Raw genomic sequence first — 72089 nt, forward strand, 5'->3', positions numbered from 1 at the left:
AATTCGAAGATTGTTTTTTTGGGAAGGACCAATGCTAAACCGGGTTTTGGAAGGACCAGGTGCTAAACCAGATTTTGGAAGGAACAGGTGTTAAACTGGGTTGAGAAGGATCAGTGCTAAGCTGGGTTTGGAAGGACCAGGTGCTAAACTGGGTTTAGAAGGACCAGTGCTAAGCTGGGTTTGGAAGAATGTGATCATCGCAAAAATTTTCCTCTCGTTCCTCTTTTCCTTTTCTCTTTGCCTTTCTATCATCTATTTCCTCCTTTTTGAAGGGAGAAATAAAAAACAGAAAAAGAAGAGAGAATGAGAAAAGGAAGAAAAGAAGAGAGAGGAACTCTTTTGCGGGGTCTCACTTGACCTTGATTTGAAAATATTTAGAAAATTACTCGCCTCCGTTTTGAAAATATTTGCGAGAAAAATTGAGAGACAGGGCTCGCTCGTTGGTACGAGGTTCGACCGTTCTTGGCGCCTTTACCAGGGGTAATCGAACCAAGGATCGAACTTATGCCTTTTTGCTTTGCCTAAATATTATCTAAGAATTTATTCTAAGTCTAAATGCATAAAGAATCATGTTTGTGCAATGCAAGGATGTATGCTCTTTTGAAAAGAATGATTTTGGAAATCTGAGATTTTCCAAGTGAAAATGTGATGATGGAATGAAGATATGATTTCTGAATAGTTGAATCTAACTTAGAACTTGAGATAAGTCAGAAAAAGATATTTTGAAGTTCTAAGTCTTTGAAATAATCAGAGTTCGGGAATAAAAAATGATTTTAAAAAGGAAAAAGAAATGAAGTTTCAAAGTCAGAAATGGACTTTGAATTTTGAATCTTGAATCTGGATTTAGAAGAGGAGAGAAAAATTTGAATCCCAGATTCAAAGTTTTGAATTTTAGAATGGGATTTGAGAAATCTAATTTGAGTTTGAAAAAGAATAGGATTGGGGTTAAGAGATATAGATGAGATATGAGAAATGGGATTGGTTTTTGGAATCAAGATAGACTTGGACTTGAAATCTAATATCCTAAATGGACTTGGATCCGAAGTCCAGAATTCTAAATGGAATCTGGATCTGAAGTCTCAGATCTAGGATGAAGTTGAATTCTGAATCTAGAATCCTAAATGGGAATTGGATCTGAAATCTAAGATCCAAGATGAGGTTGAATTCTGGATCCTAAATGGAACTTTGGATCTGAAGTCTGAGATCCAAGATGAAGTTGAATTCTGGATCCTAAATGGAATTGGGTCAAAGATCTGGAATGGAATTTGGATCTAAAATCTGAGATCCAAAAGTGGAGATTGCATTTGGAAATCTGGATCCAAGTTGGGATTGGGTTCCAACTTTGGATTTGGATTTTGAAAGTCCAAATGGGACTTTTGAAGATGGATCTGGGTTTTGAAGATCCAGATTGAATTTAAAACTTTAGAAAAGAATTGAATTTTGAGATTTAGAATCAATCTCAAAACTTTGATTTTGAATTTGAGAATCAAGACTCGATGAGAAATAAAGGATGAACTTGATTTAAAGTTCGAGTTTTGATATCAGAAAAATGAATCAGAAATTTCAAAGTTAAATTGAACTCTGAAATTGACTTTGAGATATTGATTTGAATTTGAATCTTGAAAAATGAATTTGGAATTTCAAAGTTGTTTTGAACTTTTGAAATTTGACTTGAATTGGAAATTGAAGTTCGAATACAAAATGAATTTGAAATTTCAAAGTCAATTTGGACTTTGAAATCAAATTTTGGGTCTTGAAAATGAGATAGAATTGGATTTGAATCTATAAATAAGGATTGATTTGAGAAATGAATAAGATACTCAAAATCACTTGGATTTTTAAAAAGAATTTTGAAAATATGATGCAATTCTATCCTATATGATGAATGGATTGAAAAAATTTGAAATTGGATTTGAAAAGCCTATTTCATTCTTTAAATGAATTGAAATAAGATTGAAGATATGATACATCCCTGACTATGGTCATTGAATGTATTATATAATAATCTGTATTTAAATTCACATGAAGAATGAGACCTATTTTGGTGTTTTTATAGAGTTTAAAATGAAATTAACTCTCAATATATCCTGACTATGGCCATTGATATATATCTTGAGTTAATTTTAAGTTAAACCTTGATAAAAGAAGAAAATATTTAAGGATATGATGATTTTTGAAGAGGGATCCAGTGTGAATCTGGTGTTATTTCGTAAAAGATGAAAATCCTAAGTTTTGTTTACATCCTGACTATGGCCATTGATGTAAATCATCAACTTAGGATTAATTACCTTTTAAAAAATGGTGCACATGCCATTCGTGTTCCCATTTGTGAATTTTCATAAATAAAGAAAAATAATGAAACAAATGGTATTTGCATGCTCATCCATTCTAATCTAGTGTAGAAAATGTAAATTCTCATTAAGACCTAACTTATTACAACATTTAAAATTGAAATTACAATTCCCAAGTACTGACATTTTCCACGTATTCCCTGCAAAATACTTTAGTTAGTATGAAAGCAAAAGAGAATTGCATATGTCACATCGATTTCAAAGATACAGATGGTGAGATGCTCATATGCCACGATATTTATGATTTAAAGTGGAGAAAAGTGATATATATACCTATATATATACATGTATATATATATATATATATATACATGGCATATATGCAACACAGATGGATGATAGCTTGTGAGACAGAGGAGGTGTAAGTGGCAGCTGGAAGTGAAGTAGGCTAAATGATGAAGTGAATGGGATGCGCATACACAACAGCTTGTAAACAGTGAAATAATGAATTAGTGATTCAACACTACAAGTCCATTTGCTAACAGGTGGCACACAACACCACAAGGTTAATTAACAAATAAGCTTCCTACAAAATGACTATATACAACACTTCAAGGTGCAACAACTCAAAATTGTATTAACAAATCAGGAAATAGCAGTAAAATGATGAGCAAGTTATTAGCAAATTGACTTGTGATGGGTGGATTACACACGACAAATTACCCACCACAAACTGATCCGCGCAAGGTGAATTCTGAAAAAGACTGCTGGTAGTATGCGGTGAATGTGCATTAGTGACATGCAAGAGAGGTGCAATGAAGTGGCATGCTGGGGTGTGAAGATATAACAAGTCATAGTGATGTGGTGGAGATGCAACAGCTGCTAGGTACTTATGAGAAAAGGGAAGGGTTGTGTTGTTGATGATACAGGGATAATGTGCAACGATGTAAGTGTAAGACAGTGCATAGGTAATAGTGATAGTGATTGAGTGTATATGATGCTTGGTGTACAGGGGATAACAGAAGGCAAAGGGTGAAATGCAAAGATACTATACCTGTATGTATGGACAGCAATGTGCAGGTGATGTGCAATAGGAGGTGGGTGCATAGGTGATGGGTGCACTATTGCAGCAGGTAAGTGGGTGTTGCTGTGTGAATGAGAAGTGAAGAGTGATCAACATAAGACAGAAACTGTACAAATACAAGAATCCCAAAACTATATGGTTATGAACCTGATTTCATTACAGAGGTTCCTGAAGGCATAGACACACCTTGTCTTGGCATTGACTTTGGGAGCCCAGAGCTTCACATTTCCAAATTTCGTAATGGGTTTTCAACAGCCATAGAGCTTTCTAGTTTACTGCAACCTTTGCTTATATTTGATAAAGCATCAGGTAGTTCGATGCCCCTATTCCCTTATATCTGTCCCTAGTCCAAGGCCTTCAATTCCTCTCAAACGTCAACACTTAAAGTTGTGTTTTCATGAAGTGGATCATAGCAGATATTGTTTCCAAAGCAACCAGAGCAAATATATAATGAAGTCATTTGTAAGGATAAATTACTGAATTTAAAAAGAATGGAACATGATAATCCGAATACTAAAGCAACTTAAAGAAGGAATCCACCGGGGAGCACTGAACATACTTGAGAGATGGTTCCAGCAGATGCCCAAAAATGGTTGTGAGGATCGATAACTATCTATGAACATACTCTCCTTGGAACCAATAGTTTGAAACCACTGGGTCTCAAGATGGGGCTAATTACATATTTTCTGAAGCAAAATCAACACTTAAGTTGTCAAATAACCTCCATGGCCAAAAACTAGAAAACAGGGAAAGTATAACTTCATGCTTTCCAATGCAATGACCTGGAAACAAAATTGAATACAGTGGCCTGGCTGCTGAAATGGGGCTTTGCTGACTACATATCTTCACATAATGTAATGGGGGTTAAGTAGGGTGATGAAAGGCGATAGGATACCCAATATTGGCAACACTTCTTGATATCAGCGGATTGAGCCAAAGAACAAGATGGATCAAGTACTTAAGCAAGGTTTTTTTTTTTCACACCAATCATTCTGCATAAATTTAGTTATGTGGCACGAGGCTCTATATCAAAGAGAAACAGAATGCACATGACTTACCATCACAAATATAACACATACCAAAGAGTTCAACAAGATAATAGTAAGTGCTCAGATACTAAGAAGCATGAGACTACAGCAGGATCTCAACCACTGGCACAAAGTTGCACCTTTTCTTCTTTAACAAAAAGACTTGATACTCTCAATTTATAATAAAAAGCCTGGATACCTTTTTGCAATTAGTTTTTTAGGGAAAAAAAATCTTGGAAGGATGACCTGTGTCTGTCAGTCTTTGTTATGCTATTAAAATTTTAAAGGAAAAGTAGCATTAGAAAACCCATGTGCATGTGTGCATGGTATTTGTGCTTTCAATTTACCCTGCAAACTTAAGTCACATTCTGACCTTGACTAGATATAATCATGCATAAAACAACAGGGGATCTAAAAGTGAGTAAACTGGAATTAGATCATGTCTAATAAATGATGTGCAACATTGTTCATTAACAGAATAAACTCATCAATTATCTTCCTCTTTTCATTTTGTTTACCTGTAATGCCCCTTTTTTTTTTTTGAGAGCGTTTGGCTTTCCAATGAAAAATTATCACTGGTGCTAACGCTTCCTTTTTTTTTTTTGTTAAGAGAAATCCTCAGTCACCTGACCAAACAATTGTTGGATGCCGATATTCAATGATAATCAGTAAAAAGCCTTTGTTACAAGTCCACCAGCAATTCTTGAGCTTTAGAAAATGTCAAAGATGTGGTTCTTTGCTTCTTCTGGCTAGCAAAATTTAGTACTGAGATAGCCTCGCTAGAGTTCGTAGCCAAAGGTACTGCAATAAAGAAAAATAAAGAAAGAAAGTATGCTTGTTACTGAGAAAAATTCATCAACAGCATTCACAAGAGGGTCTACAAATGACTGTTCCCAGTATCAGCAGCAGCACAACCTTTAAACACAGTATGATTATTTTGTCTATAGCTTCTTGCTTACCCAAATTTATGTCATTTAAATTGGATATCAACAACCAAGACCTTTAACTTCCCAGGGGAAATGTAGTGACCATGGTCATAATCAATGCAATCAAAACACATCCTCTATATTCTCTTTGTTAGGTGTATCATCAAGTTTGGGGAGCTTCCCAAATGAATGTTGGCGATAGGCCTTAAGATGCCTGCCATGACATGCTTTGCATAAGCAAGTCTTTCCCTCTGAATCCATGGCGCAAAGACCTGATAAAAGCAATAGGAAATTAGTAATATTATAGCTATAAAAAGTGCAACCATGACAGCAGTATTGGCCCAGGAAGTATGCTTAAAACTTGTGAAAGCTACACAATGATAAATGAGATCACCGACAGAGCCATAATCCTTGAAACTTTACTGGTAGCTTTATCAGCAGTGACATCGGAACCCATTGAACTACATTTTTTTTTATAACCAGTTGATACATTGGAAAGACCACACTTCCCAACCACAACACAGGAACCCCAAAGGACAGTGAGTAACATCACGGTTGAGCTAGGAATAGGCTGCCAAGCACCATCGTGGGGCATGGGAGGAACCCACACGTCTGTTTGCAGGAAGAAAGCTCTGTCGATGCATGCTGCAGCGGGAAGTGGTAGCCCGCAGAACCTTGACAATCCATCTCACCGGAGACGTGATCCTATGATCGAATGACAATCATACGGCTCTACGAACAGTCAAATATAATATCGTCACTAATGTTCAGATCATCAATCCAACCCTCATCACCAAGTGACCCCTTGACACGAGCAAAGAGATGCTTGCGCCCAATACTCCCAAGAGAACACACAGGGGGAAATAATAGAACAAAAAAAAAAAATGAATCAAATGAGCCATGAAATAAAAAAAAGGTGCGTGGAATGCTCCAGCAGAAGTACAGGGAAGCTGAAAACAATTTTCCAGAAATCGAAAACATATCAACAGATTATGGAAATGGAAGTGTAGATGATATTCTAAAACCAGAGTGCAGTAAGGATAAAAACAATGAATCTGGTATCATAGAAGCAGAAAATTCAACATATACCGATAATCACGACTACTAGAAAACGAATCGAGGAATGTGAAAATCAAAATACAGGCCTATTTAAAAAAAAAATCTTCTGTAAATAGAAAATTGAGGCAACAACTGGAAATCGGAAATAAAATGGATTACGGATTAGAAAGAAATGTAAATAGCAAGATAAACGAAAAGAAAATAAAATAAAACAGAAACAAAGTGTGTTGGAACGAGGCCATTCTGTTGATCTGGCACTGCATAAGTCGATTTTGCTATAAACAAATTGACATTACACGGGTGCTCTAAAAAAAATAAGGAAAAGGGAGAAGAAGAAAAGTACTTGCTGCAATTCTGTGTTGTGGGGCCGATCCTCCTTCAGGCAATCGACCAGAAGACCAAAGGATGGGAAGAAGAAGAAGAGGAAGGATACGGGAGAAAAGGGGAACCAAGAGCATGGTAGGGTGAAAGCGGATCCTGCTGTAGGGTTTCCTAGAAGAGGGGTGTGATGGTGAAGAAGCGATCCGTGAGGAAGGAGCTATGGCGGGGTGAAGGCAGTCCTTCTGCTTCTACCACTGAGGAGGAAGAACAGATGGCTTGAATCTCTTATGGTAGGGTCGACTTCTCCCAGTCGATGGGGAAGAAAAAGCTGAAAAAAATGCAGAGAGGAGAGAAGAATGATACGAGTAAGAGGAAAAGGGAAGGAAGAAAGAGGCGATGGAGGGGTGAAAACGATGCCCTAAACCCTCTCCTGCGGCTTCTTTTTATAACGAAGGTTTGTTAAAAAATTTTGCATTTGGGTCCCTCTTATTTTAAAGATTTTTACAAAGAGGGGGGTCCTTAACACATTTTGCAAAAAAAAGTGTTTTTCACAAAAACTCGATTTTCAAAAAAGTGTTTTTGAAAGGCCTTTGTTTGTATTTTCTGATTTTCTTATTTTTTTTGTGTTCTTTTCTTGAAATTTTCTCTATATATATATATATATATATATATATATATATATATATATATATATATATATATATATATATATATATATATATATTGTATTTTTGAAAAGGAAACTCTAAAACTATGGGATTTCTAAACCATTTATAAAATTTTACAAATATTTATGAAAGAAGGCTTTACTGAGAATTCGAGTTCATCTTTTGGAATTTTCCTCAGAAAACGGGTTTACATCCGGATTTTGAGGGAATATGTTGAGGTTTAAGCCTCGAATCGAGAAATACAAAGTTTGTGGATCCCACCAGGATACCAGATGGACTGTCTGAGCCTTTCAAAAGTTATTTTGGTAATTTTGAGAATTTGATTTAAAATTGGACAACGAAGCTCAGATTTGGATCTTTTATCTAGATCCAGATCCGAAATTGAGTCAGATATGTAAAATGAATTTAATTTCAGTAAAATTTGAGAAATAAAATAGGATTTAGATTAAAAAGTGACTCAATTACTCAGAAAATGGAATGAGGGGCAAAAAGGGAATTTTTGAAAGATTTTGAAAAATTTGGGGTGTTCACAGATACCTCTCTTTGCTACTAAGCCGGTTGAAAGCTGAGCTTAGTGGCAAAGAAAACACTCCAAATTTTGAAAAAAAATGCCCCAGTTAGCAGATCTGAACTGGGTGTGGAAGAATTTATTTGAAAGACATGGCTTCTTAGGCTTTAAAACCTTATCCTGAATGACTTTGGGGAGACGAAATCCTCGAAAATGATATGACTGAATAATAGAAATGAGAAAATTGTGATGGGACTTTGGGCGAAGATCCCGAAATGATGAAAGAAAAGAATTTTGATCAAGTCTTCATGGATGAGACAAGATCAGCTTTTGGAATGACTCAGGTTTAGCCCTTAACCTGGATGGGACGAAGATATACAAAGATGAATTGAATGAGGAAAGGAGTATGAGTGGACCTTGATGGGACATTTTTGGAAAATGCCTCGTGAGATGAAGCTCAAGTAGGGTCCTATCCTGGATATACATACAAAGCATGGATTTCACGATGGGGAGAACCATGATAGGACTAGAAGAAAACACCTCATCGAAACGAGGAACCTCGTCGAAACGAGACTCAGGTTTAACCCAAACCTGAAAAAGGAAAGATACCTCGAGAGGCGAGGTTCAGGCTTAACCCTTAACCTGAAAGGGATGACCAAATGGAATCCTCGAATGAAGAAACCATGATAGGACCTTCGGAGTTTGGATGAACAAATCCGAAAGGAGAAAAATGGGGTTCCCTAAAGCTTGAAAAAGGGATGATTTTTGGTGTCTTATTGTTGAGACTGAAATAGCTTTTGAAATCAATGACCTCTCACAGAAAATTCAGGTTTGACCCTTAACCTGAGTGGGAACGACCATACGGATTTCTTGAGTGAAGAAACCATGATGGGACAGGAAGAGATACTTCTCCTGAAGGAGGCAACTCTTTTGAGAAATATAAACAACACTAGGTTGCATCAAAATGGATATTGAATGTTTACTTTATTCTTAGAATAACTAGAAAATTTTGCCAATAAGATAAAATTATAGTTGACTCAAACGCCTGAAAATGTGCACGTATATGCAAAAGACATTTCCTTTTTTACCTAGAGTATTTCCTCCAACAAGGTTAACTCCTCGGTTTTGAGAGTCAAATTCAAAATTTTAGCGCTGATGATTTTCTTCAAGGAAGCTATCCATTTCCCTGATATGAGAAGAAAAGAAATATTCTTAATCTCATAAAAGCAAGTAGTGAAAAGATATTGATAAAAGAATTTTCCATGAGAAAAGATGACTTTTGACAACTTTGGCAGTTTTGATATCTAGATGTTTTTCCCATTATGATCTTTTTGCACTTTTTTTGAGTCATTGAACTTTCTCGGGTTTTTTACATCATCCTTCATTTGGATGTATCCTGACTTTTCTCTCTTTTTCGGGGAAGGGTACGTCACAAACTCCTTCATCTTGGAGATGTTTTGATCCTTCTTTTATCTCAGGTGTTATATTGGCTCAAAAGGTCTTTAGATGATAGCAGAAATCAAATATCTTTTAGGGTTTGTCGGTAGGTTCATCACAATTGCCTTCATCTCGACGGTGATCTAAACTTTCCCTAGAAGGATCCGTCACAAACTCCTTCATCTCGGAGATGATCCAAATCTTCTTTGGCCCCGGGGGTCTAGCTCGCCTATTCGTCTTCATCTTGACGACAATTGAGAGATCCCTTTTGCAGATATTTGATTGCAGCTTAAATGATTGAGAAGGCATGGGTTGAGTGGATTCTTTTATAGATCAAGATATTTCCACTGTCTGATTGTCAGATAGCCGTCTTTAAACATGCGCCATAGTCATGATCAATATTAATTCACTTCTAGCTTTTCAACATCATTGAATATTTCTTTTTACTGATCATATTGAGGACATTTCTTACATCCTTTTGGTCGATCAACATGTAAAAGATTTGAATTTATCTCTTTTTCGCAAAAAGTTTCACCTTTTTGGAAAGAATACTAGAAGTAATCTGAGGTAATTCTTTTGTGTAGTAAGAATATTGGAATCAACAACTGTTTTTAGCAAATTGGCATAATGTTCCGAAATCCTTTTGTGAAATAATCAATTAATATAAATTTTGATGAAACCTTTAGTTGCAATTTAGAGGAATGGTGTAAAGATCAGATTTTAGAAAACTTGACTTTTAGATTTTGGAAATCCCGACTAGTTATGAGAAACTGGATTTGAAAATCCTGACCAGTAAAAACACTGGATTTTAAATCTCGACTAGTTATGAAAAACTGGATTTTGAAAATCCCGACCAGTGAAAACACTGGATTTTTAATCCCGACCAGTTATAAGAAACTGGATTTTGAAAATCCCGACCAGTGAAAACACTGGATTTTAAATCCCGACCAGTTATGAGAAATTGGATTTTGAAAATCCCAACCAGTGAAAACACTGGATTTTAAATCCTGACCAGTTATGAAAAACTGGATTTTGAAAATCCCGACCAGTGAAAACACTTGATTTTAAATCCCGACCAGTTATGAGAAACTGGATTTTGAAAATCCCGACCAGTGAAAAACACTAGACTTGATTTTGAAAAGGTTTTATCTGAAGGTTTGAGAATGACTGAGATTGAGAGATTATAACCTGAGGGTTGAGAAAATGATGAAATTTTGAGAACGTCACAACCCAAAGGTTGGGAACTGATGGAATAGAGAGATTAAAAGATCTGAAGGTTTTAGGAAATGATAGAATTTAGAAATTGCACCCTAAGGGTTTGATCTTTTGGAATACATGACCAGCGGGAGCTGGAGCTTTTGGAATACATGACCAGCGGGAGCTGGAGCTTTTGGAATACATGACCAACGAGTGCTGGATCCTTTGAAATACATGACTAGCAAAAGCTGGATCTTTTGAAATACATGACCAGCAAAAGCTAGATCCTTTGAAATATATGACCAGCAAAAGCTGGAACCTTTGAAATATATGACCAGCAAAAGCTGGATTCTTTAAAATACATGACCAACAAAAGCTAGAACATTTAAAATATATGACCAGCAAAAGCTGGATCCTTTGGGAATACATGACCAGGGAGCTGCTGGATCCTTTGGAATAAGTCAAATTTGGAAGTTCAGGTCAGAATTTGATTTGTAGAAGGAAAACCTTGATCAGAAGATTGGATTTAGAAAATTACCGATGCGAGGACCGAATTTTCGAAATGAGCTCAATATATGATTTAAAAAGTTTGAGAAATAACCAGTGCGAGGACCAGGTTTTACAGATGAGCTCGATTTTCAAAAAGAATTTAGAAATCAAAGATCCTTGGTGAAAATTAATGGACCATCATAGTTTAACTGTATGTGGTCTGGTTTTCAGGATTAACCCCTTATCCAGAACGGGGAAAGAAGGAAAGAAATACCTCATTAGTAGGAGGCATCAGGTTTATCCCTTAACCTGAAGGGGAACAAATGAAAATTGAAGAATGATAGAAATCGATGAAAGATTGATAGAAATTGACAAAATTTTAAGGAAAGATTAATGAAAGTTCTGAATTTTGATAGGCCATCATAGTTAACCGTATGTGGCCTTGTTTTCAGGATTAACCCCTTATCCTGAATGGGGAAGGAAGGAAAGAAATACCTCATTAGTAGGAGGCATCATGTTTATCCCTTAACCTGAAGGGGAACAAATGAAAATTGAAGAATGATAGAAATCGATGAAAGATTAATAGAAATTGACAAAATTTTAAGGAAAGATTGATGAAAGTTCTGAATTTTGATAGGCCATCATAGTTAACTGTATGTGGCCTGGTTTTCAGGATTAACCCCTTATCCTGAACGAGGAAGGAAGGAAAGAAATACCTTATTAGTAGGAGGCATCAGGTTTATCCCTTAACCTGAAGGGGAAAAGAAGGATTTTTAAAGAGAAAAAAAAAACTGAATCTTGAAATTTGGAATGGATTAGCCAGAAGGCTGGATTTTGGAAGAAGGTCCCACCTAACAGTTTAGTTTTTGAAAAAGAAGGGAGTCTGAGTCAGAACTTGGAAAAACAAAAGAGAAATTTAAGTAGAAAATTTTGAAATTCCGACACAACGATTGGTTCCAACACGAACATTGGATCCAAAAGGAAGTCTGAGTCAGAACTCGGATCTTCAAACGAAAGAATAAAGGGAAAAGCCCGAGTGGGAACTCGGATCTTTCAAAACAAAGGATAAAAGAGAAATTTGAGTTGAAAATTTTGAAATTTCGACGCAACGATTGGTTCCAACACGAGCATTGTATCCAAAAGAAAGTCTGAGTCGGAACTCGGATCTTCAAACGAAAGAATAAAGGGAAAAGCCCGAGTGGGAACTCAGATCTTTCAAAATAAATGATAAAAGAGAAACTCTAGTTTGAAAACTCAGATTTCTGAAGAAATGATTGGTTCCAACACGAGGATTGGATCCAAAGAAGGAAGCCTGAGTCGAAACTCGGGCTTTTGACAGAAAGTTTGAATTTTGAAGATTTGCCAGTGCGAGGACGGGATCTAGGATTGAGAATGACCAGCTCGATGACTGATTTATTTGATTTACAATGAAGAAGACCACCATAGTTAATTGTATGTGGTCGGATTTTCATGATTGCTTCCTTATCTTGACTGAGGAGAAAAAAATAAAATTCGAGAAGAACTGACGAGAAGAGATAGAAATTGATGGGAGATTCGACAAAAATGAAGAGAAAAATCAAGGAAATTTATGAAAATTATCTTTGTAAAAGAATTCTCACAGGTAGCATTGTTGCTCCTATGAGTGGTCTCAGGATTATCCCTTATCCTGAATGGGAAAGAATAAAATTTACGAAAGATTTAACAAAAATGAAGAGAAAAATTGAGGAAATTTATGAAAATTATCTTGTAAAAGAATTCTCACAGGTAGCATTGTTGCTCCTATGAGTGGTCTCAGGATTATCCCTTATCTTGAATGAGAAAGGAATAAAATTTTGGCAAAAAATTGATAAATGGCTTGATAAAGAATCGGAAGAATCGACAAAAATTTGATAAAAAAATAAAATTGATAAAATTTGATAAAGAATAAAATTTTGAAAAAGATTTGGCAGAGATTAATGAAGATTTAAAAGATGAAGAAAGACATTCAGGACTATCCCTTATCCTGAAGAAAGAAGGACCTCGTAGGACGAGGTTTCAGGTTTATCCCTTAACCTGAAGGGGAAGGAATAAGATAGATATTTTTTTGACGAAATTGATAAAAGGTTGATAAAGAATCAAAAGAATTTGATAACAAAAAGGGATAAAGAATCAATAAAATTTGATAAAAAGAATAAGAAATAATAAAGAATTGACAAAGATTGACAAAGATCTGGTAGAATTTGGTAGGAATTTGGTGGGAAAACTGAGGATACTTGGAAGACGATGAAAGACTTCAAGATTATCCCTTATCCTGAAGGAAGAGGGACCTCGTAGGACGAGGTTCAGGTTTATCCCTTAACCTGAGAGGGAATTTCAGGTTTGTTCTGAGTGGGAATAAGAAGGAGAAAGGAATACCTCATCGAAAAGAGGCATCAGGTTTATCCCTTAACCTGAAAGGGTACTTTTTGAAATAAGAATTGACAAGAAGAATTAATAAAAATGGATGAAAAATCAATAAAATTGATAAAATTGATAAAAAATGAAAAAAAAAACTGATAAGACTGATAAAGATTGATAAACAAAAAATTGATAAAAGTTGAGAGAAAAAAAAGTTTGTTTGATCCTGTCTGCATGTGGGATCTTTAAAGTGAGAGAAGAATATGAGAAAATCATTTTTTGGAAAGAGGATTAACAGTGAGAAGAATGATCAGCACGAGAGTTGATCTCTGAAAAGGGAATCAACACGATAGATCATCATGAGGGTCAATTTTTGAAGGCAATGGCTTAAAAACCTAATTTTGAAAAAGGAGATCAACACGAGGGTTGATTTTTGAATGCAATGGTTCGAAACCAATTTTTGGGAAATGAGATCAACACGAGGGTTGATTTTTGGATGCAATGGTTCGAAACCAATTTTTTGGAAATGAGATCAACACGAGGGTTGATTTTTTAATACAATGGTTCGAAACCAATTTTTGGAAAATGAGATCAACACGAGGGTTGATTTCTAATATAATGGTTCGAAACCAATTTTTGGAAAATATGATCAATACGAGGGTTGATTTTTTAAATAAGGTTGGACTAAAATATTTAAACTTTTCGGTTATCATGACGAAGATTTTGTAGAGACTTTCAAAATATTATGATTTTAGAAGGACCCTCATAGGTAATATCATTTCTTCCACGAATGATGTCAGGATTATCCCGTATTCTGAAAAGAATAGGAATTTAATGACAAAGAGAATTTTTGAAGTGAAAAAGGTGCCCCAATATAGCGAAAGAAGTAAGATTTTAACACAAAGATATGAAGGAAATTGACATTCTCATTGATAAGCAAAAACTGAAAACAAGACTCGGATATTTACAAGTACGTGATAAAAGGATCACAAAAGACTGGGGCTTACTTGCCCCTACAAGATGATTGCTAAAAGAAAATGAGAAAAGCAGAGAAACTTTGGCATCATTGGTTCTGGTCCAGAAACAGCTCGATCAAGACTGCAGGTTGTTTCTCTTCTTCTTCTGGTACCAAAAGCCCTTTGTCAATGTAGTCCTGTACAATATTTTTGAGGACGAAACAGCTTTTCGAATCATGCCCCCTTGCTCGATGAAACTTGCAGAAGCAATCTTTCCATTTCCCTTTGGTGACAGAAGGATCATCCTTCCTTGGGAGTTTGATCATGTCTTTCTCGAGCAGGTATCTGAGGACTTCTTTGATTGGCTGACCTAGAGGGGTAAGCTCGCGATCATAACCCCAACCATCATGCTTCGTTTTCCTCTGCTTGTTTGACTTCTGCTGAGTGCTGACCCCTTTCTGGGAGCTGGACTGGGCTTGCATGGTTAGGAGATCTGGATGCTTTTCTTCTTCATTTTTGACAAAGAGATTCTTATCAAGGCAGTCTTGAACGATATTCTTGAAGACAAAGCAATGCTCAGTGTCATGCCCTGTTGTCCGATGGAACCTGTAGAATTGGTCTATATATTTTTCCATGATTGTGGAAGAGCTAGTGGCCTTTAAGAGCCTGACTAATCCGTTAGACAACATGTATTCGAGGACTTTGTCGAGCGACTCATCTAAAGGAGTAAAATCTCGATCCTTGCTCCAATCCTTGCGCTTTGGTTCTTCCTGCTTCTTGCCTTTTTGCTGAGGACTGTATTGAAGAAGTCTATCATGGTTTTCACAACATTTCCCTCTCTGACCTCTATACTCTCTCAGGTTGCTGCCCCTGCTGGCTTTAGAGTTTCCTGCACTGCTATCGCTGTGTTCATTCATGGGGAAGGTGAACGGTGCCTCTCCTTCAATGGGAATTTTTCCGCAACTGGCTTCAGCTTGCTCGGATAATATCTTAACCATCATCTTTTTGAATAACCGATATATAGCGGGATCAATCTCACTTTTGTCGTCCTGAACCCCCTCTCTGACAATCTTTTGAGAATCCATTCCTTACTTTCTGCTTGTAACCGGGATGTTAGAATGGTGCAATCTTTGACCTTGCCAGAATCAACTGATAATGCCAATGCTTTCTCTGAAGGGCAAAAAATGGGGGTTTTTTAGAAAGGATCTTGGAAGAATTTTTAATAAAGGAAGAAGTCACAATCTGACAACGAAAATATCCCATTATAAGGGATCGAGTTGTCACCAAAATTTGTGAAAACCGCATTGTTTTTCTATGAGAAGGAATAATCATTTAGAATATAAGCAAATGTTAATTTTGGAACGGACATCTCTTGACAAAGAAGGTTTTATTAAGGAATAAAATTTAGAAGATGCATTTAAAGAAAGAATTTTGAAAATAGATGGCAAAGATTTAAAATTTGAGGAATTGCAGGCAGGATCAAAAGAATTTGAAGAAATCAGAAGAAGAAAAGAAAAGTACACCTGGGATTTAAAAACAAAGAGGAAATTTTGAATAATATATACCCAGGGTTTTGGAAAATATAAGGAATATAAAATATCATATAATCACAGATGTACAAACAAGGATGCACAAACAGCACTCCCTAAAGGCTGACTCTAAATGCAATATTTTGAAATGGCTGATAGGACCTTAATCCTAACTCTAGGGTTCAGATCATCTGATTTAAATCAAGATATGCTGATATACTCAAGCCGAAGCTCGAAGTACGTGGCATAGAAATATTTCTCCGGTTCTAAGGTAATGGCTTCCCAACATCCTTGAGCACCTACTGATATACCTCGGACTATGGCCCTTAGGTACGTGGTAGGGGGCGCGAGCCCAAATAAGTGGTTCAGTTGTGAGGCTCTCTCCCGAACTATGGTTCAGTGAGACAGCCCAGCAACGTGAAGACCGGGACAATATAGGTAGGGATGTTTTCAAAAACATGTTCAACATGCAAGAAAATCAGATGGCTATAATGCAAGTCCTAAAGAGATAGATTTAAAATGAAGAAAAGCATACACTTGCATACATTGTTTACATTTAATCCCTAAAATTAAGGAGAGTTATATTTCAGACCTAAGTCTAATGTGAACATGGAATAATCTCCTCAATATGGTCCTACCAAACCATACTTAAATCCTATATGCAATGATATCAGCTTAGGACAGAATCTAGGCTCCTAAGGTTTACATGGAAATGAAGCTCACATTTGTAGAATAAAGACTTAGATAATATTAAAGCAAAGCAAATACATAGATCCACTCGGACGAAGACGAGTCCCATCACGGTCGCCAAACCTGTGATCATCACAAAAATTTTCCTCTTGTTCCTCTTTTCCTTTTCTCTTTGCCTTTCTATCCTCTATTTCCTCCTTTTTGAAGGAAGAAATAAAAGACAGAAAAAGAAGAGAGAATGAGAAAAGGAAGAAAAGAAGAGAGAGGAACTCTTTTGCGGGGTCTCACTTGACCTTGATTTGAAAATAATTAGAAAATTACTTGCCTCCGTTTTGAAAATATTTGCTGAAAAAATTGAGAGACGGGGCTCGCCCGTCGGTACGAGGTTCGACCGTTCCTGACGCCTTTACCAGGGGTAATCGAACCAAGGATCGAATTTATGCATTTTTGCTTTGCCTAAATATTATCTAAGAATTTATTCTAAGTCTAAATGCATAATATGTTTGTGCAATCTGAGAAGAATGATGCTCTTTTGCTGTGCATTCTAAGAGCAAGGATGTATGCTCTTTTGAAAAGAATGATTTTGGAAATCTGAGATTTTCCAAGTGAAAATGTGATGATGGAATGAAGATATGATTTCTGAATAGTTGAATCTAACTTAGAACTTGAGATAGGTCAGAAAAAGATATTTTGAAGTTCTAAGTCTTTGAAATAATCAGAGTTCGGGAATAAAAAATGATTTTAAAAAGGAAAAGGAAATGAAGTTTCAAAGTCAAAAATGGACTTTGAATTTTGAATCTTGAACCTAGATTTAGAAGAGGAGAGAAAATTTTGAATCCCAGATTCAAAGTTTTGAATTTTAGAATGGGATTTGAGAAATCTAATTTGAGTTTGAAAAAGAATAGGATTGGGGTTAAGAGATCTAGATGAGATATGAGAAATGGGATTGGTTTTTGGAATCAGGATAGACTTGGACTTGAAATCTAATATCCTAAATGGACTTGGATCCGAAGTCCGGAATTCTAAATGGAATCTGGATCTGAAGTCTCAGATCTAGGATGAAGTTGAATTCTAGATCTAGAATCCTAAATGGGAATTGGATCTGAAATCTAAGATCCAAGATGAGGTTGAATTCTGGATCCTAAATGAAATTTTGGATTTAAAGTCTGAGATCCAAGATGAAGTTGAATTCTGGATCCTAAATGGAATTGGGTCCAAGATCTGGAATGGAATTTGGATCTAAAATCTGAGATCCAAAAGTGGAGATTGCATTTGGAAATCTGGATCCAAGTTGGGATTGGGTTCCAACTTTGGATTTGGATTTTGAAAGTCCAAATGGGACTTTTGAAGATGGATCTGGGTTTTGAAGATCCAGATTGAATTTAAAACTTTACAAAAGAATTGAATTTTGAGATTCAGAATCAATCTCAAAACTTTGATTTTGAATTTGAGAATCAAGACTCGATGAGAAATAAAGGATGAACTTGATTTAAAGCTCGAGTTTTGAAATCAGAAAAATGAATCAGAAATTTCAAAGTTAAATTGAACTCTGAAATTGACTTTGAGATATTGATTTGAATTTGAATCTTGAAAAATGAATTTGGAATTTCAAAGTTGTTTTGAACTTTTGAAATTTGACTTAAATTGGAAATTGAAGTTCGAATACAAAATGAATTTGAAATTTCAAAGTCAATTTGGACTTTGAAATCGAATTTTGGGTCTTGAAAATGAGATAGAATTAGATTTGAATCTATAAATAAGGATTGATTTGAGAAATGAATAAGATACTCAAAATCATTGGAATTTTTGAAAAGAATTTTGAAAATATGATGCAATTCTATCTTATATGATGAATGGATTGAAAAAATTTGAAATTGGATTTGAAAAGCCTATTTCATTCTTTAAATGAATTGAAATAAGATTGAAGATATGATACATCCCTGACTATGGTCATTGAATGTATTATATAATAATCTGTATTTAAATTCACATGAAGAATGAGACCTATTTTGGTGCTTTTATAGAGTTTAAAATGAAATTAACTCTCAATATATCCTGACTATAGCCATTGATATATATCTTGAGTTAATTTTAAGTTAAACCCTGATAAAAGAAGAAAATATTTAAGGATATGATGATTTTTGAAGAGGGATCCAGTGTGGATCCGGTGTTATTCCGTAAAAGATGAAAATCCTAAGTTTTGTTTACATCCTGACTATGGCCATTGATGTAAATCATCAACTTAGGATTAATTACCTTTTACAAAATGGTGCACGTGCCATTCGTGTTCCCATTTGTGAATTTTCAGAAATAAAGAAAAATAATGAAACAAATGGTATTTACATGCTCATCCATTCTAATCTAGTTTAGAAAATATAAATTCTCATTAAGACCTAACTTATTACAGCATTTAAAATTGAAATTACAATTCCCAAGTAATGACATTTTCCACATATTCCCTGCAAAACACTTTAGTTAGTATAAAAGCAAAAGAGAATTGCATATGTCACATCGATTTCAAAGATACAGATGGTGAGATGCTCATATGCCACGATATTTATGATTTAAAGTGGAGAAAAGTGATATATATACCTATATACATACATGTATATATATGCATATATAGGTATACATATACATATAGATATATATATATACATGGCATATATGCAACATAGATGGATGATAGCTTGTGAGATGGAGGAGGTGTAAGTGGCAGCTGGAAGTGAAGTAGGCTAAATGATGAAGTGAATGGGATGCGCATACACAACAGCTTGTAAACAGTGAAATAATGAATTAGTGATTCAGCACTACAAGTCCATTTGCTAACAGGTGGCACACAACACCACAAGGTTAATTAACAAATAAGCTTCCTACAAAATGACTATATACAACACTTCAAGGTACAGCAACTCAAAATTGTATTAACAAATCAGGAAATAGCAGTAAAATGATGAGCAAGTTATTAGCAAATTGACTTGCGATGGGTGGATTACACACGACAAATTACCCACCACAAACTGATCCTCGCAAGGTGAATTCTGAAAAAGACTGCTGGTAGTATGCTCTGAATGTGCATCAGTGACATGCAAGAGAGGTGCAATGAAGTGGCATGCTGGGGTGTGAAGATATAACAAGCCATAGTGATGTGGTGGAGATGCAACAGCTGCTAGGTACTTATGAGAAAAGGGAAGGGTTGTGTTGTTGATGATACAGGGATAATGTGCAACGATGTAAGTGTAAGACAATGCATAAGTAATGGTGATAGTGATTGAGTGTATATGATGCTTGGTGTACAGGGGATAACAGAAGGCAAAGGGTGAAATGCAAAGATACTATACCTGTATGTATGGACAGCAATGTGCAGGTGATGTGCAATAGAAGGTGGGTGCACAGGTGATGGGTGCACTATTGTAGCAGGTTAGTGGGTGTTGCTGTGTGAATGAGAAGTGAAGAGTGATCAACATAAGACAGAAACTGTACAAATACACGAATCCCAACACTATATGGTTAGGAACCTGATTTCATTACAGAGGTTCCTGAAGGCATAGACATACCTTGTCTTGGCATTGACTTTGGGAGCCCAGAGCTTCACATTTCCAAATTTCGTAATGGGTTTTCAACGACCATAGAGCTTTCTAGTTTACTGCAACCTTTGCTTATATTTTATAAAGCATCAGGTAGTTCGATGCCCCTATTCCCTTATATCTGTCCCTAGTCCAAGGCCTTCAATTCCTCTCAAACGTCAACACTTAAAGTTGTGTTTTCATGAAGTGGATCATAGCAGATATTGTTTCCAAAGCAATCAGAGCAAATATATAATGGAGTCATTTGTAAGGATAAATTACTGAATTTAAAAAGAATGGAACATGATAATCCGAATACTAAAGCAACTTAAAGAAGGAATCCACTGGGGAGCACTGAACATACCTAAGAGATGGTTCCAGCAGATGCCCAAAAATGGTTGTGAGGATCGATAACTATCTATGAACATACTCTCCTTCGAACCAATAGTTTGAAACCACTGGGTCTCAAGATGGGGCTAATTGCATATTTTCTGAAGCAAAATCAACACTTAAGTTGTCAAATAACCTTTGGTTGATATTTTGGAAGTGGTATTTTTAAACCAATAATTTTCAATAAAAACTTTGGAAAATCGTCAACCAAAAGTAAATAACCGACTTTCCACGAAGTGGTAAGTACGGGTCGAATCCTCAGGGAACAGGAATTACTCAGAATATTTCTCAAAAATTTAATTTATTAATCACAAATAACGGTCTACAATCACAATGTTAATAACAATTACAAATTAACACTAAAATGAAATGAAAAAGCAATTCAATATTCAGTTGCACGCCAAGGGTATTTCGGTCCTTTCGCCAGTTATCCAATCTTCGCACTTGGACAATGATCCCTGGAAAATGAATATGCTTTTCAACCTAAAAACAAAGGAAAATAAAAAGTTAGTAACTTATTCTACTAATGCAAGCTACGAATGAAACTAAATCTAATTTTCAAGAAATTAATAAAACAAATCCTAATTATGATAAAACAATTAAATAAAATATTAAACTAATTCAAAAATCAACCAACCTAAATCTAACAATGCTGTATGATGCAGATGCAGCACCTAATATGCAGAAAATACTGAAAACTGTACGAAAATGTTAAAAAGAATGAAATTACAAATATGCCCCTAACTAGTGTAAAATAGACTTCTGACAACTCTTTAAAAAATCACTGTTTGACAGGAAAAACGAGGTCCAATTTTCCCAAAATTTGTTCTGTTCTGTAACTAACAGATCAAAGAATCTGACAGTTTTTACAGAATGAAAAAATGATATATGGAACTCTAGATATAAGCGTTTCAAAATTGGGAAAAATCAGGATATCGCAGGTCCCGAAATTTTCAAATCCGGAAAAGCAGTTTTTGGAAAACGCTTAAAAATCAGACCAAACCAACTTGGATCAAGTTGAAATTTGGTCTGCAGACAGTTAACACACCAATAAAGTGAATAGAAAAATAATATTTTGAAAACTCAGAATTTTTTCACATGAAATGACGATAGTGCGACAGGGCAAAAATCAGGTTTTTCTTTGAATGCACTATTCACTTTCTAAATCTATTTAAACACTAAAAAATGCAAATTAAACCTAATGCAGTCTAAATGACACTGAATGACAGTGTATATGCAGATGATGATTACACTTATGCTAAATGCATTAAAAACGAAATACGATAAGCAAATTATGACTAAAACTAAGCTAACTAACGATGCAAATGCAACTATGATAATCAAAGAGATGCAAACCTAGTTATATAAATTAAAATCTGCAGTTATTACCAGCTAACTACAATTGGAATAATTGAACTACAAAAATTAAACACAAGAATCAATTACAACTTGAACAAACATTTCTACAATCTAACTAGATCAATGAAGTAAATAACTAAACTAATTATTCTACAATTAATATGAATTAAAACCAAATGAAATGAATCCACTAAAGACCAAAGGGAGTGCGGGTTTAAGATAGGACTAGGCTCACGCCACACTTGGCTAGAGTGACTGGGTTCACTAGGTGGACTCGACTTAGGCTATGGACACGGCACACCTAACTGGGTTAACTAGATTGACTAGGTTAAGTTGACTAGGACTAGGTTCAACTAGGTTGACTCGGCTAGGTTAAGCAATGACCAATTTGTAAAATGCTAAATAAAATTTAATTAATTATAACTATTAATCTAATAACTATATACCTAACACGCCTAAGATATTATTTCTAATTAAATTTATCTAAATAGAGACCTAATTACGAACTAGGGTTAACACAACTAACTAAATTAATTAACACTAATTGATTCTATCTTACTATAGACGGTTAGTGAAATAAGCAAGAGTAAATACTCAAAAAGAACAACTTTGGAAAGTTGATAAATGCAAAAATCGTCCAGCTTGAGGTTTGCTTTTGCTTACTTTAAATATCAATTTCAAAAGGTAAGAGGTGGAAATCGTCCAACTAAGGACAGTTACACCTCTTCAATGTCTTTCACAAGCTATTTAGGTAAGTAGGCAATTTGGAATAGTCCAATTCAAAATAGCCTCCACGATTTTGACTTACCATAAATTATTTTCAACACAAATAAATACCTTTTGCAAAACCGTTTAAACCTTTTAGAAAGGATTTGAGACTTCAATGTAACTTCCCAAAAAATCTTGATTCTCTATTGAAATCAATTTCAACTTGCCAAAATGGGAGCCAACGATTTTTGAGCAGCAATTTTTCTCAAAACGTTTTTCTTTTTGAAGTAATGACTCTACCTTTTCAACTTTCCTAAAACCACAACACAACTTTTTCTATCTTACCTCTAATGAATATAGCCACTAAATGAAATTACCTAACCTAAGGAAACTTTCTAAAATTTTCACTAAAAACGTCTAAAACTAACTCCTTTAGTACAATGTATCTAGACACACTAAAAACACTTCCTAAATTCTAAAACCTACCAAAATGCTAACAAGCTACCAAAAGCAGTCGAGAGCTCGACTGGAGCTCTAATGGCTGCCGCCCCTCCTTGGGGAAGAAGACTCCTAAAATATTGAAATAAAAAATAACAAATAACAAGTTAAACAAAAACTACCATGAAAATCATACACCTAAATTAGCATCTAGCTAAGACTAACAATCCAAACTACCGAAAATCTAAACACTTTATCTAATATGATGGAAATCCAAATAATATAAAACAACCATTTATCTAACAATTATTCTACTTAACAAAGCATGGAAAATTCAAACTCTTAAACCTATGTCAATTACAAGATCTAAACTAGCATAATATGCAGAACTAGAATGACATGAATTTCGGATATAATAAGATATGAAAGACTCTACAGGCAACTGGAAAATTAAACAAAAGATCACAACTCGACTTTTGATTTTTCAATATAAAGAAAATACCTAAAACTTGAAAGCACCAAAAACAAGAATTAAAACGATCCTAGGACAATGAAATTGACTCACGCAACTTTACGAGACTGTTGACTGCAAAACAAACAGTAAACCACACGAAGTACACAAGGGAATCACATGCACTTACACGACTTCATACCTTCACTCAACGATTTTGACAAAAACTCTCATACGACACATAAGAAATCCAACTTCCCCTAAAATGAGAAGAAATGACACTGGAAACACATGAACAAACACAAATGACACAGTAAAATCACAAAAAAAAAATTACAGACTCTAAACTTATTAAAAACCAAAGATCGGCTAGACTTACTCTAGCCGATTTTTGTTTTCTTTTCAATGGAAACAAGAATCAATCAAACCCAACAAATAAAGTGAATCAAAACGAAATTTTTAATTGTATTTTCTGTAAAAAGACACTGTAAAACACGCTGGACAGACTTGAAAAATCGACTAGATGAGGATCTAGCCGATTTTCACATTTTGGGTGAAAAACATTGGAAATCAAGATTCAAACAAATAAAACAATGAAATAAAACCTAATCTATCATGCTGGTCTATTCACGAGCTTTATACTATGGCCAAAACAATAAAAATAAAACAAACACACATAAAACAATAAAAGAAAAACAGCACACACAATTTTGGGCTTTATCTAGAAGAAAAGATAGAAGAAGACCTACCTCAAGGGCGATCCGACGATCGTGGGGAAGAAGAGAGCGGAAAATGGCCTTGGTTTGACGTCCCGAACCGTTCGAGAATGCTGGAATATCACCACGAACAGTATTTCCATAGCTGCAACACGTTGGAGATCCACCGAAGATGGAACGGGGGCCGATTCGCGATCGGAGGATTTAGAAAACCGGATGGAGGTAGGGCCGGCTCATCTTGATGGTGTGTTTCGCACTTCCAATCAAGATTAATGGTCTCCACCTCTGCTACACCTGCAAAAATACAGAAAATGGTGAGAAAACGCAGCAAAGATGCTAAAGAAATGATTAGAATTGAAACGGGAGAAAGACTAATGCTTGGAAACCAAGCAAGAACCAATCTTCAATGGAGAACGTGATGAAACGATAGGTAGGAGAAGGGATGGAGCTAGAATCACAGCAAGAGGCGCCAATCCCAATGCCAAAGACGCCTAGGGTTCTTCTAAAAAGTATATTTATACTTTTTGGAATTTCAAAAACAAGGTTATAATAAAATTTTTCACTAGGCACCACTTTCTGAGGGGTTTTCTGCAAAACTTTTTGAAATGGATATGGATATGCGTGTGGGTTGGATTTTGGGCTTTCAAAAGGTTGATCCAAAGTCCAAATAGCCTAATTGTGTCGGATATGGATCCGATCCACCTCAAAATCCGTGCCCAAACACTGAAATAGCCATAACTCTCTCATTTTAACTCCGATTTCTCTGAAATTCAAACCACAACCCCTTACTATCAAAATGCATCTAAACATGGGTTTAAAACCTTAAATTCATTACAAAACGCATAAAAAACTTGTTAACATGATGTGCATTTCATGCATCATCAAATACCCCGATGCTTGAATGTTTGTTAGTCCCTTAACAAACCCTATTATGCTATGCAACAGAAACAAGAAATGCTAAACATGAATGCATCAAAACTAACTCACTTTCGTAGGAATCTCGGTTGCATTTAGCGTATGCAACAAGCCCTTTAAACCCCTGGTTTCCCTCAGTGGACGAGTAAGGTCTCGTGAGGGTTTGCAGAGATGCTACCCACAAACATCAATGAAATGCAGGAATGACTTTTCAAGAATATTAGGCAATTAAGAAAATAGTTGGAACAAATATTTCATGTAATGGACATTCTCAAAACAAATTCAGAAATCTCATGCCACCACAGTAAAAATCTTTTTCCTTCACTTTTCTAAAATTGTAGGTATCTATGATTTTTCTCAGAAAGTCAAGTATTCTCATGTTAGTACTCATTCATCCTCACCTGTATATTTTCTGCACAGTAATGCACACATATTCTTAAGCAATGAAATTTTTCTCATTCAGCACATTATTTTTCTTTCTTTGGATTTTCAATTTTTCACCCTTTTCATTTTTTCTCTTGAGCATTCTTCTCACATGAGCACTATTTCTAATATTCAGTTTTCATGACCTGTGTAGCGAGCTTTGGGTCAGTGACTCCCAGGCCAGCCGACCTTAGGGCACTAGATACAAAGTATCCCTTGGACTTAATTGCTCGAGTCACTAGACCTTCTATTCTAATAGCTTATGTATAGTCTTCCTCTCGTCATGTGCAATGTCTCTATCTCTTAGGCTTTCTATGCAGTCCATGTAACAAGCTTTCGAACCGGTGGCTCCCAAACCAGCTGGCTTTGGGGCACCAGGTGTAAAACACCCTTCAGATTCTACTTACTCGAACTACAAAGGCCACAGATATCGACTAGACAAGAGGATGATCTCCTTCGTTATCCTTTTTGTCAAGAGACTCAAACACTTCATCTCGTGTCTGAGTTCTACTACTAAAATGCACGAAGACATCAACAACTAAACGTAGCTCTATTCTTTTAACTCATTTTTCTAAAACATCTTTTCATTGCTTATTTCTTTTACAAAACATATTATGCATACTTATACTAAAGTGATTCAAAATTTTCTAAAAATCAAATACTATCTTTTCTTTGAATTTTCTCATAAATAACTACTCTATTTGAATCAGTTCAGAGAAAAAAAAAATCATGGGGATTAAAAATTTCTAAATTGTTAGATTATGCCAAAAACAATCATATATGCTACAAACTTGTTCTCAAATGCCTACTTTAGCTACCAGACATAAAAAAAAAATTTTAGTGTGCATCTAAACCACCACCCCATGCTTGAATGACACTGTCCCTAGTGGCATACAAAATATATATAAAAATGTAATGCAAATGCACACTAAAAGATAATAAAATGAATATGGGAGAAAGGATAGATACAACCTGATCTGCTCGAGCTTCTGAAGTTTAATTGCCTTTTGACTTTTTCATCTGATCAATGAATTCTTTGAAAGCTCTTCCCTGTACTTGGTAACTGATACACTAAGTGTTAGATTCATCCTGCATACATCAAAACAAATGTCAGCACATATGAAATGAAATACTGAATAAAGAAAAATACTGAAATGAAAAACAAACTAGTGTACATATGATACATCCCTCTGGTCGAATCCTCATGCCTTCGTGAGATGCACTACCTCACACTCACCATTCTGTAAGGAATTTGAAATGAAGGGCTTCAGTCTTTGCCCATTTACCTTGAATGTACCTTTGGTCATAGGATCGAATAATGTAACTGCTCCATGTGGAAACACTTCTTTCACTATGTACGGTCCTGTCCATCTCGATCTCAACTTCCCTAGGAATAAATGCAAACGAGAATTGTATAGCCACACTTTGTGCTCCGGCTCAAACACTTTTCTGACAATGTGCTTATCATGAAATGCTTTAGTGTGAGCTTTGTATAACTTGGCGTTCTCATAAGCATCATTCCTGAGTTCCTCTAATTCTGAGAGCTGAAGTGCTCTCGCTTTGCCAGCCTGGGCGAGGTCAAAATTCAATTTCTTGATAGCCCAATACGCTCTATGCTCCAGTTCGACAGGAAGATGGCATGCTTTCCCGAATACAAGGCGATACGGGGACATGCCAATGGAAGTCTTAAATGCAGTCCTATATGCCCAAAGTGCATCATCTAAGCGCTGGGACCAATCCTTGCGGTCCGGGCGAACTGTCTTCTCTAAAATTCGCTTAATCTCCCTATTTGACACCTCTACCTATCCACTGGTCTGCGGATGATACGGAGTGGTGAATCTATGATTGACAGAATATCTTCTTAGAAGAGAAGCTATCTGTACATTCCTAAAATGCTTGCCACCATCGCTAATCATCGCACGTGGCACACCAAAACGACTGAAAATGTTGTGGTTAATGAACTTAAGCACTACTCTATGATCATTGGTCTTGGTTGCCACAACCTCGACCCACTTGGACACATAATCAACTGCCACAAGAATGTATAAATTTCCGAATGAAGGCGGAAATGGTCCCATGAAATCAATGCCCCAAACATCAAAAATCTCGACTATCAAGATCGGGAGCAAAGGCATTATGTCCCTCTTGGACATGTTCCCAATCTGCTGACATCTAATGCAATGCCTACAAAACTCATGTGCATCCCTGTGGAGTGTGGGCCAATAAAATCCGGACTGCAAAACCTTTGCAGCCGTCTTCCTATTGCTAAAATGCCCTCCACAGGCTAAGGAATGGGAAAAACTCAAAATGGACTCGTACTCCTCCTCCGGCACACATCTCCTAATGATCTAGTCTGTGCAATATCTGAACAACTCTGGTTCATCCCAATAATAGTGCCTAACCTGAGATAGGAATCTCTCGCGCTCATTCTTGTTCCAATGCTTAGGTATTTGTCTCGAAACCAGATAGTTCACAATGTCCTCAAACCAGGGTAACTGCGATGTCCTGACTGACATGATCTGCTCGTCGGGGAAAGAATCACTGATCGGCCTATGATCCTGTGTGGTCTCCACGATCAGTCTAGAAAGATGGTCTGCTACTACATTCTCTCTTCCCTTCTTATCTCGAATCTTGAGATCAAACTCCTGTAGTAGTAGAACCCAACGAATCAGTCTCGGTTTGGTGTCTTTCTTATTCAACAGATATTTCAATGCAGCATGGTCAGAATAGACAACCACCTTTGAACCGAGCAAATAGGACCTAAACTTGTCCAATGCGAACACTACCGCAAGTAGCTCCTTCTCTGTCGTGGTATAATTCATCTGAGCATCAGACAAAGTTCTACTTGCGTAGTAAATCACATAGGGCTTCCTATCAATGCGCTGTCCTAAAATAGCCCTCATAGCATAATCAGATGCATCACACATAATCTCAAATGGGAGGGTCCAATCCGGAGGTCTCAAAATGGGTGCAGTAATCAAGGCCTCTTTGAGAATCTCAAAGGCCTTCATACACTCCTCGCTAAAAACAAAGGGCTGATCTTTCTCTAATAAAGTGCAAAGCGGTCGAGAGATTTTGCTGAAATCTTTTATGAACCGCCTATAAAAACCCGCATGCCCTAGAAATGACCTAATCTGCCTCACAGTGGTAGGTGGAGTCAAACGAGAAATGAATTCCACCTTCGCTCTGTCAACCTCAATGCCCCGCTTGGACACAATGTGTCCAAGCACAATCCCCTCCTAGACCATAAAATGGCTCTTTTCCCAACTCAGGACAAGATTTGTCTCCGCACACATACTCAATACTCGAGTAAGTTTTTGGAGGCAATCTTCAAATAAACAGCCATACACTGAAAAGTCGTCCATGAAAACCTCCATCACATCATCTATCATGTCTGAGAAGATAGCAAGCATGCACCTCTGAAAAGTTGTCGGGGCATTGCAGAGCCCGAACGGCATACGTCTGAATGCGAAGGTGCCATAAGGACATGTAAATGTCGTATTCTCCTTGTCGTCAGGATGGACAACTACTTGATTATATCCTGAATATCCATCTAGAAAACAATAGTAGCTCTGTCCTGCGAGTCTCTCTAAGATCTGATCAATGAATGGCAATGGGAAATGATCTTTCCTAGTTGCCATGTTCAGCTTCCTATAATCGATGCAGACTCGCCATCCTGTAGTGGTCCTCATCGGAATTCTCTCACCCTTCTCGTTCTCCACAACAGTGAGTCCTGATTTTTTTGGAACAACCTGAATGGGACTAACCCACTGACTATCAGAAATAGGGTAGATAATTCCTCCATCCAACCACTTCACCACCTCATTCTTCACCACTTCCTTCATGTTGGGATTTAGCCTTCTCTATATATCTCTCACTGGCTTGACTTTCTCATCGCAATGAATTCTATACATGCAGAACGAAGGATCAATCCCCTTCAAATCAGCAACTCCCCAGCCAATCGCTGCCTTGTGCTCTCGAAGAATAGTCAACAATCTCTGCTTCTGCTCCTCAGTGAGAAGGGCCGAGATGATCACAGGCAGAGTCTTATCATCTCTGAGATATGCATACTTGAGTGAGTCCGGTAAGGGTTTCAACTCGAGTTTCGGAGGTGACTCGATCGAAGATTTGGCGGGGGACTCCGCAAGTGGTGGGAGAGACTCAATGATAGCTCTCCAATGTAGGAACTCTAACGACACTCTAGACACATCTACGCTAACTGTACAACTATCTTTCTCAATATGGTACAGATCTAACGGATCCTCAGTAATGTACAACTCGGGTTGCTCCTCCACTAACTCCTGTGCAATATCTACATGGAAGCAGTCCATATCTCCTGCTGGTCCCATAGCGGCATTGAAAATATTAAGCTTGACCTTCCTATTGCCGAATGAGAGATCCATGGCTCCGGTTCTACAGTTGATGCACGCATTGGCAGTCGCCAAGAATGGTCTGCCCAAATGATCGGAGTCTAGTGCTGGCTATCCACTCCTTCCATATCGAGGATAATGAAATCGACGGGGAAATAAAAATCATCCACTTTAACTAGCACGTCCTCCAAGACACCTCTTGGTACCTTGACAGAACGATCTGCCAGCTAAAGTGTAATAGGAGTCGATCTCATCTCTCCTAGCCTGAAAGAATCAAAGAAATACCCGGGCAGAATGTTCACGCTTGCTCCAAGATCGAGCAAAGCGCGTTCTATCCGGATGTTCCCTATAGTACAAGCAATGATAGGGGCTCCAGGGTCCTTGAGCTTTGGTGGTGTCTGATGCTGAAGTACTGAACTCACCTGATCAGTCAGATGGACCCTGTTAGGAACTCTCTCTCTGGATTTCCTCTTCTGCGTACAGAGTTCCTTCAGGAATTTGGCATAAGCCGGCACCTGCTGAATCGCATCGAGCAAAGGTAAGTTGATCTGGACATGTTTGAAGATGTCAAGCATGTCCTGGATCTTTGCACCCTGCTTCCCTCTGAATCTGGGAGACTCTAATGCTTTGAGATAGGGTGGTGGGGGAATATATGCGGTTGGTTCCTCCTCTTTGTGAGAAGGTTCACTCCTATCCTTCTTCTGTACTGAGGATGAAGATGATGAAGGTGATGGTGATGATGGGGACGGGGATGATAATGATGGCTGAGCCGACGAAGGTGAAACAATGGTCTCTGGCTCCTCTATCCTCTCGCTACTCTCACTCTCTCTGCTCTCGACATGATACTCACGTCCATTCCTCAGGGCCATAACAGATTTGGTTTGCTGCTGTGACTCAACATGAAACAGGCTTCCAGTCATCTGGTCCTTGCCCTTCGGGTTCATGACAGCCTGGCTCGACAATGTACCCTCGGGTCTCCTACTGATAGCCTCAGCTAACTGTCCCATCTGCGACTCTAACTTCACAATGGACTGTGTATGTGAGCTCAATATCTGGCTACACTTCTCGAAGGCATTCTGATTAGAGGTTTTCACCTCTTGGAATGCCTGGAGAAGTCTCTCCTCAAAAGATGTCTGCTGGGCAGACTCCTGCTGAATCGGGGGAGGAAATGAGGGAGAAGACTGAGAATAACTCGACCTCGAAAATGTCTGAGAAAAAGATGGCGGTCGAGCTAGCTGGGAGGATGTAGGCATCTGCATAGAAGACTGTGGCTTCTTCCATGAAAAATTGGGATGGTTACGCCAACCCGGATTATATGTAGATGAAAATGGGTTGTTCAGCGGTCTGACGTAACCCTGAGCTGCTTGAACTTGTTCTTGAACAAATTCAGGGTACTGAGCTGCTGAAGGGCACTCAGTAATATTGTGTGCCGGACTGGCACACAGAGTACACACCTGCTGGGTAGTGGGTGGTCCTGAGAGAAGCTGGTCCAGCTTCTGAGAAATCATGTCTACCTTGCACTGTAGTGCAGTAGATGGACCAATCTCAAGAACACCAGCTTTCTTCTTAATGCTGGGTGTGGCTCTATCCGAATGAGAGCTCGAAGCATGGTGGAGGGAATTATCGGCCAATGTATCAAATAACCTCCATGCTTCATCCTCGCTCTTCAACATGAATGTCCCCCCGCATGAAGAGTCGATCATCTGACGATTCCGGTCAGACAATCCATCGTAAAAACTCTGCACCAGCTGCCATCTCGGCACCTGATGATGGGGACATTTCCTGAGGAGATCTTTCATTCTCTCCCATGTCTCATGAAAGTGCTCACCATCTAGCTCTGAGAAGCTAGTGATGGCTCTATGATATTGGTTCGTACGACCAATGGGAAAGTATTTCCTAAGAAACTCCTGTTGTAACTGATCCCAGGACTCTATTTCTACAGAATCTAAGGACTTTAGCCAATACTTGGCCTTGTCCTTCAATGAAAAGGGGAATAGAGTCAACCTCAAAGCATCATCATCGAAATTATGTATCTTTACAATAGAATAGATCTCGAGGAATTCATCTAAATGCCGGTAGGGATCCTCGTGACTAAGGCCATAGAAAGATGGGAGCATTTGAATAATGTTGGCCTTAATCTCGTAGTGAGGCGCTCCTACATCGGGTTTCCGAATGCAGGATGCCTGGACATAATCTGTGGGAATGAAGTATTCCCGCAGAGGGCGTGGATGAACTGGGGGTGGAGGTGGAGGATCCATGTCAGCCATTGTTGTCGAACTTCGATGAGAATGTAAAATTCTCTCTGGGTTGTCAACAAATGGATGTAATGGTGTTCCTAGACCTCGTCGCCTCTGCATACACTGGTACTAAGACCAGATGTAAGCACACAACCTAACTCTAAAACTAAAACTAAAACAGATACTAGAATAAAACAACTAATAAGCAAATATGATAAACTATCTATGTCAAACTTATCTAACTAAGCAAATGAAATAACAAATTAAACTACTCTAAAGTACTGAAAAGAGAAATACAGGAAATCACAAACTAAGTTTTTCTAAAACCCACCTGTCTAATCGCTCCTTGCAGAATGAATATAAAGTGAATCCTAGAAAGAACAGTACGTGAATCCTATATTTACTAACTATGTTAATCCTATATGCACTTACTAATCCTACTAACTAGAAAATAAAACAACTAAGTAGCTAACTAAAACAGATTAATAAATCAAAATCTAAGAAATAAAACAAGTAATTCGCCGTTCCCTGGCAACGGCGCCAAAATTTGGTTGATATTTTGGAAGTGGTATTTTTAAACCAATAATTTTCAAAAAAGCTTTGGAAAATCGTCAACCAAAAGTAAATAACCGACTTTCCACGAAGTGGTAAGTACGGGTCGAATCCTTAGGGAATAGGAATTACTCAGAATATTTCTCGAAAATTTAATTTACTAATCACAAATAACGGTCTACAATCACAATGTTAATAACAATTACAAATTAACACTAAAATGAAATGAAAAAGCAATTCAATATTCAGTTGCACGCCAAGGGTATTTCGGTCCTTTCGCTAGTTATCAAATCTTTGCACTTGGACAATGATCCCTGGAAAATGAATATGCTTTTCAACCTAAAAACAAAGGAAAATAAAAAGTTAGTAACTTATTTTACTAATGCAAGCTACGAATGAAACTAAATCTAATTTTCAAGAAATTAATAAAACAAATCCTAATTATGATAAAACAATTAAATAAAATATTAAACTAATTCAAAAATCAACTAACCTAAATCTAACAATGCTGTATGATGCAGATGCAGCACCTAATATGCAGAAAATACTGAAAACTGTACGAAAATGTTAAAAAGAATGAAATTACAAATATGCCCCTAACTAGTGTAAAATAGAGTTCTGACAACTCTTCGGAAAACCACTATTTGACAAGGCAAACGAGGTCCGATTTTCCCAAAATTTATTCTGCTCTGTAACTAACAGATTAAAAAATCTGACAATTTTTACAGAATGAAAAAATGATATCTGGAACTCCAGATATAAGTGTTTCAAAATTTGGAAAAATCAGGATATCGCAGGTCCCGAAATTTTCAAATCCGGAAAAGCAGTTTTTGCAAAACGCTTAAAAATCAGACCAAACCAACTCGGATCGAGTTGAAAATTGGTCTGCAGACAGTTAACACACCAATAAAGTGAATAGAAAAATAATATTTTGGAAACTCGGAAATTTTGCACATGAAATGACGACAGTGCGACAGGGCAAAAATCGGGTTTTTCTTTGAATGCACTATTCACTTTATAAATCTATTTAAACACTAAAAAATGCAAATTAAACCTAATGCAGTCTAAATGACATTGAATGACAGTGTATATGCAGATGATGATTACACTTATGCTAAATGCATTAAAAATGAAATACGATAAGCAAATTATGACTAAAGCTAAGCTAACTAACGATGCAAATGCAACTATGATAATCAAAGAGATGCAAACCTAGTTACATAAATTAAAATCTGCAGTTATTACCAGCTAACTACAATTGGAATAATTGAACTACAAAAATTAAACACAAGAATAAATTACAACTTGAACAAACATTTCTACAATCTAACTAGATCAATGAAGTAAATAGCTAAACTAATTATTCTACAATTAATATGAATTAAAACCAAATGAAATGAATCCACTAAAGACCAAAGGGAGTGCGGGTTTAAGATAGGACTAGGCTCACGCCACACTTGGCTAGAGTGACTGGGTTCACTAGGTGGACTCGACTTAGGCTATGAACACGACACACCTAACTGGGTTAACTAGATTGACTAGGTTAAGTTGACTAGGACTAGGTTCAACTAGGTTGACTCGGCTAGGTTAAGCAATGACCAATTTGTAAAATGCTAAATAAAATTTAATTAATTATAACTATTAATCTAATAACTATATACCTAACATGCCTAAGATATTATTTCTAATTAAATTTATCTAAATAGAGACCTAATTACGAACTAGGGTTAACACAACTAACTAAATTAATTAACACTAATTGATTCTATCTTACTATAGACGGTTAGTGAAATAAGCAAGAGTAAATACTCAAAAAGAACAACTTTGGAAAGTTGATAAATGCAAAAATCGTCCAGCTTGAGGTTTGCTTTTGCTTACCTTAAATATCAATTTCAAAAGGTAAGAGGTGGAAATTGTTCAACTAAGAACAGTTACACCGCTTCAATGTCTTTCACAAGCTATTTAGGTAAGTAGGCAATTTGGAATAGTCCAATTCAAAATAGCCTCCATGATTTTGACTTACCATAAATTATTTTCAACACAAATAAATACCTTTTGCAAACCCGTTTAAACCTTTTAGAAAGGATTTGAGACTTCAATGTAACTTCCCAAAAAATCTTGATTCTCTATTGAAATCAATTTCAACTTGCCTAAATGGGAGCCAACGATTTTTGAGCAGCAATTTTTCTCAAAACGTTTTTTTTTTTGGAGTAATGACTCTACCTTTTCAACTTTCCTAAAACCACAACACAACTTTTTCTATCTTACCTCTAATGAATATAGCCACTAAATGAAATTACCTAACCTAAGGAAACTTTCTAAAATTTTCACTAAAAACGTCTAAAACTAACTCCTTTAGTACAATGTATCTAGACACACTAAAAACACTTCCTAAATTCTAAAACCTACCAAAATGCTAACAAGCTACCAAAAGCAGTCGAGAGCTCGACTGGAGCTCTAATGGCTGCCGCCCCTCCTTGGGGAAGAAGACTCCTAAAATATTGAAATAAAAAATAACAAATAACAAGTTAAACAAAAACTACCATGAAAATCATACACCTAAATTAGCATCTAGCTAAGACTAACAATCCAAACTACCGAAAATCTAAACACTTTATCTAATATGATGGAAATCCAAATAATATAAAACAACCATTTATCTAACAATTATTCTACTTAACAAAGCATGGAAAATTCAAACTCTTAAACCTATGTCAATTACAAGATCTAAACTAGCATAATATGCAGAACTAGAATGACATGAATTTCGGATATAATAAGATATGAAAGACTCTACAGGCAACTGGAAAATTAAACAAAAGATCACAACTCGACTTTTGATTTTTCAATATAAAGAAAATACCTAAAACTTGAAAGCACCAAAAACAAGAATTAAAACGATCCTAGGACAATGAAATTGACTCACGCAACTTTACGAGACTGTTGACTGCGAAACAAACAGTAAACCACACAAAGTACACAAGGGAATCACATGCACTTATAGGACTTCATACTTTCACTCAACGATTTTGACAAAAACTCTCATACGACACATAAGAAATCCAACTTCCCCTAAAACGAGAAGAAATGACACTGGAAACACTTGAACAAACACAGATGACACAGTAAAATCACAAAAAAAAAATACAGACTCTAAACTTATTAAAACCCAAAGATCGGCTAGACTTACTCTAGCCGATTTTTGTTTTCTTTTCAATGGAAACAAGAATCAATCAAACCCAACAAATAAAGTGAATCAAAACAAAAATTTTAATTGTATTTTCTGTAAAAAGACACTGTAAAACACGCTGGACAGACTTGAAAAATTGACTAGATGAGGATCTAGCCGATTTTCACATTTTGGGTAAAAAACGTTGGAAATCAAGATTCAAACAAATAAAACAATGAAATAAAACCTAATCTATCGTGCTGGTCTATTCACGAGCTTTATACTATGGCCAAAACAATAAAAATAAAACAAACACACAGAAAACAATCAAAGAAAAACAACACACACAATTTTGGGCTTTATCTAGAAGAAAAGATAGAAGAAGACCTACCTCAAGGGCGATCCGACGATCGTGGGGAAGAAGACAGCAGAAAATGGCCTTGGTTTGACGTCCCAAACCGTTCGAGAATGATGGAATATCACCACGAACAGTATTTCCACAGCTGCAACACGTTGGAGATCCATCGAAGATGGAACGGGGGCCGATTCGCGATCGGAGGATTTAGAAAACCGGATGGAGGTAGGGCCGGCTCATCTTGATGGTGTATTTCGCACTTCCAATCAAGATTAATGGTCTTCACCTCTGCTGCACCTGAAAAAATACAGAAAATGGTGAGAAAACGCAGCAAAGATGCTAAAGAAATGATTAGAATTGAAACGGGAGAAAGACTAATGCTTGGAAACCAAGCAAGAACCAATCTTCAATGGAGAACGTGATGGAACGATAGGTAGGAGAAGGGATGGAGCTAGAATCACAGCAAGAGGCGCCAATACCAATGCCAAAGACGCCTAGGGTTCTTCTAAAAAGTATATTTATACTTTTTGGAATTTCAAAAACAAGGTTATAATAAAAATTTTCACTAGGCACCACTTTCTGAGGGGTTTTCTGCAAAACTTTTTGAAATGGATATGGATATGCGTGTGGGTTGGATTTTGGGCTTTCAAAAGGTTGATCCAAAGTCCAAATAGCCTAATTGGGTCGGATATGGATCCGATCCACCTCGAAATCCGTGCCCAAACACTGAAATAGCCATAACTCTCTCATTTTAACTCCGATTTCCCTGAAATTCGAACCACAACCCCTTACTATCAAAATGCATCTAAACATGGGTTTAAAACCTTAAATTCATTACAAAATGCATGAAAAACTTGTTAACATGATGTGCATTTCATGCATCATCAACCTCCATTGCCAAAAACTAGAAAACAGGGGAAGTATAACTTCATGCTTTCCAATGCAATGACCTGGAAACAAAATTGAATACAGTGGCCTGGCTGCTGAAATGGGGCTTTGCTGACTACATATCTTCACATAATGTAATGGGGGTTAAGTAGGGTGATGAAAGGCGACAAGATACCCAATATTGGCAACACTTCTTGATATCACCCGATTGAGCCAAAGAACAAGATGGATCAAGTTCTTAAGCAAGGTTTTTTTTTTTCACACCAATCATTCTGCATAAATTTAGTTATGTGGCACGAGGCTCTATATCAAAGAGAAACAGAATGCACGTGACTTACCATCACAAATATAAAACATACCAAAGAGTTCAACAAGATAATAGTAAGTGCTCAGATACTAAGAAGCATGAGACTACAGCAGGACCTCAACCACTGGCACAAAGTTGCACCTTTTCTTCTTTAACAAAAAGACTTGATACTCTCAATTTATAATAAAAAGCCTGGATACCTTTTTGCAATTAGTTTTTCAGGGAAAAAAAATCTTGGAAGGATGACCTGTGTCTGTCAGTCTTTGTTATGCTATTACAATTTCAAAGGAAAAGTAGCATTAGAAAACCTATGTGCATGTGTGCATGGTATTTGTGCTTTTAATTTACCCTGCAAACTTAAGTCACATCCTGACCTTGACTAGATATAATCATGCATAAAACAACAGGGGACCTAAAAGTGAGTAAACTGGAATTAGATCATGTCTAATAAATGATGTGCAACATTGTTCATTAACATAATAAACTCATCAACTATCTTCCTCTTTTCATTTTGTTTACCTGTAATGCCCCTTTTCTTTTTTCTTTTTTTTTGAGAGCTTTTGGCTTTCCACTGAAAAATTATCACTTGTGCTAACGCTTCCTCTTTTTTTTTTAAAGAAAAATCCTCAGTCACATGACAAAACAATTGTTGGATGTCGATATTCAATGATAATCAGTAAAAAGCCTCTATTACAAGTCCACCAGCAATTCTTGAGCTTTAGAAAATGTCAAAGATGCGATTCTTTGCTTCTTCTGGCTAGCAAAATTTAGTACTGAGACAGCCTCGCTAGAGTTTGTAGCCGAAGGTACTGCAATAAAGAAAAATAAATAAATAAAGTATGCTTGTTACTGAGAAAAATTCATCAACAGCATTCACAAGAGGGTCTACAAATGACTATTCCCAGTATCAACAGCAGCACAACCTTCAAACACAGTATGCTTATTTTGTCTATAGCTTCTTGCTTACCCAAATTTATGTCATTTAAACTAGATATCAATGACCAACACCTTTAACTTCCCAGGGGAAATGTAGTGACCATGGTCATAATCAATCTAATCAAAACACATCCTCTATATTTTATTTGTTAGGTGTATCATCAAGTTTGGGGAGCTTCAAATGAATGTTGGCGTTAGGCCTTAAGATGCCTACCATGACATGCTTTGCATAAGCAAGTCTTTCCCTCTGAATCCATGGCGCAAAGACCTGATAAAAGCAATAGGAAATTAGTAATATTATAGCTATAAGAAGTGCAACCATGACAAAAGTATTGGCCCAGAAAGTATGCTTAAAACTTGTGAAAGCTACACAATGATAAATGAGATCACCGACAGAGCCATAATCCTTGAAACTTTACTGGTAGCTTTATCAGCAGTGACATCGGAACCCATTGAACTACATTTTTTTTTATAACCAGTTGATACATTGGAAAGACCACACTTCCCAACCACAACACAGGAACCCCAAAGGACAGTGAGTAACATCACAGTTGAGCTAGGAACAGGCTGCCAAGCACCATCGTAGGGCATGGGAGGAACCCACACGTCTGTTTGCAGGAAGAAAGCTCTGTCGATGCATGCTGCAGCGGGAAGTGGTAGCCCGCAGAACCTTGACAATCCATCTCGCCGGAGACGTGATCCTATGATCGAATGACAATCATACGGCTCTACGAACAGTCAAATATAATATCGTCACTAATGTTCAGATTATCAATCCAACCCTCATCACCAAGTGACCCCTCGACACGAGCAAAGAGATGCTTGCGCCCAATACTCCCAAGAGAACACACAGGGGAAAATAATAGAACAAAACAAAAAAAATGAATCAAATGAGCCATGAAATAAAAAAAAAGGTGCATGGAATGCTCCAGCAGAAGTACAGGGAAGATGAAAACGATTTTCCAGAAATCGAAAACATATCAACAGATTATGGAAATGGAAGTGTAGATGATATTCTAAAACCAGAGTGCAGCAAGGACAAAAACAATGAATCTGGTATCATAGAAGCAGGAAATTCAACATATACCGATAATCACGACTACTAGAAAACAAATCGAGGAATGTGAAGATCAAAATACAGGCCTATTTAAAAAAAAAATCTTCTGTAAATAGAAAATTGAGGCAACAACTGGAAATCAGAAATAAAATGGATTACGGACTAGAAAGCAATGTAAATAGCAAGATAAATGAAAAGAAAATAAAATAAAACAGAAACAAAGTGTGTTGGAACGAGGCCATCCCGTTGATCTGGCACTGCATAAGTCGATTTTGCTATAAACAAATCGACATTACACGGGTGCTCTAAAAAAAATTTGCGGAAAACCAAAAAAAAATAATAAGGAAAAGGGAGAAGAAGAAAAGTACTTGCTGCAATTCTGTGTTGTGGGGTCGATCCTCCTTCAGGCAATCGACCAGAAGACCAAAGGATGGGAAGAAGAAGAAGAGGAAGGATACGGGAGAAAAGGGGAACCAAGAGCGTGGTAGGGTGAAAGCGGATCCTGCTGTAAGGTTTCCTAGAAGAGGGGTGCGATGGTGAAGAAGCGATCCGTGAGGAAGGAGCTATGGCGGGGTGAAGGTGGTCCTTCTGCTTCTACCACTGAGGAGGAGGAACGGATGGCTTGAATCTCTTATGGTAGGGTCGACTTCTCCTAGTCGATGGGGAAGAAGAAGCTGAAAAAAATGCAGAGAGGAGAGAAGAATGATACGAGTAAGAGGAAAAGGGAAGGAAGAAAGAGGCGATGGAGGGGTGAAAATGATGCCGTAAACCCTCTCCTGCGGCTTCTTTTTATAAGGAAGGTTTGTTAGAAAATTTTCCATTTGGGTCCCTCTTATTTTAAAGATTTTTACAAAGAGGTCCTTAACACATTTTGCAAAAAAAAAGTGTTTTTCACAAAAACTCGATTTTAAAAACAGTGTTTTTGAAAGGCCATTTTTTGTATTTTCTGATTTTCTTATTTTTTTTGTGTTCTTTTCTTGAAATTTTCTATATATATATATATATATATATATATATATATATATATATATATATATATTTTGTATTTTTGAAAATGAAACTCTAAAACTATGGGATTTCTAAACCATTTATAAAATTTTACAAATATTTATGAAAGAAGGCTTTACTGAGAATTCGAGTTCATCTTTTCGAATTTTCCTCAGAAAACGGGTTTACATTCAGATTTTGAGGGAATATGTCGAGGTTTAAGCCTCGAATCGAGAAATACAAAGTTTGTGGATCCAACCAGGATACCAGATGGATTGTTTGAGCCTTTCAAAAGTTATTTTGGTAATTTTGAGAATTTGATTTAAAATTGTACAACGAAGCTCATATTTGGATCTTTTATCTGGATCTGGATCCAAAATTGAGTTAGATATGTAAAATGAATTTAATTTCAGTAAAATTTGAGAAATAAAATGGGATTTAGATTAAAAAGTGACTCAATTACTCAGAAAATGGAATCAGGGGCAAAAGGGGAATTTTTGAAAGATTTTGAAAATTTTGGGGTGTTCACAAAGGACCAGGTGCTAAACTGGGTTTAGAAGGACCAGTGCTAAGCTGGGTTTGGAAGGACCAGTGCTAAGCTGGATTTGGAAGGACCAGGTGCTAAACTGTGTTTGGAAAAGGCTTAACCTGGATGTTGATTTTGACAAGATGGGCAAAAATGGTTTTGATAAAGGACTTGACTCGTAGGTCGAATTTGAAAAAGATTGATGTTTTGAAAAATGTTTGTTGGTCACGATGGGAGATTTTCAATCTTCATCTTTGCTATGACTTTTGGACGACTTTGTCGAGGTCTCAGGATTATCCCTTATCCTGAATGGGAAACTCAGGTTTATCCCTTAACCTGAAGGGGAAATGAATTTGATGCAAATGAATGTAAATGAATGCATGTAAATGCAAATGAATGCAAATGTATGCAAAATATTGTAAATGAATGCACATGCATGCAAAATGAGAGATTTGTTTGATCCTGCATACAGGATGTTTTGAAGACCATTTTTAAAATAATGCCCCAGTGTAATAGGGGAAAGAAATTTTGGATAAAAGGAAGATAATTGATATTCGAAGAATACTCTCTGAAGGTAACAAAGCAACTGACTTTTGATTGATTTAGGAGAGACTCTGAAGAATATCACTCCTTGTAGAAGGACATGGTGCAGAGAACCAGAACAAGCTTATGAGGAAAATTGATAATTTTATTAATGCATTGAAAGAAAATTGACAAATCAAGGAAAGATAGACAGGATTACATCATCCTTTGAAGGCAAAATGAGAAATGGGAAAATGCTAGCATTGTCGGCTTTTTGAGTAATCGAGGAAAGATGGCTAGTCCTTCTTTTCATCTTCTACGAGGATATTCTTATCAATGCAATCATGAATGATGTTCTTGAAGACGAAACAGTGGTCAGTATCGTGCCCTACTGCCCGATGGAATTTGCAGAACTGGTCCATGAACCTTCCCATGATCGTGGGAGGATCTGTGGCTCTTAGAAGCTTTACCATTTCTTTGGTCAACATATATTCAAGGATTTCATCAAGAGGTTGCTCAAGAAGAGTAAATTGACGATCGTCACCCCAACCATCCCGCTTTATCTTTTCTTTCTGCTGACTCAAATTTTCATTCTTCTTTGAAGACTTTTCTTTCTGACCTGTATGATTGTTCTTGCTATTTTTGTAGTCGTTGCGGCCGACATTGGCAGAGAATGTAAAATTTTCCTTCTTCTTTAAATCTTGATTATTCTTAATGAGGGTGATGCCATCATAGACCCCGTTCTCTATTCCCATCTCGAGCCACCCGGCCCGTTCAGTAAGCTCAATGAAAGATTTGGAAGGCGAGGTGGAGATAAGACCTCTCAAAGGTTGTGAGAAATTGTTCAGAATAATCTGGAGTGCGTGCTCTTCTAAGATGGGATTTATCATTTTATTGCAAGTGCCCCTCCATCTGCGGATGAAGTTTCTGGCTTTCTCATTATCTCTTTGCTTTGTATTATAGAGATGGTTTAGCGTTGGCAGCGCTTCGGTGTTGAAAAGGAATCGTTCAATAAACAGATTGACCACTTTATCGAATTCTTTCAACTCGATGGGATTGATGTGTTCTGAGTACCACTTGACAGCGGTGCCCTCCAGACTGTGAGGAAAACATCTGAACAAAGCACGATTGTCTCTTTTGAATCGATTGCACTCCGCAAAGAACATAGCCAAGTGAGCCTTGGGATCGCCAGTCCCATCAAATTTGACAAATTTACGGGGGAGATCTTCTAGGCTGTCATCCCCATCTAAACCATCATAGAAATCTTCGCTTGTGAAAATCCTTTTGCCCTTGTCGCGGGCTTGCAGATCCTTAACCATCTTGACCACATCTCTGAGTTGTGACTGGTCAGAGTTATTAGCAGACTGATCTTTTAGCTTATTGGCTGACCCCCGCCCCTAAGTCATCTTCTGAAAAGCTTGTTGAGCCTCACACTCTTCATCGGTGTCACCTCCTGATTCTGCTTCATCAGATGTATCCTCATGTTGGATACGCTTCATGGATATCTTCATTTGTTTCTTCAATGTTCGGCCCTTGATCTTTTTCTTGGTAGGAATCTTGTCGGAACTGGCCCCTGCTTGCTCTGCCATTATCTTATTCATCATCTTTCGAAACATGGCATACATCTGGGGATCGACATCATCATTGGCTTGTTGACTTTGGTTCCTAGCAGATTACGGAGAATCCATCTCTTGCTCACTGCTACTGTTAGGGTGCTGAAGCGACCCTGTTTTCTTCCTGGATCTGGTCTGAATCATTCCACAATGCCGAAACTCTCTGTAAGATAAATGGGATTATTAGAATGAGGGAAAATTCTTGAAGGCAATGACTTGGAGAATAGAAGTAAAATAATGGATGAAGATCTGAAATTGGGTTGACAATTTAAAGGATATCCCTTTACCAGGGATGGGATTATTGCTGGGATTGCGACAATTGCATTGTTATTCTATCAGAGGAAATAAACAACCGAGATATGCCTTGTTACCTAGGCGAGGTTGTCAACCATGAAGAAAAATACATTTTTGAAGGAATATAACAAAGTAATGCATAATTGGTAATGAGCTTCTCTGTGAACTTGGTAGATTATCTGAGAAGGAAGGCAGGAAGAATTTTTTCAGGGAAAAGCATTCGATGTTGAAAAGGAATCGTTCAATGAACAGATTGACCACTTTATCGAATTCCTTCAACTCGATGGGATTGATGTGTTCTGAGTACCACTTCGCGGCGGTGCCCTCTAAACTGTGAGGAAAACATCTGAACAAAGCACGATTGTCTCTCTTGAATCGATTGCACTCTGCAAAGAACATAGCCAGGTGAGCCTTGGGATTGCCAGTCCCATCAAATTTGACAAATTTACGAGGGAGATCTTCTAGGCTATCATCCCCATCTAGACCATCATATAAATCTTCGCTTGTGAAAATCATTTTGCCCTTGTCGCGGGCTTGCAGATCCTTAACCATTTTGACCATGTCTCTGAGTTGTGACTGGTCAGAGTTATTAGCAGACTGATGTTTTAGCTTATTTACTGACCCCTGCCTCTGTGTCATCTTTTGAAAAGCTTGTTGAGCCTCACACTCTTCATCGGTGCCACCTCCTGATTTTTCTTCATCAGATGTATCCTCATGTTGGATACGCTTCTTGGATATCTTCAGTTGTTTCTTCAATGTTCGGCCCTTAATCTTTTTCTTGGTAGGAATTTTGTCAGAACTGACCCCTGTTTCGTCTGCCATCATCTTATTCATCATCTTTTGAAACATGGCATACATCTAGGGATCGACATCATCATTGGCTTGTTGACTTTGGTTCCTAGCAGATCGCGGAGAATCCATCTCTTGCTCGCTGCTACTGTTACGGTGTTGAAGTGACACTGTTTTCTTCCCGGATCTGGTCTGAATCATTCCACAATGCCGAAACTCTCTGTAAGATAAATGGGATTATTAGAATGAGGGAAAATTCTTGAAGGCAATGACTTGGAGAATAGAAGGAAAATAATGGATGAAGATCTGAAATTGGGTTGACAATTTAAAGGATATCCCTTTACCAGGGATGAGATTATTGCTGGGATTGCGACAATTGCATTGTTATTCTATGAGAGGAAATAAACAACCGAGATATGCCTTGTTACCTAGGCGAGGTTGTCAACCATGAAGAAAAATACATTTTTGAAGGAATATAACAAAGTAATGCATAATTGGTAATGAGCTTCCCTGTGAACTTGGTAAATTATCTGAGAAGGAAGGCAGGAAGAATTTTTTCAGGGAAAAGCATTCATCACAAAGGGCATATTGCATGAGAGTTCAGAAAATAACAAAGGGCATAAGGAAAACTGATGATTTTATTGATGTCTTGGAGGAAGGATGACAAATTTAAAGAAAGCAACTGGAAACTACATTTATTCAGAGGAGCAAAAGCAAAAATGATGGAAATGAGAAAGCATTGGCATTCGTCATCTTCATGAATGATCAGGGAAAGACTCGGTCAGAACAACCGACTGGTCTTCCTCTTCAATAGGGAGATTCTTGTCAACACAGTCTTGAACGATATTTTTGAAGACGAAGCATCGCTCAATATCATGCCTCGTAGCTCGATGGAATTTGCAGAAGCGATCTTTCCATTTCCCTAGGGCGACTGGAGGATTAGCAATTCTTGAAAGTTTAACCATTCCTTTGCTCAGCATGTATTCAAGGATCTTTTCGAGGGGTTGATCTAGAGTGAGCTTGCGGTCACGCTACCAACCTTCATGCTTTGGCTTCTTTTGACTGCTTGTTTTCTACTGAGAGCAGAATTGAAGGGGTTTGGCTAGGACACCCGGCTGGTCTGCTATTTTGTTTTCCCACAGAATATCCTTATTAATGCGATCCTGAATGATATTCTTGAGGACGAAACAACTTTCTGTATTGTGTCCTATTGCACGGTGAAATTTGTAAAATTGTTCTTTGAATCTGCCCATGATTGTCGGGGGATCGACAACCTTTGGTAAATGAACCATGCCTTTTGCAAGCAAATTTTCTAAAACAGTCTCGAGTTTCTGATCCAGAGGGGTGAACTTTCGATCAATGCTCCAGTCTTTGTGTTTTGGTTTTTCCTGCTCTTTCCCTTTATGTTGGGGATTGGACTGGAGAGGTCAGGCGTTCTACTTATCCATTTTATCCTTTTGACCTGTGTGGTCCTCTCTGCCTGGACTTGGGTTTCCTGATCTGCCAGTATGATTTTTTTTTTCTGCCACCCCTTTTGCTTTTGCCATTGTTGTTGTCCTCGATGTTCACAGAGAATGTGACTGGTGTCATCTCTTCGACTGGCTCCTTTTTTATGCTTGACTTGGGTAGCTCCAATAGCATCTTTGTCATCATCTTTTGAAACATTTTGTACATGACTAGATCAATGTCATCTTCACTTGTCTGGTCCTGCTTCTTGACTGGCCTCGGAGAACTCATCTCTTTGACACTGCTTGTACTGTTCTCTTTCCCGACTTTGTTTGAACTGTGGTGAAATGCCAATGCTTTCTGCAGAATAAAGGAATGGCTTAGACTGAAGGATTTTTGGGAGAAATAGAGATGATGAAGGAGATGTCTAAGGACTTGGAAAGAGACAAAAATTCTGAATAGAATTTGGAAGACATATATCAAGAAAATAAGTTTGACAAGATTTGAACATTTGAAAAATTGTAGGCAGGATCAAAATAAGGTTGGAAATTCGAGGTTTAGAGGAAAGGTAGAAAAAGGAAAATTGCCTAAACTTTTTGAGGAAAAACAAGATGTTTTGAAAATCATCTAGGGTTTTGATAAAACTGTTGGAAAAATAGATGAAATTTGAAAAATGATGTAAAAGGCAAATAAAAGGGAATTGAGAAATAAAAGAAGAATGCATTCAATCATATCCTGCACAAACAATTATGCACATACAACATTCCCTAAGAAGCTGACTTTAAATGCATCAATTTTGAAAGAGTTGTAGGACCCTAATCCTGACTCTAGGCTCAGATCAACTGTGTCCAATCATGCAATGCCGATATACTCGAGCCAAGGCTCGATGTACGTAGCATAAAAATTCATCTCCAGTTTTAAGCTTGTGTTTTCCCAACATTCTTGAGCGTCTGTCGATATACGTTGGACTATGGCCCTTGGTACGTGGCAGGGAGGCGTTAGCCCAAATAAGTGGCCCAGTTGTGAGACTGTCTCCCGAACTATGGTTCTGGAAGAGAGCCCAGCAACGTGAAGACCGGGTAGAGATAGGTGGGGTGGTTTCTGAAATATGAGCACATGCAGACAAACAGAGGGCTCTAAGTCCTAAAGAGATAGAATTTTGAAATATTTTGAAGAAGCAAGCATTATTTTCATACAAATCCTAGATTGAGGAGTGTTGTATTTCAGACCTAAGTCTAAGTGAGCATGAATAATTCTCCTCAATATGGTCCTACCAAACCATGCCTAGTCTACATGTAATCCATGTCAGCTGGGTTCAAGTCTAAGCTCCTATGTTCACATGATATCAGAAAAATAAAGCTGACAGTTCATAGAACATGATTCAGGAAATTGAACTAAGTCAAATACATAATTGATCAGACAAAGACAGGTCCCATATCGGTCGCCAAACCTGTTATCATCGCAAATTTTTTCCCCTCTCCCTCTGCGAGAGTGAGAGAAACGATTTCGCGAGTCAAACTCGACCAAAGTTTTGAAAATGGTTTTGAAAATTACTCGCCTCTGTTTTGAAAATTTGCAGAAAAAATCCATGGAATGGGATCCGCCTGTCGGTACGAGGTTCAACCGTTCCTGGCGCCTTTACCAGGGGTAATCGAACCAAGGATCAATTGTGCGCTTTGACTAAGTTAAATTATCTAAATTATGCTCTATTTTACTAGAATGCACAGAGAATCAGGCATGTGCTATGGAATTTTGAACAAATGTAGGCTTTGAAAGAATGATGCTTGCTTGGAAAATTGAAATGTACTTAGAAAATAATTGAAAAAATGCTTGAAATTGGAATTTCTGAGAAAATCATTAAACTTCATTAGAAATCAGAAATTTGCATTGGAAAATGATTTCTCAGGAAAACTTGAACTTTGGAAAATCGATTTTGAGATTTAGATTGTTTTTCTGAGGAAATAGATTTGAGAATTCTGAGAAAATCAGGAAGTTCATTGGAAAATGACTTTTGAAATGGAAAATGAATTCTCAGAAAAATGGGAAATCTGAGAAAATTGATTTTGAGATTGGAAACTTAGAATTGAGAATGTGAAAATCTTGGAAAATCATAATTTGAACTTGGAAAATACTTTGAAATCTCATTTGAAAACTCAGAATTCTGAGAAAATCAAATCCTGAAAAAGACTTAGAAATTTTTTAGAAAATCGATTTCTCTAAAATGGAATTAGGAAAAGATTTTGAAAATAATGCAAATTGAATGAATGAATATGAATTTGAAAGGTATTTCATTTGAGAAATTGGGAAATACTTTTGAAGTTTTGAGAAATGCAATGCATTTTTAAATTAGCCTAATAGTGTAGGCTGAATGTGGCTAATACGAAGATCATAAATCTTGATTTTCTTCGTATTCTGACTATGGCCATAAATACGAATCCCACCAAGTTTATAAACTCCCTAAGAGCTTGTGCACGTGCCATTCGTGTCAACCATAGTGATTTTGGAAAATGTGCATATGCATCATACATCAGATATTGAATTTTTCAGAAATCAAACTATATGCAATGCAGTCCTATTCTAAATTGAAAAGTAACTCTTATTTCAAATTATTACAACTTGATATTACATTGAATTGAAATAAAAGAATAAAAGCTAAGTCTTCTTCTTGGATGTTCCTGCAAAACTAGAAAACATGTTAGCACAGAAATGTAGTTTTTTCTGAATTTATCCGAAAATATTGAAAACTATCAGATATTATTCAGATATAAACCCAAAATCATACCCCCTTTGATATAAACATGAGAAATAATGAATAAATTTTGAAAATAAACTTGAAAATTCGAAATTGGGGTCAAAATGACTAAAATACCCCTAATGACCTTGAAATCAGGGTTTTCTGAAAGAATTTTTGTAAAATTTGGAAATTTGAAAATCAAATGAAATAAATCAAACATAATATGATGAAATATAATGATATGCATGAAAATTTATGGAATTAGAAGTTGAAATTTTGAAATTATGGTCGAAATGACCAAAATACCCCTGATAACAAGACTATGGCCTTGAAACCAGGGTTTTCTGAAATAAATTTTGCAAAAATGGGAAATTGAAATGCAAATGACATGGAAATTAACCCTAATATGACATGACATGCTTATTTATATTATAAAAACCCTAAAATGACAAAAATATCATAAATTATCAAATTTAACTCGATTTTCGCCTCTGAATTTAAAAATAAACTAACATATAAAGCAAATGAACTTGAAATTGAGTCAAATTTGGCATGAACACCTAGACTAACCCTAAAAACAGAATGGAGCTCGAAAATCTAATTTTTTATATTTTATTAATATAGAAAATAGCTAAAATCCTAAAAAATCAAAATTTTGCCTAAAATGTTGATTCTAAATTGGATTTCGGATATCAAACTTCCATAAACATTTTCCAAATTTTATGGGGTGACAGAGGACGGTTAGGAAAATATTTTTGCCTTTTACACTATCTGGTTTTGATCTATGGTCAGAGTTGGAAAGCTCCGGCAAGTTGGATCGAAATCCGGCAACTATAGGATTTGGGGCAAACAAACAGGTTTCAACAGAAAATATAAAAAAAATAGTAGACAGATGAAAAAATGGCTGAAATTGTGGGAAAATGTCGCTGACAAACAAAGGCAAATTTTTTATTTTTACTGCATTGGAATTTGGGTCACGGTTGGGAAATGGGCACACTGTTATCAAAGACCTGAATCTCTGGAATTTTTGGATATGAGAATCTGTCAGACAGAAAAAAAATTCGGGAAAAATACTTGGATAATCCCAAAAATTCCCAAATTTTGGGAAATGACAAAGTAATGGGTTCATAACAACTTTTATGTTAAAAGTTTTTGCATTAGGGCTACGGGTTGAGCGGACATAGCACATTAGGGTCGGTCTACACCCTGACAAAGAAAAATTGAGGTTTTCCCAAGGGTCTGAGAAAATAGAATTTTAACAGAGGACAAATCTGCTTATAAAAATCCCAAAATTTTCAGAAAATCAGTAAATTTCACCATGAATCTACTGTAATTTTTAAAGGGAGATTCGAATCTCTCATCTAGGGGATCTCAGGCCGACAAGTCTGCTAAAAAAATTATGGAATTTACAAGGGGGTCAAGACCCGATTTGGGATTTGATCTTCTTAATGGGATTCCGAAATTCAAATCAATCCAAGACTTTGGCAGGAAACCACTAACATATGATCCTATTTGCCTTAAAATTATTGAGATTTATTGACAAAGGAAATCACATGAAATAACAAATATACTGTACATACGAAATAAAAATCATAACTTACTAAGCAATCATTAATCATACTAAACAAACTATTTATTTTTAAAACCATCAGCTAAACTGCCCCTAATATGCATCTAATAAAAACAAAAACAAAGGCCATTAGAGGGTATAGGCATCATTTTATTTTTATGTGGCTTTGGGAAGAGAGATTCAATCCACTCATCGGATGAATCTCTTCTTCATATAGCATCCTTAAACAAAGTTGTCATATTTTCCTTTTCTTTTTTTTTGTTTTTTTGTTTTACTCATATTATCACATACGTGAACATTAAGTTGGAGATTGAAGATTAGAGATCTTCACCAAAAGCTTATGACTCAGAATAAATAAAAAACAAAAATGGAAGGACATTGGTAGGTAAACATGCTTAATAGGATTAAACATAGCCACACATCCTAAATGAATAATAGGCACCTCTTTTGCTCTGATGGTGGCCACTTAAGCAATAAATTGGATTCGACAAGAGATGAACACACTAAGATTTTAACAGGGGCTAATGAAGACATATAACAAGAGGACAATGGCTTACCTTGGGGCCTTGTTGTGACAAGTGAAAGAGATGGTGTTGGTTCAGCTGGAGCAAAGGTATGAGTTGCAGCTGAGCTTACTGCCTTGATGTGGAGAAGTTGGAGGTATTGCTGAACGTATTGGATATGATGCTACTGTGGTGATGGTGACTGTAACAGGTGCTGTGACGAAGATGGCTGAAGCAATGGAGCTGGACGTCAAAGGGAGTTGTTGGTGATGCCGCTTCCGGATGGAGGTGATGTTGTAGTGCCACCTTAATGTGGCAGCCGTATGGTGTTGCTGCAGGTGGCTGGAAGGTGATTGGAAGAGATGTTACGGCTGCTGTAAGTAGAGGTTAGTGATGGGGCTGCTGAAGCTATGTGAGAGAGGAAGTGAATGAGAGAGAGGGAGAGAAGTTTTAGGGGCTGAATGAGAGAGCCAATGGGAGAGGCACTACAAGAAAAATGTTAATTAGCGACGAAAATTTGCGACGGATTTTTTCCATCGCAAATTAGCGACGGATTAGCTAGAGAAAACTTTCTTCATGAATCCGTCGCTAAGTAGCGACGGATTAGCCACTCGTATGATTCTATTGAATGGTGACTTAGGGCCAATAATCCCCCATTCCCTAAGTTTTAGTAAGTTTAATGAGAGGGAAGAAGAAGGTTTTACGTGAATGGCTGGAGAATAGGGAAAGGAAGGAAGGGAAGGGAAGAAAAGAAGGAAAGAAAGGGAAGAAGGAAAAAGGAAAGAGAAGGAAGAAGGGAAAAGGAAGGAAAAGAGGAAGAAAAAAAGAGGGGGGGAAGAGCCATACATGAGTGGGCTGGAGAGGGGAAAGAAGGAAGAAAGAGGAAGAAAAAGAAGAAAAAAAAAGAAAAGAAAGAAGAAGAAGAAAGGAAAGAAAAAGAAAAAGAAAATGAAAGAAAGGGGAAAAAAAAGGAAAGAAAGAGGAAGGGAGAGGGGGTTGGTCGACCCCCATGTGGGTCCTACCTTAGGTAAAAAAAATAACAAAATAAATAAATAAAAAGTTAAGAAAATATTTTTTTTTCTTTTTTTTTATATATACATTAAAAGGAAATGCAAATGGATGGGTCATCTTAGAGCGGACTCTCTTTCCAAATTTGAAATTCATTTCGATAATCATAGGTGTAGAATGGTGTAAACACCCCAAATTTTCTACATTCATTCTCAAACAATACTCCTCGTGCAGTGCCAACCCTGTCAGGTCAGTATAGGAGTCAAACTTCAAGTCTGTTTCAGAAAATCACCATTTTACGCATTTTCATTAGGAAAATTACCATTTTACCCCTAGGTCATCCCGGACCCCAGTCAGTCGGAGTCAACCAAGCTCATTGATCAGTTCAGAACAGTTAGAATATCAGTCATTTCAAGCTCACCCGAGCTCGTAGTGAGAAGGTTATTTTTCATTTCTGACCATTCCTGCCAAAATGGGATCATTTCTTCAGAAATGAACTCATTTCTCACTCAAATCCAAGCCAATTGTCTCCGAGTCAGTCATTCACAATCAGTCATATTCCCCAGAGTCTAACTTGAGCTCACCAGGAGTTCAAGCGCTCCAGTTTCAGTTCAAAACCATTTCTAAGTGTCCAAGAGCCCATTTTAGTCCATTTCAGCTCTTTCAGCTGAAATTAAGCTGAGTTCAGCCAATTGAGCTAGTGTTCGAGCTTCGATTTTAGTTCATGACAGTATTACTGACCTTTGTTTTAGCTCAAAGCCAGTTCAGATCCCTAATTCACTTCACTCCAGTGACCATTCCGTGCCATTTCTCTAAAAATGGCAGCTTTTCTTGAAAATTTAGTCGGAAAGGTCAGTTGAGTCAGTGTTTGGTCAGTTCATTTGAGTTCTGAAACTCTAAAACACAGCTCAATCCAGTTCATTTCAGTTCAATCCAGCTCACACCCCAATTTTCAGTGTCACTTTGGCTCGGTGTTGTTCGAAAACCATTTCTTGAATCATTTGGCAAATTTTATCAATTTTAACACTTTTTAAACTGGTACAAATGCCAATCGGGGTCTAACATCCAAAATTCTTCATTCAGGGTCTGCATTTCGCATAGCATTTCATGTCATTTCATATCATTTCTCAGCATTTCATAACATTTCATCATATCTCATTTCATTTTCGAAGTCCAGAACTCCAATTTTATAAATTTCAATCTAGATGGAGTTTTAAAAGTTTTCGGAAATCAATTTCAAACCCCGGGTTTTCCAAAATTAACATTTTTACCCCCGAGATTCTAAATTTAGAAATATTTTCTCGAGAAAAACAATCTGGATTTCTTTCAAAATTAAATTCTCAAATTCTACATTGGATTTGCTTCGCAACGAGGTATTGAACTTCAAAATCTGAGCTTGTTTCAAAAACTGCCAAAAATAGCTCGTTTCGTCTGGAATTTTTTTATGAAAATATTTTCTCGAGAAAAACAATCTGGATTTCTTTCAAAATTAAATTTTCAAATTTTACACTGGATTCGCTTCGCAACGAGGTATTGAACTTCAAAATCCGAGCTCGTTTAAAAAACTGCCAAAAATAGCTCGTTTCGTCTGGAAATTTTTTGAAAAGACTATTTTACCCCTCTAATCGTCAAAATGAATTTCAAAAGTGGAATTTAGACCCGCTCTGAGATGGTCCATCCATTTGCATTTTCTGTTTTAATTTATAAAAAGAAAAAAAACAATTTTTACCTTTTTCTTTATTTTTTTTATTTTTTTGTTTTATTTTATTTTTTTATTATTATTTTTCCTAAGGTGGGACCCACAAGGGGGTCGACCACCCTAGCCCACTTCCTTTCTTCTTCTTTTTTCATTTTATTTTATTTTATTTTTTTTTTTCTTTCCTTCTTTCTTTCTTTCTTCTTCCTTTTTCTTTTCTTTCTTTCTTTATTTCCTTCCTTCTTCTTTCCTCTTTATCCACTCACGTACGGCATTCTCCAGCCTTCCCTTCTCCTTCTTCTTTCCCTCTCCTTCCTTCCCCTTTCTTTCCTTTTCCTTCCCTTCCTTCTTTCCCCTTTCTTCCTTACCTCCTTTCCATCTTTTTCAAAGAGACAAGGCTACAGCCATTCACGTGGATATCCTCACGCAAATCCCTCTCTACAGCAGTTTTTTATTAAACAAAAAACTTAGGAAAGATTTTCATCTTTTCCTAAGTTATCACCCAAGAGAGGAAGGGCTGCCTTAGAACCCATCTCACGCATATCTCTCTCTCTCTCTCTCTCTCTCTCTCTCCCTTTAGCTCTCTCCGTCTCTCCCCTTGGCTGCTGCAGCCACAACAGCCATCTTCAACACAGTTCAGCCATCTTCTTCCCTGCTCCATCTTCAAGCTTCAGCAGGTGGCATTGTTGCAGCCAGCCATCTACCTCACGCCTGTCACACCAAGGTGCAGCCTTCTCAACAGTGGAAGCAGCCGGTCCATCCCAGCCGCTCCAGCCAGCAGATCCACTTTGAAGCACCACAGCAACCAGCAGCTACCTCCATCTCCTCCACGCACAGCAGCTGCAGCCTCCAGCCATCTCCAACGTTTTCAAGTAGCTGCTTCCACCTTAAGCTCCAGCCGGTTCAGCACCAACCTTCTTGCTCCAGGCAGCTGCCCTTCCAGCAGCCTCTAACCTCCTCCAAGCCACCAATGCAGCCTCACCCTCCTCAACATCCAGCTGCAGTCATACCAACAGTACAACAGCCTCATCTCCTTCCTTGACAGCCTCCATTGGCTCCACCCAACCAAGCCAAGGTAATAAGCTCTCTCTTTTTTTTTATGTTTTACATGGACTTAGGGCTATACGGATGAGGTGGTCCATCCGTTCAATGGATGAAGCCCCTCATTCCAAATAGCTAAAACAAATTTCAAGCATGCCTCTCCGATTCTTTTCTTTTTCTTATTATTTCTCATAAATGTTTAGTTTGTTTTTCATTCATTTAGTTATCTTTTTAAAAGTTTCATTGATAGTTTGTAAATTTAAATCCATGCGTTTAGTCCAATTATAATTTTGTGTTCAATTTTTCGTTTAAAAATCTTAAAAATTTTATGGTAGTTAGGTTGATCTGTCTGTATTATTCTGCCAAAAACCCAGGTTCGTTCGGGTTCTGTAACCCATCTAAATCGATTAAACGCTAAATCGAGTTTTATGTCTCACTGAACTTCCAGTTTCGGCTTTAGCAGACTTTAACCTTCGGATTCACCCCATTGGGGAATTTGAATCATCTTCCAAAAATCACAGTGGATTTATAATAGAATCTACTAATGATCTGAAAATTTTGAGGTTTTTCCAAGCAGTTTTAACCTCTGTTAAAAATCGGATTTCCCACCCCCTTGAGAAAATCTTGATTTTCCTTTGTCAGGGTATAGACAGACTCTAATGCATCGAGTCTGTTCAATCCGTAGCTCGTATGCAAAAACTTTCAACATAAAAGTTGTTCCCAACATGTTTTTCTGTCATTTTCCAAAATTTGGATATTTTTGGAACTGTTTCAGTATTTTTCCAGAAATTGTATTTTCTGTCTGACAGATTTCAATATCCCAAAATTTTAGAGATTTGGGTTTCTGATAATAGTGTGCCCTTTTCCAAACCGTAACCCGAAACCCGAATGATGCAAAAAGATCAAATTTTCCTCTGTTTGTTAGAGACATTTTCCCATAATTTCAGCCTTTTTTCCATCTGTTTACTAGTTTTCCCATATTTTCTACCGAAACCTGTTTGTTTCCCCTAAATCCAAGAGTCGTCGGATTCCGATCCGACTTGCCGGAGCTGTACAGCTCCAACCATAGGTCAAAACCAGAAAGTGTAAAAGGAAACAATCATTTCCTTACTGTACTCTGTCATCCCATAAAATTTGGGAAATGTTTATGGAAGTTTGATATCCAAAATCCCCTTTAGAATCAACATTTTAGGCAAAAATCACAAAATTTAGGGTTTTTATTTGAATTTCCATATTTAAAAATACAAAAAATTTAGATTTTCGAGCTCCATTCTGTTTCTAGGATTAATTTAAGTGTCCATGCTAAATTTGGTATAATTACAAGTTCATTTGATTTACATTTTAGTTTATCTTTAAATTCAAAAGCGAAAATCAAGTTAAAATTGATATTTTGTGATATTTTCACCATTTTAGGGTTTTATTCATGTAAATAAGAATGTCATATCATATTAGGGTTAATTTCAATCTCATTTTCATTTCACATTTTCCATTTTTGCAAAATTTATTTCAGAAAACCCTAGTTTTAAGGCCATAGTCTTGTTATCAGGGGTATTTTGGTCATTTTGACCATAATTTTGAAATTTCAACTTCTAATTCCATAAATTTTCATGCATATCATCATATTTCATCATATTATGTTTGATTTATTTCATTTGATTTTCAAATTTTCAAAATTTATAAAATTTCTTTTAGAAAACCCTGATTTCAAGGTCATCAGGAGTATTTTGGTCATTTTGACCCCAATTTCAAATTTTCAAGTTTATTTTCAAAATTTATTCATTATTTATCATGTTTATATCAAAGGGGGTATGAATTTGGGTTTATATCTGAATAATGTCTGATAATTTCCCATATTTTTGGATAAATTTAGAAAAACCTACATTTTTGTGCTAACCTTGCTTTCTAGTTTTGCAGAAACATTCAAGAAGAAGGCTTAGTTACTTTTTTTATTTATTTTATTCAATTTAATGTAAAAATCAATGTAATATTTGGAATAAGAGTTACATTTTTGCTTAGGATAGGACTGCATTGCATATAGTTTAATTTCAGCAATTTTCAATATTTGATGTATCATTCATGCACATTTTTCCAAATTCACTATGGTTGACACGAATGACACATACACAAGCTCTTATGGAGTTTATAAACTTGGTGGAATTTGTATTTATGGCCATAGTCAGAATATGAATGAAACCTACATTTATGATCTTCGTATTAGCCACATTCAGCCTATACTCTTAGGTTAACTTCAAAAATGCACTGCATTTCTCAAAAACTCAAAAGGATTTCCCAATTCCTCAGTGAAATTCCTTTTCAAATTCATCCATTCATTCAAAATGCATTATTTTCAAATTCATTTTCCAATTTCAATTTCAGAAAATCAATTTTCTCAAGGATTTACCAAGTTTTTCTCATGCTTTGATTTTCTCAGAATTCTGAGTTTTTAAATGACATTTCAAAGCATTTCCCAAGTTGAAATCAAGATTTTCCAATGCTTTAATATTCTCAAATTTCAAAATCCCAAGTTTTTTAGAAAGTGATTTTCTAAGATTTCCCATTTTCCTAAGGATCCAGTTTCCTAAGAATCTGTTTTTCATTTCAAAAAATCCTTTTCCAATGACTTTGTTAGACTTTCTCAGAATTCTCAAATCCATTTTCTCATAAAAGTAATACAAATCTCAAAATCAATTTTCTCAAAAAGTTCAAGTTTTTCCTGAGAATCCATCAATCATTCAGAATTCATTTTCCAATGAAAATTTCTGATTTCCAATGAAATTCAATGACTTTCCTAAGTATTTCTCCAGCATTTTCCAAGTATGTTTTAATTTTCCAAAGCAAACATCATGTTTCTCAAACTTGCATTATTTGCAAAATTTCATAGCACAAGCTTGATTCTTTGTGCATTCTAGAAAAAATAGAGCATAATTTAGATATTTGAGTCGAGTTAAAGCACATAATTGGTCCTTGGTTCAATTACCCCTGGTAAAGGCGCCAGGAACGGTTGAACCTCGTACCGACAGGCGGATCCCATTCCACAGAATTTTTCCGCAAATTTTCAAAACGGAGGCGAGTAAATTTTCAAAAAACCAATTTTCAAAACTTTGGTCGAGTTTGACTCACAAAATTCGTTTCTCTCTCACAAGGGAGGGGAAAATTTTTGCAATGAAAACAGGTTTGGCGACCGAGATGGGACTTGCCTTCGCCTGATCAATTATGTGCTTGGACTTAGCTCAATTATCAAAATCGTGCTCTATAAACTGTCAGCTTTTAATTTCTGATATCATGTGAACCTAGGAGCCTAGGCTTGAACCCAGCTGACATGGATTGTATGTAGACTAGGCATGGTTTGGTAGGACCATATTGAGGAGAATTATTCATTCTCACTTAGAATTAGGTCTGAAATACAACACTCCTCAATCTAGGAATTGTATGAAAATAATGTTCGCTTCTTTGAAAATTTTCAAAATCTCTATCTCTTTAGGTTTTAGAGCCCTCTGTTTGTCTGCATGTGATCATTTTTCAGAAACCACCCCACCTATGTCTACCCGGTCTTCACATTGCTGGGCTCTCTTCTAGAACCATAGTTCGGGACAGAGCCTTACAACTGGGCCACTTATTTGGGCTAACGCCCCCCTGCCACGTACCAAGGGCCATAGTCCAACGTATATTGGCAGGTGCTCAAGGATGTTGGGAAAACACAAGCCTAGAACCAGAGATGAATTTCTATGCCACGTACTTTGAGTCTCGGCTCGAGTATATCGGCATAACTGGATTGGACACAGTTGATCTGAGCCTAGAGTCAGGATTAGGATCCTAAAGCTCTTTCAAAATTGATGCATTTAGAGTCAGTTTCTTAGGGAATGTTGTATGTGCATAATTGTTTGTGATTGAATGTATGATATTCATTTTCATCTTATTTTTCCATATTTTTCCAATTTTTCTAAATCACTGGACAGTTTTCTAAAATACTTCATTTTCCCGTTTATGAAACATTTCTTTGTAAACCCTGGATGATTTTTCTAGATTATCCACTTTTCCTTCAAAACTCCAGGTGATTTTTCATTCTTCCGTTCCTCTGGACTTCGAATTTTCAGCATTTCATCCTGCCTGCAATTTTCAAAATTCTTGTATTTTTCCAAGGTCTAATTCCAATCTTTTTATCTTTCAGTCCAATGGCATCCAGTCAGCTCGACATCGTTTTTCCTAAGGGTCGCATCTCCTACGAGGTGCGACAAAGTCTTCCCGAGCATGAAGCTCTCAGCACCGGACATTTCTTCCCCCGGTGGTACTATACTTGGTTCAAAAACTTTGCCCGTATGTTTCCGGACCACTTGAGCGATTGCGGGTTGGAACTGGCATCCGTAGTGGGAAAGTTGACAGTCAACGGCAATATGATCCATGCACTGGTAGAGCGATGGAATCCGCGCATTTGTACATTTTGGTTCCCATGGGGCGAGATGACCCTGTTGATGGATGAATTTTCAGAGATTATGGGATTACCTGAGCTAGCCGGTCAGCCTAGAGATCCATTGGACCAGCAATTCTTGATCAATATCAAGGGTCTGGACACTAAAGATGTTGTGGCTCGCATGACAGGGTGCAAGTCTTGGCCACTAATTGAAGAAAATGAGAATGAGTACGTGAGCCTGATCGAGATCTACCGACAGTATGGAGAATTCGCAGAAGTCAGCTCGTTGTCCAAGACAACTCGAGAGAGAATTCAGCATGCGATGGTTCTGTGCACTGTGGGACTCACTTTCTTTCCAGATGGACAAAAGTATGTGGATGTCAGAATAGTTCAGCTTCTGAGAAGATGGGGAAATCGACAGACCGTCTCTCGATAGCCATGGTTGCGCTTGCTTTTCTATACAGAGGACTGACCCGCTTCACACTTGGAGAGTCCATCTTAGTCGAGGGGTGTACTTACGCACTTCAGTCTTGGTTCCTTCAGCATGTGCCGACCAGAGCTGACTCATTCAGATATAACGGCAAGGAACTCCTTCCAGTTGCGCGGTACCGATTCCTGATCGATTATCTGCAGGAAGAAGAAGTGGTATGGGACTATTTTGATCGAGAATTATCGCCTCCCAGATACACCTATGCATATGGCAAGAGATTCAAGCTGCTTGGTCCATTCTTCTGCGCTTACTATCATCCAGAGCGGTGTGTTCGACAGTTTTCTCAGAGACAGAAGCGCATAGAGATACGGCTACTATCAGGAGTCGTGTCAGAGTTCGACCTTACATAAACACAGTGGTCCAGAACATACCATTCTGCCAGATATGGCTGGGACTCTTTTGTTACTCTTCCCCTTTTTCCCGGTCCTCGTGTCTCTGCTAGTTATAAAGAGTGGTGGCAAATTGTTTGTCCGCCCCCTCTTTCCCAAGTTTATTATTGATGCAATCGTGTTTTCCCTTCAATAAATGAAAATCTTGCAAATTCTTCAATTCTTGGTTTGACGACCTCGCCTAGGTAACAAGGCATAATTTTCAGTTGTTTATTTTCTTTGCAAAGGAATGACAACGCAATTGTCGTAATCCCAGCGACGACTCAATCCCTAGTAATGGGATACTCTTTCAATCGTCTACCAAAATTCTCAGCAAATATTTTCTTCCAATCAAAATCTCTTTCAAAAACCTAACCATCAATTTTGCCATGCAGAGAGCATTCATGATATTCAATGGTTCAGACAAGGTCAGGGAAGAAAACTGCACCAGTCGAAGGCATGATATATTCAACAGCTTCAGAAGAAGAAATGAATTCCCCGCGTTCAGGCATAAATCAAGGGCAGCAGGTTGAGGATTACATTGATCTTCAAATGTATGCCATGTTCAAAAAGATGATGACCAAGATGCTGACAGAACAAGCTGAAGCCAGTGCAGAACAAACCCAAGTCAAGAAAAAGACAAAAGGCCAGGCAGTCAAAAAGACCTCGAGAGTAGCCAAGAAACCTGTTCAGAATTCTTATACAACTGATGAAGAAGAATCAGTGGAAGACGCAGATGAAGAGATTGAAACTCAACAGGTACTCCGCAGAACTACTCAGGGGCAGGGGTCAGCCCATAAGTTCAAAGAACAGTCTATCAATGAATCTGACCAATCGCAATTCAGAGATATGGTCAGGATAGTTCGAGATCTGCAGGCCCGCGACAAGGGCAGGAAGGTCTTCACGAGCAAAGACCTCTATAAGGGCATCACCCCCAACAGAAATAATCAAGATTCAAAAAAGAAGATGGAAAATTTCACCTTCTCTGCCAATGTCGGCCGCAGTGACTACAAAAATAGCAAGAGCAATTATGCAGGTCAGAAAGAAAAGTCCTCAAAGAAGAATGAAAAATTGAGTCAGCAGAAAGAAAAGATAAGACAGGATGGTTGGGGTGACGGTCGTCAGTTTACTCCTCTTGAGCAACCTCTCGATGAAATCCTTGAATATATGTTGGCCAAAGGATTGGTAAAGCTCCCGAGAGTCACAAATCCTCCCACAATCATGGGAAGATTCATGAACCAGTTCTGCAAATTCCATCGAGCAGTAGGACATGATACCGACCACTGTTTCGTCTTCAAGAACATTGTCTAAGATTATATCAACAAGAATTTCTTCATTGAGAATGAGAAAGAATATTGGTCGACTATCTCGGCCAAGTCTCAACAAAAGTCAAACAATCAGCAAAAAGTACAGCATGACGGTCGAAACCAGGGTCGCAAGATGGCCCCATTGGATCAAATACTTGAGAGTTTCTTGGAATACATGCTCACAAAAGATATGGTTGAACCTCTAGAGGCTCACTTTACTCTTTCTGTCAATGATAGCAATCTTGATAGCTATTCAGAGGGATCTAAGGGCCAAAAAGGAAAGTTCTCCAATAATGATAAGCCTCTTCAATCTAGTCCTTAGTATAAAGAGAAAGATCAAGAAAAACCAAAGCACAAAGACTGGAGCACTAATCGAAAATTCACTCCTCTGGACCAGAAGCTCGAGACTGTTTTAGAAAATCTGCTCACAAAAGGCATGGTTCATTTACCAAAAGTCGTCGATCCTCCGACAATCATAGGAAGATTCAAAGAACAATTTTGCAAGTTTTACTGTGCAATAAGACACGATACAGAAAATTGTTTTGTCCTCAAGAACATTGTCCAGGATTGCGTTGATAAGAATATTCTAGGGGAAAACAAAACAGCAGACCAGCCGACTATCCTGGCCAAATCTCTTCAATCCTACCAGAAGGCAAACACTCAAAAGAAGCCAAAACATGAAGGTTGGAGATATGATCGCCAATTTACCCCATTAGATCAGACACTCGAGAGCATGCTCGAGTATATGTTAGCCAAAAATATGGTCAGACTTCCAAAGGTTGTTGATTCTGTTGTCACTTTGGGGAAATGGAAGAATAAATTCTGCAAATATCATCGAGCATTGGGGCATGACATAGAACATTGCTTTGACTTCAAGAACATCGTGCAAGATTGCATCGACAAAGGATTGCTTGTAAGGGCTGAGTCAGAAGATCGATCAGTTATCTTACCTGAACATAAAGAAGAATGATGATACTAACGCTCTCATTATTTCCATCTTACTCTTGTCATTTTGAAAAGAAGATGTAGCCCCAATTCTTCTATCGGTTTATTTTTCCAGTACATCAATAAAACATCAATTTGCTTTATTTCTCTTGCAAGATATCTCTCACAAGGAATGACCTCTTCAAAGTCCCTCCAGAATCAATCAAAAGTCAGAAAGCATTCTTCAAATATTAATTACTTATCCTTTCATCCAACCTCTCACTCCCCAGTTATACTGGGGCATTATTTTGAAAATTATCTTCAAAACGTCCTGTATGTAGGCATAATCAAATAAATATCTCATTTTGCACGCATGTGCACCCATTTACATCATTTGCATTCATTTGCATTTGCATGCATTCATTCACATTCATCTGCATTCATATGCATCAATTTGCATTTGCATCAAGTTTCCCCTTTAGGTTAAGGGATAAACCTGAACTGCCCATTCAGGATAAGGGATAAATCCTGAGACTACGACAGTTGTCCAAGTCATCGTAAGGGTGAAGACTAAAAATCTTCTATCAAAATCAATTGGTAATTTTTCAAAAAAACCAGTGTTCGTGCTGGTAATTCTTCAAAACCCAGTGTTCGTGCTGGTAATTTTCAAAAACCCAGTGTTCGTGCTGGTAATTCTTCAAAACCCAGTGTTCGTGCTGGTTAATTTTTAAAACCCAGTGTTCGTGCTGGTAATTCTTCAAAACCTAGTGTTCGTGCTGGTAATTTTCAAAAACCCAGTGTTCGTGCTAGTTAATTTCCAAAACCCAATGTTCATGCTGGTAATTTTTCAAAAATCTAGTGTTCGTGCTGGTAATTTTTCAAAAAACCAGTGTTCGTGCTTGTAATTTTTCCAAAACCCAGTATTCGTACTGGTATTTTTTTTCAAAACATAATGCTTGTACAGGTACATTTTTAAAATCTGGTGTTCACACTGGTACACTTTAAAATCCAGTATCCACATTGGTGTAGTTTTCCTTAGGGATTCGAGTTTCGAATCGAATCTCCTTTCCTTCTTTTTGTCTAGTTTTCCTTAGAGATTCGAATTCCGACTCTAATCTCCTTTCCTTCTTTTGGTCTAGTTTTCCTTCGGGATTCGAGTTCCGACTCGAATCTCCTTTCCTTCTTTTCCTTCAGGATTTGAGTTCCGACTTGAATCTCCTTTCCTTCTTTTTATCTAGTTTTCCTTCAGGATTCGAGTTCCGACTCGAATTTCCTTTCCTTCTTTTTGTCTAGTTTTCCTTCGGGATTCGAGCTCCGACTCGAATCTCCTTTCCTTCTTTTTATCTAGTTTTTCTTTGGGATTCGAGTTCCGACTCGAATTTTCTTTCATTCTTTTTGTCTAGTTTTTTTTCAGGATTCGAGTTCCGACTCGAATCTCCTTTCCTTCTTTTTGTCTAGTTTTCCTCCGGGATTCGAGTTCCGACTCGAATTTCCTTTCCTTCTAACCGATTTAGTTTTTCTTTGGGATTCGAGTTCCGACTTGAATTTCTTTTCCTTCCAAAGTGATCTACTTTTCCTTCAGGATTCGAGTTCCGACTCGAATTTCTTTTCCTTCCACAATAGATCTAGTTTTCCTTCGAAGATTCGAGTTCCGACCCGAGTTTTCTTTTCCTTCTGAATTGGTCTAGAAAATTAGAGTTCCGACTCGAATTTTCTTCCAAATCCAATTCAAATGCCTGGAATCGGTCTAGAAAATTAGAGTTCCGAATCGAATTTTCTTCTAAATCCAATTCGCTTGGCTTTTCTTTAAAGGTTTGAACTCCTACTCAAACTTTTCTACAATTTAGTAATTGGTCTAGAAGATCCAAGTTCCGACTCGAATTTTCTTTCAAAACCCAATTCATTTAGTTTTTTCTTGAAGATTTGAATTCCCATTCGAATCTTCCCTCAAAACCCAGTTTAGAACCTGGTCCATTCAAAGCTCACAAGTTGAATCCTTCCTTCTTAAACTAGGGTCCTTAGGTTAAATCTCTATGGAATTGATAGTTCGTAGGTCGAACCCCTACTGTACCGATGTGATTCTTAGGTTAAATCCATATGGAATTGATAGTTTGTAGGTCGAACCCCTACTGAACCGATGTGATCCCTAGGTTAAATTCCTATGGAATTGATAGTTCTTAGGCTGAATCCCTATTGAACCCAGGTCCTTCCCAGTGAACCAATGTCATTCTCAATAGAACCAATGCCGTTCTCAGGCTGAATTCCTATTGAACCCATATTTTTTCTAGTAAACCAATTCTCAATTTCGGCTTCCAGGTCATCCAATTTCTAATTTTTCAATTTCCAATCCCAATTTTGACCTTCGGGTCAATCAATTTCCTAATTTCCAATTTTGATCTTCGGGTCAATCAATTTTCCAATTTCCAAATTTTCAATTTCGACTTTCGGGTCAACCAATTTCCAATTTCGACCTTTGGGTCAATCAATTTCTAATTTCCAAATATCAATTTCCAAATTCCAAATTTCCAATATCAAATTTCAAATTTCGACCCTTTTGGTCACCCAATACCAATTTCAGTCATTTTCTCTTGCGAGAGACCCTTTTTACAGGGAGAGTTCGAGGGAGCTCATTCTTTTTGCATGCTATCCTTTGTTCACCTAGCCCCTTTTTAGGGAGAGTTTGAAGGGACTCGTGTCTTGGTGAACCATTTGCAAAATAAATTTCTAATTTCATACAAGGAACCCTTAGTTCAGGGAGAGCTTCGACGAAAGTTCGCTTTCCTTGTGACCACAATTTCATACTAGGCCATTTCATTATGAAGGACCCGCTTTTCAGGGAGAGTGTGATGGACTCGCTCCTTCATGACCAATTCACCGACCTCACCATTACCGACCCCCTTTCCATAAGAGAAGCCTAATGTTAGGAAGTTTTGACGAAAGCTTAATTTCTCTTCGAAAGTTCGTTTTGCAAACACCTCCTCTTCAGGGAAGAGAGGAGTAATTTCTATTTCCAATTTCTGAATCTTCTCCTTTAGGGAAAGGAGAAGAAAATTTCTATCATGGATGCATTGCGTTGTGCTTCAAATACTCGCTTTCACAAAGGATTTCAAGAAAATTTTGCCAATTTGTCATTAAATATTTGTTGATTTCAAAATCTTTATTGCACAAAAACATTACCTCAGAATACCTTCAGTATTACTTCCGAAAGGACAAAGCTTTCGTGAAGAGGGATTCAAAATTCAAAATCTTTCAATCGGCCAACCAAAAGGATGAAGAATAAATCCCCGATATGGCCAGCAAAGAAAATTCAATGTTGTTGCAAAGCCATAAGTGATCGGTACTGATCGCAGTCAATGACACATTTTTAAAGATCATTCTTGGAAAATAAAGCAGTCAAAATATCCTGGGTGATATAGAAAATCCATTCAATTGCCATATCTCCTCAATCACCTAAAGCTGCAATTAAATATCTGCAAAAGGGATCTCTCAATTGTCGTCAAGATGAAGACGAATTATGCGAGTTAGACCTCCGGGGCCAAAGAAGATTTGGATCATCTTCGAGATGAAGAAGTTTGTGATGGATCCTTCCAGGGAAAGTTCAGAGCACCGTCAAGATGAAGGCAACTGCGATGAGCCTCTCGACAAACCCTAAAGGATATTTAATTTCTGCTACTATCAAGAGATTTCCAACCAAAGAGCCAATAACCGTTAATATAATCCCTGAAAAAAAAAAAGAAGGATCGGAGCATCTCTGAGATGAAGGAGTTTGTGACGTACCCTTCCAAAAAAAAAAGAGAGAGAAAAGTCAAGACATCTTCAAAATGAAGGATGATGTAATCCCCAAAAACCCAAGAGAGCTCTAATTCTGCCAATAAAAAAAAAAGTGGGCAGAAAGATCATCATGAGAAAAGAATCCCAGGATATCAGACTGCCAAATTTGTCAAGAATCCTCTTTAAAATTTGTGAAATTCTATTATCAATACTCTTTCACCAATTGCTTTCACAATATCAAGAATACTCCATTTTCTGTTTATATCAAGGAAATTGATAGCCTCCATGAAAGAAAGTCAATAGCAAGAAATTTGAATTCGAATCTTGATTCTACGGAGTTAAGCCCAGTCGGAGGTAATACTTCAGGTAGAAAAGAGGAAATATTTTCAAAACAATGTGCATCATTTTCAATTATTTTGAATCAACAACAATTTTTCAACACTTTGACAATATTTTCTAGCTATCCTGACGTGAAGCGAGAGCTTGAGGTTCATCTTTGGCGCATCCTGACATCAGTTGTTATCCCTTTTAAGGACTTGATAACGGGAGTTTTCAAGGTTCCTTCCCTTCTGTTGGTATAATCTGAGCGCCTGGGTCCTCAGATTCGCACACTTTCCTGTGTCCCCACTGTCCCACCATAGACAGTCCAATTTCGGCTTGAGGTTAAGCCACCAATCATTTTCTCGCAAAAGGTCATCAATTTCAAAAGTTATTTAGTCTCAGCAATGAGGCGCCCAAAATCAAACCCCTTTTCAAGCTTTAGGGACCCCAATTTCATCCTTTTGTAAAACCCTTATCGAATTCATTGTGCGAAAGTCCGAAGGTTCCATCATGAGTTCTTCATTCGAGAATCTCATCATTTTCATTCCCGGTCAGGTTAAGGGTTAAACCTGAGCCTCATTTTGATGAGGTAATTCATTTCCTGGTCAGGTTAAGGGATTAAACCTGAGCCTGATTTTGATAAGGTATTTCATTTCCCGGTCAGGTTAAGGGTTACACCTGAGCCTCATTTTGATGAGGTAATTCATTTCCCGATCAGGTTAAGGGATTAAACCTGAGCCTCATTTTGATAAGGTATTTCATTCCCGGTTAGTTTAAGGGTTAAACCTGAGCCTCATTTTGATGAGGTATTTCATTTCCCGGTCAGGTTAAGGGTTAAACCTGAGCCTTATTCTGATGAGGTATTTCATTCTCGGTCAGGTTAAGGGTTAAACCTGAGCTTCGTTTCTATACGAGGTATTTCCCATCCCATCCAGGATAAGGGCAAAACCTGAATCTCACTTCTTTTTGAAGTAAAATTTTCTTCTTCATTCTTCACTTCATATCCACCATTTTCATCAGGGCTAATTTCTTCATATCCAGTCAGATCCTTCTAACTGGGGCATTTTTATAGCCCAAATTTGGTGTGTTTTTCTTTGCCACTAAGCTCGTCCTCAAGCCGGCTTAGTAGCAAAGACGGGCATCTATAAACACCCCAAATTTTTTACATCCATTCTCAAACAATACTCCTCGTGCAGTGCTAACCCTGTTAGGTCAGTATAGGAGTCAAACCTCAAGTCTGTTTCAGAAAATCACCATTTTACCCATTTTCAATAAGAAAATTACCATTTTACCCCTAGGTCATCCCGGACCCCAGTCAGTCAAAGTCAACCAAGCTCAATGATCAGTTCAGAATAGTTAGAATATCAGTCATTTCAAGCTCACCCGAGCTCACAGTGAGAAGGTTATTTTTCATTTCTGACCATTCCTACCAAAATGGGATCATTTCTTCAGAAATGAACTCATTTCTCACACAAATCCAAGTCAATTGTCTTCAAGTCAGTCATTCACATTCCCCAGAGTCTAACTTGAGCTCACCAGGAGTTCAAGCGCTCCAGTTTCAGTTCAAAACCATTTCTAAGTGTCCAAGAGCCCATTTTAGTCCATTTCAGATCTTTCAACTGAAATTGAGCTGAGTTCAACCAATTCAGCTAGTGTTCGAGCTTCGATTTTAGTTCATGTCAGTATTACTGACCTTTGTTTTAGCTCAAAGCCAGCTCAGATCCCTAATTCACTTCACTCCAGTGACCATTCTATGCCATTTCTCTAAAAATGGCAGCTTTTCTTGAAAATTTAGTCGGAAAGGTCAATTGAGTTAGTGTTTGGTCAGTTCATTTGAGTTCTGAAACTCTAAAACACAGCTCAATCCAGTTCATTTCAGTTCAATCCAGCTCACACCCCAATTTTCAGTGTCACTCTGGCTCGGTGGAGTTCGAAAACCATTTCTTGAATCATTTGGAAAATTTTATCAATTTTAACACTTTTTGAACTGATACAAATGCCAATCGGGGTCTAACATCCAAAATTCTTCATTCAGGGTCTGCATTTCGCATAGCATTTCATGTCATTTCATATCATTTCTCAGCATTTCATAACATTTCAGCACATCTCATTTCATTTTCGAAGTCCAAAACTCCAGTTTTATAAATTTCAATCCAGATGGAGTTTTAAAAGTTTTCAGAAATCAATTTCAAACCCCGGGTTTTCCAAAATTGACATTTTTATCCCCGTAATTCTAAATTTGGAAATATTTTCTCGAGAAAAACAATCTGGATTTCTTTCAAAATTAAATTTTCAAATTCTACACTGGATTTGCTTCGCAACGAGGTATTGAACTTCAAAATCCGAGCTCGTTTCAAAAACTGCCAAAAATAGCTCGTTTCGTCTGGAATTTTTTTTTGGAAATATTTTCTCGAGAAAAACAATCTGGATTTCTTTCAAAATTAAATTTTCAAACTCTACACTAGATTTGCTTCGCAACAAGGTATTGAACTTCAAAATCCGAGCTTGTTTCAAAATCTGGCAAAAATAGCTCGTTTTGTCTAGAAATTTTTTGAAAAGACTATTTTGCCCCTCTAATCGTCAAAATGAATTTCAAAAGTGAAATTTAGACCCGCTCTGAGATGGTCCATCCATTTGCATTTTCTGTTTTAATTTATAAAAAGAAAAAAAAAATTTACCTTTTTCTTTATTTTTTTCATTTTTTTGTTTTATTTTATTTTTTTTATTATTATTTTTCCTAAGGTGGGACCCACAAGGGGGTCGACCACCCTAACCCACCTTCCAGCCCACTTCCTTTTTTTTTATTTTCTTTTTTTTATTATTATTTTTTTCTTTCCTTCTTTCTTTCTTTCTTCTTCCTTTTTCTTTTCTTTCTTTCTTTCCTCCTTCTTTCCTCTTTCTCCGCTCAGGTATAACATTCTCGAGCCTTCCCTTCTCCTTCTTCTTTCCCTCTCTTTCTTTCCCCTTTCTTTCCTTTTCCTTCTTCCCCTCTTCTTTCCTTTTCCTTCCCTTCCTTCTTTCCCCTTTCTTCCTTACCTCATTTCCATCTTTTTCAAAGAGACAAGGCTACTGCCATTCACGTGGATATCCTCACGTAAATCCCTCTCTACAGCAGTTTTTATTAAACAAAAAACTTAGGAAAGATTTTCATCTTTTCCTAAGTTATCACCCAAGAGAGGAAGGGCTGCCATAGAACCCATCTCACACATATCTCTCTCTCTCTCTCTCTCTCTCTCTCTCCCTTTAGCTCTCTTCGTCTCTCCCCTTGGCTGCTGCAGCCACAACAGCCATCTTCAACACAGTTCAGCCATTTTCTTCTCTGTTCCATCTTCAAGCTTCAGCAGGTGCCATTGTTGCAGCCAGCCATCTACCTCACGCCAGCCACACCAAGGTGCAGCCTTCTCAACTGTGGAAGCAGCCGGTCCAGCCCAGCCGCTCCAGCCAGCAGATTCACTTTGAAGCAACCAGAAGCTACCTCCATCTCCTCCACGCACAGCAGCTGCAGCCTCCAGCCATCTCCAACGTTTTCAAGTAGTTGCTTCCACCTCAAGCTCCAGCCGGTTCAGCACCAACCTTCTTGCTCCAGGCAGCTGCCCTTCCAGCAACCTCTAATCTCCTCCAAGCCACCAATGCAGCCTCACCCTCCTCAACATCCAGCTGCAGACATACCAACAGTACAACAATCTCATCTCCTTCTTTGACAACCTCCATTGGCTCCAGCCTACCAAGCCAAGGTAATAAGCTCTCTCTTTTTTTTTATGTTTTACATGGACTTAGGGCTATACGGATGAGGTGGTCCATCCGTTCAATGGATGAAGCCCCGCATTTCAAATAGCTAAAACAAATTTCAAACATGCCTCCCCGATTCTTTTTTTTTCTTATTATTTCTCATAAATGTTTAGTTTGTTTTTCATTCATTTAGTTATCTTTTTAAAAGTTTCATTGATAGTTTGTAAATTTAAATCCATGCGTTTAGTCCAATTATAATTTTGTGTTCAATTTTTCGTTTAAAAATCCTAAAAATTTTTTGGTAGTTAGGTTGATCTGTCTGTATTATTCTGCCAAAAACCCAGGTTCGTTCGGGTTTTGTAACCTATCTAAACTGATTAAACCCTAAATCGGGTTTTCTGTCTCACTGAACTTCCAGTTTCGGCTTTAGCAGACTTTAACCTTCGGATTCACCCCCGTGGGGCATTCGAATCATCCTCCAAAAATCACAGTGGATTTATAATCGAATCCACTAATGATCAGGAAATTTTGAGGTTTTTCCAAGCAGTTTTAACCTCTGTTAAAAATCACATTTCCCACCCTCTAGGAAAATCTCGATTTTCCTTCGTCAGGGTATAGACAGATCCTAATGCATCAGGTCTGTTCAATCCGTAGCCAGTCTGCAAAAACTTTCAACACAAAAGTTGTTTCTAACATGTTTTTATGTCATTTCCCAAAATTTGGATATTTTTGGAACTGTTTCATTATTTTACCAGAAATTTTATTTTCTGTCTGACAGATTTCAATATCCCAAAATTTCAGCGATTTGGGTCTCTGATAGCAGTGTTCCCTTTTCCAAACCGTAACCCGAACCCAAATGATGAAAATATATCAAATTTTTCTCTGTTTGTCAGAGACATTTTCCCACAATTTCAGCCTTTTCCCCATCTTTTTACTATTTTTCCCATATTTTCTACCGAAACCTGTCTGTTTCCACTAAATCCAAGAGTCGCCGGATTCCGATCCGACTTGCCGGAGCTGTACAATTCCGACCATAGGTCAAAACCAGAAAGTATAAAAGTCACAAATCCTTGCCTTACTGTCCTCTATCATCCCATAAAATTTGGGAATTTTTTATGGAAGTTTGATATCCGAAATCTCCTTTAGAATCAACATTTTAGGCAAAAATCACAAAATTTAGGGTTTTTATTTGAATTTCCATATTTAAAAATACAAAAAAAATAGATTTTCGAGCTTCATTCTGTTTATAGGGTTAATTTAAGTGTCCATGCTAAATTTGGCTTAATTCCAAGTTCATTTGATTTACATGTTAGTTTATCTTTAAATTCAAAAGCGAAAATCATGCGAAAATCAAGTTAAAATTGATATTTTATGATATTTAAGCCATTTTAGGGTTTTATTCATGTAAATAAGCATGTCATATCATATGAGGGTTAATTTCAATCTCATTTTCATTTCACATTTTCCATTTTTGCAAATTTTATTTCAGAAAACCCTGGTTTCAAGGCCATGGTCTTGTTATCAGGAGTATTTTGGTCATTTTGACCATAATTTCGAAATTTCAACTTCTAATTCCATAAATTTTCATGAATATCATCATATTTCATCATATTATGTTTGATTTATTTCATTTGATTTTCAAATTTCCAAAATTTCTTTTAGAAAACCCTGATTTCAAGGTCATCAGGGGTAATTTGGTCATTTTAACCCCAATTTCAAATTTTCAAGTTTATTTTCAAATTTTTTCATTATTTATTGATCATGCATATATTTCAGAGTTAATTAACATTAAAATATACATGATTTTATGAAAAAATGTTTCAAAAACCTAATTTTATGTTAGTTTTCAGTAAATGAGCTAAAAGGATTAAAAATTAGAAAATGCTTGAAAAAGTAGTTTTATTTTGCATTTTAGTATATATTTTAATGTTTGTATTTACGTAGTAGTTTTAGCTTTTAATAAAAATAATAATAATAATAATAATAATTAGAATTTGGTTAGAATAAACTAATTTCGTTATGAGGTTTTTAGCAAATAAAAACTCTTTAAATAGTTTTTTAGATTTTTGAAAAAAATAAAACAAACCGGTTTACACAGTTTGGGTCTTTTGAAAAAAACTGAAAAAAATTGTTACAAACCGGTTCAAGCCGGTTTGGGCTTTTTAAAACCATGAAAAAACGAAAAAACAACTCGTCTCCCCATTTTCGCCTCAGTCTCATCTTTCCCCTCTTTCCCTCTCTTCTCTCTTTCCTAATCCTTCTCCTTCACCGTGTTTCTTACCTCATTCTTCCCCTTCTCCCTATCTCTCTTCTCTTTTCGGGTGGAGATGGCTACTCAGTCCGGCGATGGCGTGGATGGTGGAGGCTGATTTCTTTTCTAATCCCTCTGGTAATTTCTGCAACTTCTTCTTCATCTTTTACTTCTTCAGATTCTTCATTCTTCTTCTTCTTCTTCTTCCTGTTCAATCATGTTGTGTTAGTTCTGAAAAAAAAAAACAGAAAAACGAAAAGGAAAAAAATCGATGTTGTTGTGCTTTGTTATTTCTGAAAAATGAAAAAAAAAAGAAAAAATGTTTGCATTAGGTTCTGATTTAATCATTCCCGATTTTCTGTTTCTTCAGCTTCCTGTTTTTTGTTTTTTTTCCT

General features: G+C 37.1%; 1 non-coding gene across 1 annotated transcript; it reads left to right on the plus strand.

Moving 5' to 3' along the window:
- Nucleotides 1–31656: 31656 nt before the first annotated feature.
- Nucleotides 31657–31759, plus strand: LOC149849049 (small nucleolar RNA R71). The gene has a single exon (XR_016426563.1). It is a non-coding gene; the product is annotated as a small nucleolar RNA R71 (small nucleolar RNA).
- The last annotated feature ends 40330 nt before the right edge of the window (nt 31760–72089 follow it).

This window comes from Nuphar pumila, chromosome 1 (genome assembly GCF_984573655.1).
Source record: "Nuphar pumila chromosome 1, dmNupPumi1.hap1.1, whole genome shotgun sequence".
NCBI lineage: Eukaryota > Viridiplantae > Streptophyta > Magnoliopsida > Nymphaeales > Nymphaeaceae > Nuphar > Nuphar pumila.